Source organism: Panicum virgatum, chromosome 1N (genome assembly GCF_016808335.1).
Source record: "Panicum virgatum strain AP13 chromosome 1N, P.virgatum_v5, whole genome shotgun sequence".
Taxonomy (NCBI): domain Eukaryota; kingdom Viridiplantae; phylum Streptophyta; class Magnoliopsida; order Poales; family Poaceae; genus Panicum; species Panicum virgatum.
In genome coordinates, this window is record NC_053145.1 from 20,806,634 (window position 1) to 20,878,722 (window position 72,089).

Sequence of the window (72,089 nt, forward strand, 5' to 3'; positions counted from 1 at the left end):
GATGCGATGGCACCAAGAGGAACGCAAGCAAGACTCGATGTTGAGACACCCCGCTGATGGGTCGCAGTGGAGAAAAATAGATAGAACGTACCCTGAATTTGATTTGGATGCGAGAAACATAAGGTTCGGTTTGAGTACGGATGGCATCCTTTTGGTGAGATGAACAGTGGTCATAGCACTTGGCCTGTGACTCTTTGTATGGACAATCTTCCACCATGGCTCTGCATGAAACGGAAGTTTATCATGATGCCAGTGCTTATCCCGGGCCCAAAGCAGCCCGGAAATGATATTGATGTGTACCTAAGACCATTGGTCGAAGAACTCTTATTGCTCTGGGGCGATGAAGGTGTACGGATGTGGGATGAATAGAAACAGAAAAACTTCAACCTACGAGCATTGCTGTTCATAACGATCAATGACTGGCCTGCTCTTAGTAACTTGTCAGGACATTCGAACAAGGGATATAAAGCATGCACACACTGTTTAGATGATACCGATAATATATGGTTGACTCACTGTAAGAAGGTTGTATACATGGGTCATCGTCGATTTCTTCCCATCAGGCATGCGGTACGAAAGAAGGGCAAGCATTTCAAAGGCCAAGGCCAAGCGGACCACCGAACAAAACCGATGCACTGTAGTGGTAAAGACGTCTTCAACATGGTAAAAGATCTAGAAGTTATTTTTGGAAAGGGACCTGGTAGCCAACCTGTTCCTAACGAAAACGGAATGGTGCCCATGTGGAAGAAGAAATCTATATTTTGGGAGCTACCGTATTGGGAAGTCTTAGATGTTCGTCATGCAATTGATGTGATGCACCTCATGAAGAATCTTTGCGTCAACCTGATAGCATTCTTGGGAGTTTACGGAAAGACAAAAGATACAGTAGAAGCACGTCAAGAATTGCAATGTATGGAAGAACGAGATGCCTTACATCCACAACAGCGAGATAATGGACGAGAATACTTAAGTCCTGCCAGCTATACTCTTAGCAAGGAAGAGAAGAAAACCAAGTTTGACTGCTTGAGCAGTATAATGGTTCCATCTGGATACTCATCCAATATAAAAAGAATCTTAAATTTGGCAGAGAAGAAATTTACAAATCTCAAGTCCCATGACTGCCACGTGCTTATGACCGAACTTCTTCCGGTTGTGCTGCGGGGGATTCTGCCTGATAACGTCCAGTTAACCATCGTGAAGCTATGTGCCTTCCTCAACGTAGTTTCTCAGAAGGTAATTGACCCGGACAATTTGATAAAACTGCAAAACGATGTGGTGCAATGCCTTGTTGGCTTTGAGCTGATATTTTCACTATCTTTCTTCAAAATTATGACACATCTTCTAGTGCATCTTGTGAAAGAGATTGATATCCTCGGACTAGTATTTCTACACAACATGTTCCCATTCGAAAGGTTCATGGGGGTACTCAAGAAATGTGTTCGTAATCGAGCTCATCTAGAAGGAAGCATCGCCAGTGCCTATGGAACTGAGGAGGTCATTGACTTTTGTGTTGACTTTATTGATGACCTTAAATCGATTGGGGTCCCTGAATCGCGATATGAGGGGAGACTAACTGGAAAGGGTACATTAGGAAAGAAATCTTATGTCTGCACAGATGATTTCTCATTCAAGAAAGTGCATTATGCGGTTCTTCAACAATCATCCTTGGTTGACCCGTATATTGAGGAACACAAGAAAATTCTGCTCTTCGAATTCCCGGAAAAGTCTGAGGCATGGATTACACGTGAGCACATGAACACTTTCGGCAGCTGGTTGCGGAAGCATCTAATGCGTAACATGGATATAAGTGAAGAACTGTTCTTATTGGCTAGGGGACCATCTTGGAATATCTTAACATACCAAGGGTACGAGATAAATAGAAACACATTTTATACGATAGCCCAAGATAAAAAGAGTACCAACCAAAATAGCGGTGTTCGTATGAATGCCACGGACAATAATGGAAAAAATGACACATATTACGGCTACATTGAAGAGATATGAGAGCTGGATTACGGTCCCAATTTCAAGGTGCCTCTATTTCGTTGCCAATGGGTTAAGCTATCTGGAGGAGGGGTAAGAAAAGATGAGTATGGGATGACAATAGTTGATCTCAACAATCTTGGATATAGAGACGAGCCGTTTGTCCTAGCTCAGGATGTCGCTCAGGTTTTCTACATTAAAGACATGTCTAGCAAGCCAAAGAAGGGGATAAACAAGCAAAAGGATCATGAGCCTAAGCGATACATAGTTCTATCAGAGAAGAGAAACACTGTTGGAGTGGAGGACAAGACAGACTTGTCAGAAGAATATAATAACTTTGTTGTCATTCCACCTTTCGAAGTAAATGCTGATCCATGCATCCTGCTAGCTAATGATGATGCTCCATACTTGCGCCGTGATCATAATTAAGGGACATTTGTCAAGAGAAAGTCTGTTACCGCTAATCTTTTATGTACTTGAATCAGTTTCTATTATTATATACAAAAGTAATGACAATTCGAATACTTTTATTATATATGTACTGTACCATTATCCTTTATGTGTTATATATATATATCATTTTTTATAATTTTCACTTAATTATCAGACTCAAGTATAATTTTCATACGATAATATGGATTACTCAACTAATTTTATTTATTTCATGAAATTACATTCACATTAACACACCATACTCTCTCACTAACACACACAATCTCACTAACACACACACACTATCTCACAAACTCACACAATACTCATTAATATCATGAAATTGCTTAATTTTATGTAAAATTCACTTATTAAACGTTAATATCGTGATAGAATCCACTTTCTGTCGAAAAGCAACAGTTTGAAAAAATTTGTTCACCTAATATATTTTTGCATGGTCAAAATAACAAATATGATTTTAAAAAAGTTAGATATTTCGTTGACCCAATCACTTGAATGAAAATTAATCATTTTTGTTGCCTGTATCAAGTTTATATAGAGATAAGAAATTTTGTTCCATAATTTTTGGAAACATAATTTTTTTACTGAATTAACAAATAAAAGACTATTTTAAAAGAGAAGTAAAAAGAAACAAAAATAAACATAAGATTTGGCGGGACTGAGGGAAAACGGGCCCTTTTGTCCCGGGTGGTAGATCCACCCGGGACTAAAGGTGGGCCGCGGGCTAGGAATTTTCCCGGCCCGCCCAAAATCACCTTTTGTCCCGGGTGAAGCCACGACCCGGGACAAAATGCCCTTTTGTCCCGGGTGGTGGCTTCAGCCGGGACAAAAAGAGTCCAACACTTGGTCAGTTCTTGATCTCCGCCTCGCTCGTGCCGCCGCCGTCCCCTGCGCCCACCGCCACCTGCTCGCCGCCGTCATTGTCCCGGAGCGCCGCTGTCCCCCGCCACAAGAGGACGCACCGACCGAGCTCCGCAGCCCCACTGCGCCGCCAGTCCCGAGCTCCGCCATCCCCGAGCGCCGCCCCGAGCTCCGCCGTCCCCGATCTCCGCCGCCCCGAGCCCCCACCCCGAACGCCGACGTCGTCCCTCCTCCCCGCTCGCGCCCGTCGTCCACCGCCGCGCCGCTTGCGTCATCGTCGTCCTCGACCTCCGCCTCGCCCATGCGCCGCCCCGAGCTCGCCGTCCTGACCTCGCCCCGAGCTGCATTAGGTGAAAACGGCGCCGACCGTGGGCCGCCGCCGCCCCGGCCACCAAACCCTAAATTTTGTGCAAATTTTAGTGAATTAGGTGTTAATTTTATTTATTATATATTAAGTAGAATTCAATTATTAGAATTAGGTGCAAATATTATTAGAATTCAATTTTGGATATATTATTAGAATTCAATTATAGATATATTAGTAGAATTCAATTATGGAAATATTATTAGAATTTAATTATGGAAATATTATTAGAATTCAATTTTGGATATATTATTAGAATTCAATTTTGGATATTTTACTAGCGACAAATTATGGATATATTATTAGAGAGAATTTAGAGAGAAATAGAGAAGGAAATATAGAATTAGAGAGAATTTCTATTATGATGTATTCATTATTTAATTATGTCATTCAAAGACTTTAATTTATCATGTATTTATTATTTTTTATGTCATTCAAAGAGTTCAATTTATCATGTATTTATTCTTTAATTATGTCATTCAAATATTTTAATGTATCATGTATTTATTATTTAATTATGTCATTTATATTACTTCTCGAGCTCGCAAACTCACGCTAACACACAAACGTTTCCGATCGTTACCGATCCCGACCGAATCGTTTCCGATAGTTTCCGATCGTTACCAATACCGACCGAATCGTTTCCGATAGTTTCCGATCGTTACCGATACCGACCGAATCATTTCCGATCGTTTCCGATCTAAATATGTGGATTATTTAGAGAATTTTTCTTAAGGGTTTTATTTGTATTCGTATTTTAGTTACGATGGACCCGAGACACACAGACGCGGAAGACGAACATTTCCTGTTGAATATGATTGCCGAAGGTCAAGGAGATGCCCCTGAACAAGATGATGATGGCAGCAATACCAACATATATTTGAATATGTCCGGTGATGGAATTGAGCCACCATCTATTCAGGATGACGCTGCTGGTGAACAAAGTGCTAATGTACATATCACAACTATACTTACTTGTATTGAAAAACATATTTTCATCTGAATCTATATGAATACTATGAATGTTTTTTTATAGCCGTCTGGATCATTGTCACAGCAGAAAAAGACGAAGCGAGGCCTGACAAAAAAACTAGAAGGGCGGTTCATTATAACGGAAGTTAGTCCAGATGGCGAACCGATCGCTCCAGAAGCTGCCGCCAAAAAATTCATAAGACAATCTCGATGTATTGTCAGGGACCACATCCCGATTAGCTTCAGGCTGTGGAAAGCTTCCAATCCAAGCGAGGAACGGGATGCGGTACCCGAAAGAGAAAAAGAATGGTACTGGCGGGAGCTTAAGAAAAACTTCACGGTTCCAGCTGAATCCGAAGAGATATGCAAGCACTGGACCCTGAGCAAGATGGCCGAACAGCTGCAATCATTCAAGAAAACTTTGACGAAGAAATATATCAATACCGGGACCACGCCCGTGTTTACCGACGAGCTCGAAAAGCTCAGGGGTCACTGGGATGCATTTGTGCAATACAAGTCTTCAGAGCTTGGGCTTCAGAAGGTGAAGAAGGCCAAAGACAATGCCTCGAAGAAAGTGTACCATCACACTCTAGGCCAAGGAAGCTACAAGCTTGCAATACCCATATAGGAGAAGATGGAGCAGGATCTGCATGACAGAGGCATCCTACTAGCTACCATGAACTGGCCTGAAAGATCAAGGACCAGGTTTTATGGTCACGAGGGAAGCTTGGACCCATTGAATGGGGCCTGCATCTATGGGCCAAACATCCAGCTAGCAGCCCAGAGACTATAGGAGGCCATACAAGCAGCTGCCGAGGGAACATTCCAGCCGGATAGAGAGAGGGACGAGCTGACTTATGCCCTTGGGAATCCAGAGCATCCGGGCGTCACAAGATGCAAAGGCGTGGTTCCGTGGAAGTATGGGTTCAAGGATTACATTGAATCATATAGAAGCCGGCAAAGAAGAAAGAATGATGAGCGAGAGCATTTGCGAAGGCTAGAGGAACGGCTCATGTCATACGATCAAAGACTGGAGGAAGAGGTTCAATGCCAAGTGACCATATCAATGAGCCAGCAACAGCAAGCACAACCGGTGCCTCCAGAGCCTAATGTCGCAGCCGATCATCTGTCTCAGCGGAAAAGCAGTTGCGCTTCCACAGACATCGCCGTTGAGCCAACGGGAATCCAGGCCGTAGTTGAAGCGACGGCCCCGTAGCGATTTCCAATGGATGAGATCACCCAGTGGACACCTTGTGACCTGCAGACTGCCATTAAGAACTTAATGTTCACTGTTGCGTATGGTACCGTCATGCCAACCCAACCAGGCGACGTGTACCACGGGCAGCAAATTTCGGCAGGAAATACAAAAGTTGGCGTGGAGAAGGTGTGCCAGGGTTGGGAGACGCTCGAGCTTGATATTCCTAGAGGCGATGGGGAGAGGACACTAGCAGAAGCCATTCATGGCTACATCCTATGGGATAAGCGCTACATTGTCCTAAAGTCGGATGATCGAACACCAAGACCGGCATCTCAACATGCCTCTCCAAGGCCATCATCTCCGCAAAACTCCCCAAGGGCAGCACTGTCTTGGCAAGGTTCACCGGCACATTCTCCATCACTATCATCTCATGCGCCGATGAACACTCAAGCGTCACCGTCGCCTCCATGGTCACCCCCTACGCCACCGGCAAAGAAGCAAAAACAACCACTGGTAAAGAAGGTAGCTGCACCGGCTAAGGAGCCTCCAAAGAAGAAGGAAAAGAAGAAAAAACCAAAGAGGCTCCTATTAAACCCTGGGACCTGAGTATTGAATAATGCGATCGGAGGACTGCTGAAAGAGTTAAAGAGCACTTCAAGCCGAAGCCGAAGCCGGAGCCCGAGAAAGTGATAAATCCGGGAGATTTAAAATATTTAAGGGAATGTGCGAAGCAAATAAGAGAAAATTCATTCCGAGAGATCCCCCTTCAGACTACGACCGCACAATTATCAAAACTACTGAGAAAAAAGAAGAGACAATCAAAGTCGTCGTCGTCCGATGTTCCACAGCTCGGAGCCCAAAAGAAACAATCAATAGAGCCTCTCGTAGTGGGACAGACGACGCAACAACAAGATTTTGTTACATTTTTGAAAGAATCAAACCTGACGGCGGCTCAGATTACAGGGGGAGAAGATATTCCAAAGGCCGATGTGGTCGTCAAATGGACGTATGAGCTGGGCAAATCTCTTGTACCCCCCGAAGTAGTGTCCGTGCTTCCAACGCAAATGTATAAGCTGCACCAGCACTACATGCGTGCGATGGCCGATTGCATCTTCATGTAGGGCGCAAAGATTAAATATGACGATTTCTTAGGGGGGGGGGAGGCCATTATATGGATAAACTGGGAAGAAGTTTACCAACTATTCCATCAAGAGGACCTCGACATCTCTATGGTCGGCTTGTGAGTTCTGTAAGTATTTTACTCTCCTTACGTATTGTTTTGCATGATCTCAACATATTGATCCCTTGATTTATTCGGTATCATGTAGAATGGAGATACAAACTTGCAGGAGAAAGGGATACTCTCACCTCGGCTTCATCGACCCAATTACTTGTAATTGGAGGCTTCTATGCGACAATTCCGATGAGATATTCCAAAACTTGTTCAAGTACATAAGCGTTCATCACAACAAGCAAATGATATTGTTTCCTTACAACTTTGCATGAGTCATTCCTTCTGTCTAACTCTTTCTATTCTGTAATCGAATTGTTTAAACCTTAACTATCAAGAACTGCCTCCATATAATTTTGCAGTGAACACTGGGTCCTAATTGTCATAATTCCAGAGAAGAGCCTACTCGTGGTTATGGACTCATTGGGGAGAAATCCAGAACAATACGAAGATCTTCTTAACATGATGAAAAAGTTTTTCTACCACTGTTCCGTCGATGACCGATAATTTGAATCACTTTGTTACTTGACTATAATTGTTCTAATCATGCACAGAGTTTGGAAACAAATCACCAAAAATTATCCAGGCAAATTGGACAAGGAATTGAAGATCAAGACAGATTTTGCGGTACGCACTTAGATGATTCGTTGCACGTTTCATTAGTTTTATTATATATTCATGTAAATATGTGATAATTTCTTCTCTCTTAAAGTGTATGAGGTAGAAACAAGGCACTAATTTATGCGCATACTATATATGCGAGAACATCCACGGTCTGGTAGGTCCTCCAAAGGCCTTGGCAGATTGGGAGGAAGTAAGTAAAAAACTTGTTAATGTTTCAACTCGTATTTTAATTAGTCGAAATTAATTATCCCTCTTTTCCATAGGTCGAGGAGATGCGCGATAAACTCATACCGGAGGAAAAGATTATGGCGATTCAAGAACAATTGTCTGGATTTATTGTTGAGCAAGTCCTCTATCCAAAAGGCGAATTCTACTATGATGGACAATCTCACATTGACAATCACAGCAAATATGATAATATACGCGTATATATAATTAAGAACGAATATACCTATGTAAATATATATGTGTGTGTATGTATTATATTTCTATTTATGAGTATGTATGTATTATATATTTAAGCCCTCCAATAATATATATGTGTATATATATATATGTTTATATATGGAAACTATCTAGGACAAATATTATATAAGTAACTATATATATGTATATATTAGTGGAGATCTTACACACTGAATTCCGATGCATAAGTTTAATTGAAATATAAAAGTATAATTGAAATAGAAAAAGAATTGAGAAAAGAAAAACAGGAAAAAAAATGGACCTACCAGGACAAAAGGGTGGGCCAGGCACGTGGCGCTGGCAGCCCCTTTTGTCCCGGTTGGTGCCAACCGGGACAAAAGGTTGCTTTTTGTCCCGGTTGCCAGACCCGGGATAAAAGGACACCCCCTTTTGTCCCGGCCTGGCATTCCCGGTTGGGAAACCGGGACAACAGGGGTTTCCCAACCGGGACAAATCAACGTTTCTGTAGTAGTGTTAAGAACTTCCCGAAACTCCGTCATTTTCCTTTCCCCTTGTTTAGTTTCAGAGAAATGCTCATATTGCCACATAGCCCATTAAAATCATCATTTACCACCCAGGATTCTTGGGATCGAGTTTTGAGACGCTGCAGAATCTCCCACATGTGCTGTCTATCCGCAATTTGGGGTTCTCCATAAATAAAAGTAGCTCTCCAGGGAGCCGCATTCAGATCATCAACAATGGACACATCGATATAGCGCTCCTCAATCGAATTTAAATTAACCTGGATGCTTTCATCCGAAAATAAAGCAATACCACCTCTTTTACCTCTACTGTCTACAGCTAGACAACCTTTTATGCCAAACCTCCATCTAAGGTTCTTAACTCTACTTTTGCTAATCATAGTTTCAGATAAAAAGACAATCTTGGGGTTATGACGACACACAAGAGCGTCAAGATCGCGAACTGTCCGGGAGTTCCCCGCCCCCCGGCAGTTCCAAACTATCGCATTCATTTCTCCTGACGGGGCTTCTCCCGAGCACCCGTCAGGTCTCCAAGCTGGCCAACGTTAGGCTTGTCTTGGTCCGCCATCTCCTTCTCCGGAGCTTCATTTGCATCATCCGCAGCTCCATCATCCCTCCTAGTCCCACTTGCAAGCAGCAGCTCCTTCTACAGCTCCTTGATTGACGCAGCAATTCCTGCTATGGATGCCTTCCTTGCCTTCTTCTGTTTATTTATCTCCTTAACTGGACTCGGGCCTTTAACACCTTTCTTTTTGTCTTATGCACGTTGAGCTTTTGCCATCTGAATTTTTCTTGGAGTGAGTGTGGGGCTACTCCCTTGGCGCCATCAACAGCAGACAATGAGGCGTCGCTGTACCCAATATAGGAGTCAAGCCTGGACACCCTATCTCGCATCCCGGGAACCTCTTGCTGTTTTGATGATCCCGCCTCTCCATTCATCTTTAGCTTTTGCACAATGTTCGATAGTTCCGTGCTGACCTCTGGTGGCACTTGCTTATGGGTTGTATGGCTGCTGTTGGCCAAGTATAGCAGCTTGCTCCCCCCCCCAACTTTTGATGAATTCGGACCCATGCCACCTTTCGTCGCACTAGACGCTGCCTGCACCTTGCCCCGCTGGGATCCACTAAAATTCAAAGCGTGATTAGGGCGCTGGCGCGCGGGCACAGTAAGCTCCCGCTCAACCCCCTTCTTTTGTGGTGAGCGTCTCAACCAATCACCAAATTTCTTGACCTTAGTAGTCCCTTCATCATCAGACTCTTCTCCATCATCTGGGCACTCCTTTGAATGCCCCATCCTTCCGCACGCAAAACAAAAGAATGACACATTCTCATATCGTATGTCGAACCTCATCGCCCCGGATCCTTTAACCTTCACTTCCACAGTTGACTTTAGTGGCTCATCAAGAGGATAGGCCACCCTAACTCGTAGATAATTCTTAACTGATCCCTCCACCACCAGAACATTTGAGCTAACTTTCTTTGCCAAGATTCCAGCGAATGCCTTGCTCATCAGATGAACCGGAACATCATAGAAACAAACCCATAGATTATTGGAATCAATGATGACCTCGGACTACCTGCTGAAGCCATGATAAGGCACAACGATCAGAGTGTCACCCTTGTGCCTCCATGGGCCGCCGTTGATCACATGGTTGTACTCCTCCTCCACATCAAATTCCAGAACACATCTGTTGTCCTCCAAGGGACGAACTGGGATTGGGTTCTCACATCTCCAAGCAGCACCCATCTCATCCAACAAGAATCTGGTGCGCTGGCTAGAGTAGTACAGAGCTATAGCATACCACTTTGGGGCCTGTTCCTTCATGCCTTCAAACGGATCAAATTCAAACTCATCATCTTCCACTATTGTCTTTCCCATCCCCTTCGCCTCCATCTGCATGCTTGGCCCCATTGCATCCTGACCAGCTCTGCCGTTTGTCTTCTCCGCCAATTGAATATCAGCCAACGGCGCATCAGCCTCCTTTTCCATCTCCACCTCTTTCACCATCTCCATCGGCAGCACATCACCCTACACCGTCCTGCACCGGTTGATCGCGCTCTCCGCCTGGTCTATCATCGCTTGCAGCTTCGGGTGGGCAGATCCCTCACCGGGTTCCCCTTGATCACCCCCACTGACAAGACAAGTCAAGACGTTGACAGAGAGAACGGGAAAAACCCTAGCAGATGGGAGGGGCAGGGCTAGAGATGTAAGCAGCAGAACCACGTTAGGAATCAGATAGGAGCCGGTCTTCCACAGTAGCACAATCCATAAACCAAAACTTCCCAGGGAAGTATTTGAATCTCCCACGAACCATAACGTAGCAGATAGGGAAACACGGAGTAGAAACAAAAGCAAAATCTACCACGACTTCGCATCAGCAGCACGGCCAGCAACCACGAAGAGATCGCAGCAGTTACAAGCACTTCCTTCCCAGGACTCCATCTAGGATTTAGAGGAGACTAGGTCGCCGCCAAGTCGCCAGGAATCGCCTGCATCGCCGCTCTGTGTATTCTGTGAGTCTGTTTTCCTTAAATCTGTAACTGATGGTGCTAAAAGAACGTATGGGATCATGTCTTGAAGGTTACCATAATGAATGTTCTATGTTAGCCCCCCTAAAGCTCTCACCCCTATGCACATGTACGCAAACCCTATTTTTATGGGCATCTTCGAAGACTGAGCCGGCAAATCTTCAAGATTGATGAAGTCACCACATGCATCTCGGTATCGACCGAAACGTCGCCTACCGCTGAAAGCACAACGCCGTTAAATCCTAGAATATTTGCTCCCCCGAGGAGTTGAACCAAGAACTTGAGGTGCTACTGAGACTCCTATAACCACTATTGTTATGTCCTCTGTTATTTTTCCATGAATCAACCTTTTCAATTGGTCTCGAGTATTTTTTTTTGTGTGTTGTACATGGCTTCCTCAATTATTTATTTTAACTGTAAAGCTGGATTTTTAATTTTAGCTTGTCCATCTTAAATACAGAAACAGTTATGTGCTTCTATGGTTTAGATAGCACTGAAGGCATATGTATTCTTGCGTAGAGTTTTGTTTCCATAGATCATGAGTCCAAGAAAACTTCATTGGGAAATCTGTAGCTTGGGCAATCTTCCGTCACAATGTAATAGCAACACAGTAACTCTGACTGTGTTCCATTCGCTCCTTTTTCCTAGACCATGCAATGTGGAATCATTCAATGACATAGGCTAGAATAATGTTACTTGTTTATTGTACTTCCTATACTTCGAATTTACTAAACACCAGCAAATATGCCGTATCCAGACTGGCCAGAAGGTGGGGTACTGTGACACTCCAAATCTTGATCTTAGCAAACATTGTGCTGCTTGTTTGCATCTCTCCTGTTTTGGTTTCCAATTGACCGGCCTATTAAATAAACAGTAAGCACAATGTGAAAATACCTCATTAAATACGTCACTTACATTATTGTGTCTATGATAACAGTATATCACAGACGTGAAAATCCAGCGTCTATGATATATCCACATCAGAGACGTGGATTCTGTGTTTCTGACACTACTACAGAAACGCTAATTTGTCTCGGTTGGGAAACCCTTGTTGTCCTGATTTCTCAACCGGGAACGCCAGGCCGGGACAAAAGGGGGGTCCTTTTGTCCCGGGTCTGGCAATCGGGACAAAAGGCTACCTTTTGTCCCGGTTGGTAACACCACCCGGGACTAAAGGTGCTGCCAGCGCCACGTGGCTGGCGCACCCTTTTGTCCCGGTTGGTGTTACCAACCGGGACAAAAGTTCCTTTTTTTTATTTTTCTTTTCTCAATTCTTTTTCTATTTCAATTATACTTTTGCATTTCAATTAAACTTATGTATTGGAATTCAGTGTGTATGATCTCCACTAATATATATATAGTTACTTATATAATATTTGCCCTAGATAGTTTTCATATATAAATTAATTCACTTATATATATATGTATACACATATCTATACATGTGAATTCCTTTACATATGAAAATGTCTAGGACCAATATTATATAAATATATATATATATACACACACATATATATTATTGGAGTGCTTATATATATAATACATACATATTCATAAATAGAAATTTAATACATACACACATATATATTTACATAGGTATATTCGTAATTAATTACATATATACGCGTATATTATCATATTTGCTGCGATTGTCAATATTAGATAGTCCATCATAATAGAATTCGCCTTTTGGATCGAGGACTTGCTCAACAATAAATCCGGACAATTGTTCTTGAATCGCCATAATCTTTTCCTCTGGTATGAGTTTATCGCGCATCTCTTCGACCTATGGAAAAGAGGGATAATTAATTTCGACTAATTAAAATACGAGTTCAAACATTAATAAGTTTTTTACTTACTTCCTCCTCCCAATCTGCCAAGGCCTTTGGAGAACCTACCAGACCGTGGATGTTCTCGCATACATAGTATGCGCATAAATTAGTGCCTTGTTTCTACCTCATACACTTTAAGAGAGAAGAAATTATCACGTATTTACATGAATATATAATAAAACTAATGAAACGTGCAACGAATCATCTAAGTGCGTACCGCAAAATCTGTCTTGATCTTCAATTCCCTGTCCAATTTGCCTGGATGATTTTTAGTGATTTGTTTCCAAACTCTGTGCATGATTAGAACAATTATAGTCAAGTAACAAAGTTATTCAAATTATCGGTCATCGACGGAGTAGTGGTAGAATTACTTTTTCATCATGTTAAGAAGATCTTCGTATTGTTCTGGATTTCTCCTCAATGAGTCCATAACCAAGAGTAGGCTCTTCTCGGGAATAATGACAATTAGGACCCAGTGTTCACTGCAAGATTATACGGAGGCAGTTCTTGATAGTTAAGGTTTAAACAATTCGATTACAGAATAGAAAGAGTTAGACGGAAGGAATCACTCACGCAAAGTTGTAAGGAAACAATATCATTTGCTTGTTGTGATGAACGCTTATGTACTTGAACAAGTTTTGGAATATCTCATCGGAATTGTCGCATAGAAGCCTCCAATTACAAGTAATTGGGTCGATGAAGCCGAGGTGAGAGTATCCCTTTCTCCTACAAGTTTGTATCTCCATTCTAAATGATACCGAATAAATCAAGGGATCAGTATGTTGAGATCATGCAAAACAATACGTAAGGAGAGTAAAATACTTACAGAACTCACAAGCCGACCATAGAGATGTCGAGGTCCTCTTGATGGAATAGTTGGTAAACTTCTTCCCAGTTTATCCATATAATGGCCTCCCCCCCTAAGAAATCGTCATATTTAATCTTTGCGCCCTGCATGAAGATGCAATCAGCCATCGCACGCATGTAGTGCTGGTGTAGCTTATACATTTGCGTTGGAAGCACGGACACTACTTCGGGGGTACAAGAGATTTGCCCAGCTCATACGTCCATTTGACGACCACATCGGCCTTTGGAATATCTTCTCCCCCTGTAATCTGAGCCGCCGTCAGGTTTGATTCTTTCAAAAATGTAACAAAATCTTGTTGTTGCGCCGTCTATCCCACTACGAGAGTCTCTATTGATTGTTTCTTTTGGGCTCCGAGCTGTGGAACGTCGGACGATGACGACTTTGATTGTCTCTTCTTTTTCTCAGTAGTTTTGATAATTGTGCGTTCGTAGTCTGAAGGGGGATCTCTCGGAATGAATTTTCTCTTATTTGCTTCGCACATTCCCTTAAAAATTTTAAATCTCCCGGATTTATCACTTTCTCGGGCTCCGGCTCCGGCTTCAGCTTGAAGTGCTCTTTAACTCTTTCAGCAGTCCTCCGATCGCATTCTTCAATACTCAGGTCCCAGGGTTTAATAGGAGCCTCCTTAGTTTTCTTTTCCTTCTCCTTCTTCTTTGGAGGCTCCTTAGCCGGTGCAGCTACCTTCTTTGCCGGCGGCTGTTTCTGCTTCTTTGCCGGCGACGGAGGGGGTGACCATGGAGCCGACGGTGACGCTTGAGTGTTCATCGGCGCATGAGATGATGGTGATGGAGAATGTGGCGGTGAACCTTGCCGAGACAGTGCTGCCCTTGTGGAGTTTTGCGGAGATGCCGGCCTTGGAGAGGCATGCTGAGATGCCGGCCTTGGAGAGGCATGCTGAGATGCCGGTCTTGGTGTTGGATCATCCGACTTTAGGATAATATAGCGCTTATCCCATAGGATGTAGCCATGAATGGCTTCTGCTAGTGTCCTCTCCCCATCGCCTCCAGGAATATCAAGCTCGAGCATCTCCCAACCCTAGTACACCTGCTCCATGCCAACTCTTGTGTATCCTTTCGGAATTTGCTGCCCGTGGTACACGTCGCCTGGTTGGGTTGGCATGGCGGTACCGTACGTAACAGTGAACATTAAGTTCTTAATGGCAGTCTGCAGGTCACAAGATGTCCGCTGGGTGATCTCATACACTGGAAATCGCTACGGGGCCGTCGCTTCAACTGCAGCCTGGATCCCCGTTGGCTCGACGACGGCGACGTCTGTGGAAGCGCAGCTGCTTTTCCGCTGAGACAGATGATCGTCTGCGACATTAGGCTCTGGAGGCACCGTTTGCGCTTGCTGTTGCTGGCTCATTGCTATGGCCACTTGGCGTTGAACCTCTTCCTCCAGTCTTTGATCGTGTGACATGAGCCGTTCCTCTAGCCTTAGCAAGTGCTCCCGCTCATCATTCTTTTTCTCTTTCGGGTACCGCATCCCGTTCCTCGCTTGGATTGGAAGCTTTCCACAGCCTGAAGCTAATCGGGATGTGGTCCCTGACAATACATCCAGATTGTCTTATGAATTTTTTGGCGGCAGCTTCTGGACCAATCGGTTCGCCATCTGGACCAACTTCTGTTATAATGAACCGCCCTTCCAGTTTTTTTGTTGGGCCTCGCTTCGTCTTTTTCTGCTATGACGATGATCCAGACGGCTATAAAAAAATATTCATAGTATTCATATAGATTCAGATGAAAATCTGATTGTCACTACAAATAAGTATAGTTGTGATTTGTACATTAGCACTTTGTTCAGCAACAGCGTCATCCTGAATAGATGGTGGCTCAATTCCATCACCGGACATATTCAAATATATGTCGGTATTGCTGCCATCATCAGGTTGTTCAGGGACATCTTCTTGACCTTCGCCAATCATATTCAACAGGAACTGTTCGTCTTCCGCGTCTGTGTGTCGCGGGTCCATCGTAACTAAAACATAAATACAAATAAAACCCTTAAAAAAATTCTCTAAATAATCCACATATTTAGATCGGTAATGATTCGGTCGGTATCGGTAACGATCGGAAACTATCGGAAATGATTCGGTCAGTATTGGTAACGATTGAAAAACAATTCGGTCGGTATCGGTAACGATCGGAAACTATCGGAAACGATTCGGTCGGGATCGGTAACGATCGGAAACTATCGGAAACTATCAGAAATGATTGTGTGTTAGCGCGAGTTTGCGAGTTCGAAAAGTAATATAAATTACATAATTAAATAATAAATACATGATAAATTAAAGGCTTCAAATGATATAATTAAATAATAAATACATGATAAATTAAAGGCTTCGAATGACATAATTAAATAATAAATACATGATAAATTAAAGTCTTTGAATGACATAATTAAATAATGAATATATGATAATTAAAGTCTTTGAATGACATAATTAAATAATAAATACATCATAAAAGAAATTCTCTCTAATTCTCTATTTCCTTCTCTATTTCTCCATAAATTCTCTCTAATTCTCACTATATCTCTATAAATAAAGAAAACACTATATCCATAATTGCATTCCAATAATGTCTCTATAAATCATTTCTACTTAATATATAATAAATAAAACACTATATCCATAATATAATTCTAAAAATATCTATATGCATAATTGAATTCTAGTTAATATAAAACAGAATTACATAAACATAAAATTTGAAAAGAAAAAAGAAAATGCCGGCGGCCACACTCACACACAGGCTGGGGAAACCAAGTGTGGCGGCCCTGGACGACGAGGCGGGGAGCTGGCGGCGTGGTGGCGCGTAGCGGAGAGGGTGGCGGTGCGGCAGCGTGCAGTGGAGGCCGCCGGGGGCGGCGAAGACGAGGGCGCGCGCGGAGTGGAGTCCGGGGCGGCGAAGACGAGGTGGCACGGGGCCGGGGACGGCGGCACACCGGTGAGCGGCCTGGCGGGGACGTCGACCAAGGCGGCCGGGGCGTGGAGGCGGCGGAGCTCGGGCGGTGCTCGGGGATGGCGGCGGAGCAGGAGGCGCGATGGGAGACAACGGCGGCGCGGCGCAGATCAGGAATGCCCAAGTGTTGGAGGAAGGCGGAGGTTAAGGGACATATATAGGGGCCCCCTTTTGTCCCGGGTGAAGCCACGACCCGGGACAAAAGGTGTTTTTGGGCGGGCCAGGAAAATTCCCAGCCCGCGGCCCACCTTTAGTCCCGGGTGGATCTACCACCCGGGACAAAAGGGGCCCGTTTTCCCTGATTCCCGCCAAATCTTATATTTTTTTTATTTCTTTTTACTTCTCTTTTAAAATAGGCTTTCATTTGTTAATTCAGTTAATAAATTTTGATTCCAAAAATTATGGAACAAAATTTCTTATCTCTATAAAAACTTGATACACGCAACAAAAATAATTAATTTTCATTCAAGTGATTGGGTCAACGAAATATCTAACTTTTTTGAAATCATATTTGTTATTTTGACCATGCAAAAATATATAAGGTGGACAAATTTTTTCAAACTTTTGCTTTTCGGCAGAAAGTGGATTCTATCACGATATTAACATTTAAAAAGTGAATTTTACATAAAATTAAGCAATTTCATGATATTAATGAGTTGTGTGTGAGTTTGAGAGATAGTGTGTGTTAGTGAGATTGTGTGTGTTAGTGAGAGAGTATAGTGTGTTAATGTAAATGTAATTTCATGAAATAAATAAAATTAGTTGAGTAATCCATTATTGAATGAAAATTATAATTGAGTTTGGTAATTAAGTGAAAAATATAAAAAATGATATATATAACACATAAAGTATAATTGTACAGTACATATATAATAAAAGTATTCGAATTGCGATTATGTTTTTATACAATAATATAAAATGATTCAAGTACATGAAGGATTAGCGGTAACAGACTTTCTCTTCACAAATGTCCCTAGATTATGATTACGGCGCAAGTATGGAGCATCATCATTGGCTAGCAGGATGCATGGATCAGCATTTACATCGAAAGGTGGAATGACAACAAAATTATTATATTCTTTTGACAAGTCTGTCTTGTCCTCCACACCAACGATGTTTCTCTTTCCTGATAGAACTATGTGTCGCTTAGGCTCATCCTTTTGCTTGTTTATCCCCTTCTTTGGTTTGCTGGACATGTTCTTAATGTAGAAAACCTGAGCGACATCCTGGGCTAGGACAAATGGCTCGTCTCTATACCCAAGATTGTTGAGATCAACTATTGTCATCCCATACTCAACTTTGTTACCCCTCCTCTAGATAGCTTAACCCATTGACAACGAAATAGAGGCAACTTGAAATTGGGACTGTATTCTAGCTCCCATATCTCTTCAATGTAGCCGTAATATGTGTCCTTTTTTCCATTATTGTCCGTGGCTTCCATACGAACACCACTATTTTGGTTGGTACTCATTTTATCTTGGGCTATCGTATAAAATGTGTTTTCATTTATCTCGTACCCTTGGTATGTTAAATTATTCCAAGATGGTCCCCTAGCCAATAAGAACAGTTGTTCACTTATACCCATATTATGCATTAAATACTTCCACAACCAGCTGCAGAAAATGTTCATATGCTCACGTGTAATCCATGCCTCAGACTTTTCCGGGAAATTGGAGAGCAGAATTTTCTTGTGTTCCTCGATATATGGGTCAACCAAGGATGATTGTTGAAAAACCGTATAATGCGCTTCCTTGAATGAGAAATCATCTGTGCAGCCATAAGATTTCTTTCCTAATGTACCCTTTCCAGTTAGTCTCCCCTCATATCGCGATTCAGGGACTCCAATCGGTTTAAGGTCATCAATAAAGTCAACACAAAAGTCAATGACCTCCTTAGTTCCGTAGGCACTGGCGATGCTTCCTTCTGGACGAGCTCGATTACGTACACATTTCTTGAGCACCCCCATGAACCTTTCGAATGGGAACATATTGTGTAGAAATACTGGTCCGAGGATATCAATCTCTTTCACAAGGTGCACTAGAAGATGTGTCATGATGTTGAAGAAAGATGGTGGAAATATCAGCTCAAAGCCAACAAGACATTGCACCACATCGTTTTGCAGCTTTATCAAATTCTCCAGGTCAATTATCTTCTGAGAAACTGTGTTGAGGAAGGCACATAGCTTCATGATGGTTAACCGGACGTTATCAGGCAGAATCCCCCACAGCACAACCGGAAGAAGTTCGGTCATAAGCACATGGAAGTCTTGGGACTTGAGATTTGTAAATTTCTTCTCTGCCAAATTTAAGATTCCTTTTATATTGGATGAGTATCCAGATGGAACCTTTATACTGCTTAAGCAGTCAAACATGGTTTCTTTCTCTTCCTTGCTAAGAGTATAGCTGGCAGGACTTAAGTATTGTCGTCCATTATCTCGCTGTTTTGGATGTAAGGCATCTCGTTCTTCTATACGTTGCAATTCTTGACATGCTTCTACTGTATCTTTTGTCTTTCTGTACACTCCCAAGAATGCTATCAGGTTGACGCAAAAATTCTTCGTGAGGTGCATCACATCAATTGCATGACGAACATCTAAGACTTCCGAATATGGTAGCTCCCAAAATATAGATTTCTTCTTCCACATGGGCGCCATTCCGTTTTCGTTCGGAACAGGTTGGCTACCAGATCCCTTTCCAAAAATAACTTCTAGATCTTTTACCATATTGAAGACATCTTTACCACTACGGTGCATCGGTTTTGTTCGGTGGTCCGCTTGGCCTTTGAAATGCTTGCCCTTCTTTCGTACCGCATGCCTGATGGGAAGAAACCGACGATGACCCATGTATACAACCTTCTTACAGTGAGTCAACCATATTTTATCGGTATCATCTAAACAGTGTGTGCATGCTTTGTATCCCTTGTTCGAATGTCCTGACAAGTTACTAAGAGCAGGCCAGTCATTGATCGTTACGAACAACAATGCTCGTAGGTTGAAGTTTTCCTGTTGTATTCATCCCACATCCATACACCTTCATCGCCCCAGAGCAATAAGAGTTCTTCGACCAATGGTCTTAGGTACACATCAATGTCATTTCCGGACTGCTTTGGACCCGGGATAAGCACTGGCATCATGATGAACTTTCGTTTCATGTAGAGCCATGGTGGAAGATTGTAAATACAAAGAGTCACAGGCCAAGTGCTATGACCACTGCTCATCTCACCAAAAGGATTCATTCCATCCGTACTCAAACTGAACCTTATGTTTCTCGCATCCAAATCAAATTTAGGGTACGTTCTATCTATTTTTCTCCACTGCGACCGATCAGCGGGGTGTCTCAACATCGAGTCTTTCTTGCGTTCCTTTTTGTGCCATCGCATCAACTTAGCATTATCTTTATTTCTAAATAGACGCTTCAAACGTGGTATTATAGGCGAATACCAAATGACCTTCGCAGGAACTCTCTTCCGGGGAGGCTCCCCCTCGACATCTCCAGGATCATCTTTTCTAATCTTGTAACGCAATGCACTGCATACGGGACATGCATCCAAATTCTCGTACTCGCCTCGGTAGAGGATGCAGTCGTTGGGGCATGCATGTATCTTTTGCACTTCCAATCCTAAAGGGCAAACAAGTTGTTTGGCTTCATACGTTGTGGTAGGCAATTCGTTGTCCTTAGTAAGCATTTTTTTAACAAGTTTGAGTAATTCACCAAATCCCTTGTCGGATACACCATTTGTCGCCTTCCATTGTAGCAACTCCAAGGTGGTGCCATGTTTCTTCAATCCATTTTGACAATCTGGGTACAACAGCTTACGGTGGTCCTCTAACAACTTCTGGAACTTCAACCTCTCCGTTTCACTCTCACAGTCTGCCTGCATATTGTGCAATGCCTGCCCCAGATTGTCGCTGGGATCATTTTCTGCTACATCTACTTCGGGCTCTTCCATGGGAATATCGTCATCGAATGCACCGATTCTAACATTCCCAGAAAAGTAGTCGTCAAAATGTTCTTCTTCATTGTCTTCCATGGTAACCCCCTGTTCTCTGTGCTTCGTCCAACAAACATACTTCTCCATGAAACCATTTGCGAAAATGTGGCTGTGTAGGATTCTTGAAGATGAGTAATCCTTGTTATTGTTGCAATGAACACACGGGCGGCACATAAAACCATTCTGCTTGTTTGCCTCAGCCACAGACAAAAAATAATGCAGGCCATCAATGAATTCTTTCGAACGTCGGTCAGCATTGTACATCCATTGCCGGTCCATCTGCATTTTAAATAAATCGATTTGAATTCTTTACACGTATCGAATAATTAAAATATATCAAACCTAAATTAAACTAAATGTAACATAACATGAATAATTAAAAGATCTACAATATCCATCATACATCTTGATTAATTAAAAGGAGTACTTAATCCATTACAAAGCTTAATAAAGGAGTACTATACATGAAACTTAAAAATTCGGACAACAACACATAGGTTTTCAACCGTCCTTGCGTTGGAACGCAGAATACTCTAACGGATTTCTTGATGGCGCAGAAGAAGATGGCGGAGCTGAAACCTCCGAGTTTGGTGGTGACGAACCGTAACGCCGCAATAAATCCTCAAGATCAAACGGAGGTTCCTCGCCCTTGCCATGCATTCTCTATATTCTGTTTCCAAATAACGGAGCGCTGTCCTATGAAAATCACTAGGTTTTTTGGACCGACGACCTACTCGAGTTGTGCCCTTCTCTCCAGAAGGACAACGATCACCCCCACCGGCGCCACTCCCTCCAGCCGCTGAAGCCATATTTTACTGAAAAATACCTTTATTTTCCACAAAATTATAAATTCTTACCATTACAATGCAAATGTATATGCCAGTAACCTCAACCCTGCGGTGATGACACTGCCTTTCGAGGGACACGGTGCGGTACAAGGATGTCACCAATCGGCCAGTCGCAGCACCAACATTTACGATTACTAGGCACAGCACTTGGCACAGGCAGCGTGCTCGTTGATATGCTCTCAGTACAACAACGGCCATGCTGACTACGTCAAATGCTGTCTTCTTATCAATCGGAAGTGCTGGTGATGCGACCAACTAATTCGCGACGTCCTTATAGCGCATCGTGTATCCCCGAAAGGTAGTGTCATCACCGTTGGATGGAGATTAACGACATATACTTGTTTTGAAATAAAGATTTTTTTAGCTTCTAGATGGTTTCAATGTGAGCCTGAATAAATACATCACTAGAGTGTCAAAATAATCCATTCATAATAAAAAAATTCTAATATACTCATTTCATTAATTCATTCATGAATACAAAAATCAACTATCCACAATATGGTCATATATACAAGTACATCACATGAAGTGTCTACACTCATTCTAAAAATTTCTACTATCCACATACTCATCTAAATCTAAAAAAAATCAGACCTACATATGCAATCTAAATGTCTAAGAAATGAGCTAGCTACACATTTTCTCTATTTCTAAAGCATGAAAGGAGCTATACAAGCCAATGAAGAAGAGAAAAACAAGCCCCAAATCTTTAGCGCCGATGGATGGACGGGGAATTAAAGATCTTCACAAATGTGGTGAAGAAATGAGCCAAGAACAGTAAGAACAAGTGAGCTGAATGGCTCGGGCGGGGGAGAGGGAAGGGGATAAGGGGACCAAGGAATTTTGTCCCGGTTGGAGGCACCAACCGGGACAAAAGGATGGCTTTTTATCCCGTTTGGTGGCTCCAACCGGGACAAAAGGCTGCGCGGGCCTTTTGTCCCGGTTGGAGCCACCAACCGGGATAAAAAGTCCCCCTTTTGTCCCGGTTGGTGCCTCAAACCGGGACAAAAGGCCCCTGTCCCCCCGCTGGCCCGGCTAGCCGTTGGACCCGGGACAAAAGCCACCTATTGTTCCGGGCCCAAAGGCTGCCGGGACAAATGGCCTGGAACAAAGGCCTGTTCTGTAGTAGTTTGATGACCCACATCAGAGACGCGTCTAATTAAAACGCATCTCTGATGTGGGTCATTAGAGACGCGTGTTGCCAAGACGCATCTCTGATGACTTTCAATAAAAAGCTATGATGATCCTATGTACTTCTACCATGATCCTTTATATACACTGGAGTGCATGGAGAGGGGGAGGAGTACTTGGTGAGTACGACGCGAGATGCGCGTCTAGCATCGGAGCTACGACCAGTTCCTTAGCGGGATTAAAGTGAGTGTCCACGCGCTAGGTTGCCATGGAATCCTGGCATTCGCGGCCGCCGGGTCGACCTGGTGGGTGTGGAGCCCATGCGAGCATGCATCTCTGGTGAGACCTGGATGGGGAAAATGGTGAGACAGTGATCGAAGGAGGGCCAGCAACGTATAGCAGAGGAACTATGGGAGGACATGGGGGTGGCTGGGGTCGGCGACGGCCTAGGGGACGGGCGGGATCGGCGGCGGTCAGAGGGGCATGGGGTCCGATGCAGTCACGCAGACGGGAGGTGACGGCATGAGCAAACGGCCTCCACGGCCTGCGACTTCCACCCCATACCTTTGACCATGGCGCACCGTAGATGGGTCACAGCCTCGGACACCTCAAGCAGCAACGACATGCTCCACCCTGCTCGCAGCCTTGGTCTCGCGCCATGGCGGAGCTCATGGATGGGCTCTGTCTCGCGTTCCTCTACCCGCTACGCGTTCTGCCACTGTGGCTGCCAGGATGCGCCCCATTTCACTTCGCTCGGCAGCCGCCGCCACCACGGTTGTGTGAACTGGAAAAGGGATGAGGAAAAGGGATGAGGAAAAGGAGAACTAGGGTTAGGAAGAGCCAGTAGGCAATGTTTTTCATTCGAGTGGAGGCGAGATCATTCGTGTTAGCCAGCAGCCAATCGAACTGCCAGCATCGCTCGACACCTAAGCCGGCCGACAGGGCATCTGGGTTAATGGGCTGGGCTGAAATCGGGTATGCTTTGGCAGTCAACAAAGACACATCTTTATCATAAACGTGTTTGAAAGAATCTTGATCACACGATGTCGTAGCCTAGAGCACCATATGTGGACCCGAGTGCTCCTTTCCCTTTCTCTTTTTTCCCCAACCACTCCCTACTCCTTCTCCTCTTCATTTCTTCCCCGGCGTCCACCGCCTCCCCTGCCGCGGCCTCCCTCCCCCTCCGCGTGCCGCACCTCCTGCCTCCCTCCGGCGGCCGGCGGCCAGCAGATCCGTGCCGGATCCGCGGCGGTGCGGCGTGCCCAGGCGGGGCTGCGGCGGCGGAGCGGGCCGGCGGGGAGGGGGTGCGGCGGCTCCGCGGCGGAGCGGCGCGCCCGGGCAGGACCGCGACGCGCGGAGTGGCCGGGAGGCGGTGCGGCGGCTTGCCGACGAGGTAAGTGATTTTTTTTTTGAAAAAAATTTTCATCTGATTTTTTTGGGTTTTGGATGAAAAAAATTTTAACGGAGCCTTTTTTCTTTTGTTTTGGATGGAAAAAATTTTATCCGAGTTTTTTTTTCTGAATGTAAAAGTTTTCTCATTATTTTTTAAGTTTGTTTCTTAAAATTTTTTCTTCCAAAAATTTTCTCCCTCAAATTTTCTCGCCTCTTGAATTTTTTTCTTGAAAATTTTTCAGAACATTGTTTTATCAGAAAACGACAAAAAGGTTAAAAAAAATGGTCGGAAAATCGACGGGACAAACAAAAACTTACGGTTGCTCGTAAACTAGCGAACCCCGAAAATATCACCACTGGAGCGCGGAGTTGTCATCCTCCACGCACTCAGGTGACTTAGTGACTTGTCTTATTGTTGCCAACTCTCGTTAACCAAAGGATGTACCTGAATGGCAGCTGTTACAGATCGAAAATAACCATCGCTTGAGCTCTTTTTTCCAAACTTGTTCTGCATTAGGCGCGGGGAAGTCAGGTGCCAGACCATGAACGGATGGACTCCACCTGGTGCCCTCTGGTACACCTGCTCCACCGTCCAGCGGCACTGCGCCATGGTCTGCGATATGGTCACCATGTAGATCTTGCAAGCTCGTCCAGCGCTCTAGGGGAGCTTATCCCAACCACTGTGACCACAGGAATACATCATGAAGCGTCATTGTTTAGATGATATTTTCCGTCCATCTATCCAACTGAAGGAGTTCAAAGACTAAATGAAACATATCATATTGATAACCAGTTTTCAATATCTGTTCTGTATCCGTATCTAAATATTCAAGTGGGATATATGATATACAAATACAGTGAATATCAATATCCAGCACATTTAGCTCTATTCGTCACCAAATCCAAATCCGAGTAAAAATAAATATTTGTATTCCTATTTGTATATATATCTGCCCATATCCGATCCGTTTTCATTCATAGCAGTCAGAGATCAAGTAAACAACTGAGGCGAGATCAAATAGTCATGTCATGCACACGAGAGCCCACGAAGGAATTGAACTGGTTAAAGCATTCATACGAATGAATAAGGTTCGATGCAGGCAACCAAACATAACAATTAGGAGGCTACCAAGGCTACATCCTACAATTTACCCAGTTGACATCACGGCATAATGTCCATGTACCTTGGCAGGAGACTGACCATATTGCGCTGAGTTCAAACTACCAACATAAGAGTTGTCCATATGAATTGCATTATAGGTCTGCCTACAAAACTACAAAATTGTCTACGGCACAGTTCCTGCTTACAGATCATGCATTTCCGCTTTCACCGGGGTGCACCAAAGAACATGCTCCCTGCCATAAGCCTGGATTATTTTCTCTGATATCTCGTCAAACTTGCGCTTCCTCTTGTTGAACTTCTCCAACAGTTCCTTAGCAACCATTTCTTGTTTGCTTATTTCGGTTTTGATTGCTTCCAAAAGCTTCACTTTTTCATCCAGGTTTCCTGTCTTCGTGATGACATCCTGATGACCTTTTAACTCATCTGGCATCTTCATCGAGCCGGAGGCAACAGGAAATGTTATCTTTGGATCACTGGAGAAGGGACCAGATTAATTTAATACAATATAGTCATGGAATAAATATGCTACCAAAATAAATAATGATTTTGTGATGCAAATGTATCATAACTAATGCTAAATACATTACTTAAATGAATGATCTTTTTTGAGGGAGCAAGTCATAAGGAACATCAACCTGGTGATTAAAAAGGTTTTTCATTTTGTGTAATGGCAAAATTTTAAATCCTTTAGAATTTCCTAGTAAGGCTCTCTGACAAATAAAAAATGAACCGAAAATTAAAAATAAATCCAAATGCAGTGGTCATTGGCCAGTTAGTTGGCAATACTTCATTAAGAGTCATTCTTGTTCTCCCAAAACCATCTAACAAATCGACAGTCATGGTGTAAAAGGAGCTTATGAAACATAGTACTGACCTGTAACCAAGAAGAAGTTTTCCTTTTCCTTTAATAACGCCACCATCCAATGATATTGCTCCACCGTTCAAATAGTCCTTGGCTCGGAACATATCATCTCGGGTTTCATAAACTTGAAGCTCTCCAAAGAGACTATAAAATAAAGTTTCACGGAGTCCATGTCCACCTTTAGTTGTTATGTTCAAGTTCTCGTCAGAAAGATTTATCATATTGACAGCAAATCCTTTGAATCCCTTAGGTCTTTTAACAAATGGAAACGGCCACGTCAGGTTTAATTCCTTTTGTGGACTGTTCTGCATAAGACATTTATAGGGCCTGCAGAAAAGAGGTGCTGTCAACATAAAAGCTTTCCATGGGATAAATTGCATGACTAGATTACTTTCTCTACTTCAGAGAGATTTGACAACACGTAAGACAGTTGGCCCAGGCAAGTTATTCAAACAAGTCATCCTAGTAATTCTAGGACAAACTAACAAGAAGGTAAAATAACCATGTTTGCCCTTATTTATTATCCACATTTGACATTAATTGATTCTTGCATGCACATGCACTTTCTAAATAGGGTAGGATGACTTGTTTTTTGGGACAAATTTTGAATCCTAGAGTGACTTGTTTTTCGGGACAGAGGGAATACTTCAGAGAGATTTGACAATACATAAGAATGTTGGCACAGACAAGCTATGTAAGATAGATCCATAGCCCAGTTTAGTACCTATGATACAAACAACAAATTATTCTCATACGACTAGTATTCTAACCCACACAGCCAATTTGGGGAATTTAATTTTATATTAGCTTGTTTAATAATGTCAAACTTACTTAACACTCAAATGGGACAACCACGGAAACAACTTTATAATGGAAACTACAAAATGTTGATCTTACTCTATATCATCTAGGCAGATGGTAGAAAATCTACTCTTTATGGGTACTCCTAGAGTAGCTGCTTCATGATGAATGCCAAAACCAACATCTACATCTCCATCTGTGTTGTATTTCTCGATGCAATTAGCAGCATCCATTGTCTTGCAAACTACGGAAAGCATGTCATCTTTGCCAAGATATACAGCAAGCATCCTACAAAATAAATACCCAAAGATCCAGAGCAAGAAAATGATACATCGTCTTAGAAACGACCAAAAACAAACTACATACAGTCCAGTGTTAGAGATAAATTTAGCCACTATTTTATTTGTTCTTACAAAACACTTACCTGCCAATTTTGATGTCTGGAACAGTTCCAAGTAGGGCAACAATACCAACAAAATCATCGATGAAACATTCACGACGACTAGACAATAGAACAAAAGCAGCAGTACCAAGTTTTTCTCTAATTTTATGACGTATTAACTCCTTTGCATCAATGAAATAACCAACCATAGACCCGATCTCACCTGGTTAAAAAAAAAAAGTTACATAAAGCAGCAAACCAAAAATGAAAGCAATATGGCTTGGCAAAATTACTAGATTGATTATGAGGTGCAAAGCACATACACATATATAGACAAGGAACCCTAGGGTATGGCTTATGCAAACAGAACCAACTGGAAGTCTTTGCCTAACACAATCATGGCCTATGGCCTGTGCGGCCAGCCACCCATGGCCCACGGGCCTAATATAATTACCACGCTAACACAAAAGCTATATGCTGTAACCATAGTGATGGCAAAAGACTCCATAAAACACATGGAACATTGCAAGTGGAGCAGAATCTCAAGCTATGATTATAACACTATGACTATATGAAAGCAGGAATATTTCGGAATATAAAAAAATGAACACACAATCAATAAAAGTTACAAGAATGACTGCGCATGGAAAAATCACCTTTTAGGGTGTCAATTTCCTCCTCCAGTGATTCCTTGCGAGAATAAAGAGTTACAAGTCTATTTTTCGAAGACTCTATCTCTGAAAAGGTATCTCCAACTTTACTTTTAGCTTTCTGCATACGTCACAATACGGAATAACAGAGATATTAGTGAGTTTGCCATAGTTTTAAGAAAAGTTCTAGCTAGAAAACAGTGTAGTACCCTGTACTTTTAAGAATGTCAAATTCTTACCTTAATATCATCTTTTACATATGTGACAAGATGACTAGGTTGAGCAGGAGCAACTTGAAAGGGCATTAAAGGATTTGAACTGTCAAGGGATAAAATTGGATCGCTCAATATAGGTTCAGGTCCATCCTCAAAGCAGGTCAACGCCAAATCAAAAGGTTGAACTTGAAACTGCAATGGTTAAAATTTAGTAGTGCATTGGAAACAATATATAAAAAATACCAGAAATGTTATATGCAATTGGCACCTGAATCGTTATTTGCAGATCAGGATAATGTGTGTGACATGCCACAATAGTGACATTTCCTTGTTCATGAGGAAGCTGCACATGAGAAACTACACACCTTCCATGTTTAATGGCATATCGTGCTCCTTCCGCTAGTGGTAATTCATTCGATGTGATGTTGAGTGTATGAAGGGGTCCATCTATGGATTCATCAATCAGACCGTTACTATCAGAAACTTCAAATATGATGTCCAGAATGGATCCAGCCAGACAACTTTCAGGAATCTGTCAAATAGCAACACACGTAGAAACCTCAAACACTATCTCAAAATTAAGGGCCAAATCACAAAAATAAGCATCCATTCAAGAAAAAATATCTTACATTTACTGCCTTTAACTCTCTTACGGCCATTTGAAATATTTTGGAGAAAATCTTCTTCTCATGATGAAAAATTGCTATACAAGCTGCACATGATAGGCACAAAAAATATAATGAAAATTTGGTATAAAATGTTGACATAAGCATAATCTAAAATAATCAAACCTTCTGAACCAAAGCCACACAAGATTCTTAGTGCTCCGCGAAGGTCAATAAATCCCTCACCATTTACCTGCAAAGTTCGCTCTTCAGCATATATGCTTGCAGATTGACAACTGCAGAACTATTGATCCACAAAATGGCTGCTATATATGATGGTCAAAACATGAGGTATGAATAAGGGAATAGTAATGTAACTGTTCTCTAACAACATACCACATTCCTTAAATCACAGAGTAAAGCTCATTTGCCATTCAATAAAAAAACACCATTATAGTGCCATCACTATCTTTATTTTGAACAGGCACAACAAATTGTGCTAGTTTGTAAATAAGAAAACTCGAGTCCACATTAGTTGCCACCGTGGACAAAATCCTGACATGGCATCTATGACTACTAGTCGAAACATCCTCCTTCACCCAAGCCTCTCTCATTCTAATTTAATTTGATTAGGGGATGACAGTAAAATATCACGTTTCAAAGAAGAGGCCTAGAGGGTCCGAAATTGGACTTTCTTAAAAGAAAAAGCAGGTGGCGTGGAACTTTTCTTCTACTATACCTGAGCACTTCAAGACTAAGTACAACACACTACTATATTTTTTCTTTTGTGCAATGAACAAAATGTTCCTTCTGTATGAATGCGGCGGCATGAATTAGAAAGAAAAGGACAAAGGTAGATCAATTAATGTGCCACATTGCCCGTTCACTATAGTTACAATTGCAAGTTACTCATCATGTAGGGCCTGTTTGGCAGAGCTCCGGCTCCTCCAAAAATGGCTCCGGCTCCGGCTCCTCTGATGGAGCGGCTTCTCTGGTAGAGTTGGAGCTGTTTTGAAAAATGTTTGGTAAAACGGCTTCACCTGTTGTATTGAGATTGTAAAATGTCTAACTTGCCCTCCTTTTTTTTTCTTTTTTTGATTTTTTCTCTCCCTTTTCTTTTTTTCCTCCACGCCTTATCTTCTCCACCCACCTCCCTCCTGCCGCCCGCACCTCCTGGTCCTCCTCACGCAGGCCGCCGGCTCCTCCCGCCGGCCGCCGCAGCGAGCTTCGGCCCCACTGGCCGCCGCCCCTCCTCCCTTCCGGCGGCCCGCCCCACCTCCCCTTCGCCGGTGATCTGGGCTCTCTCCGCCCCGCCGCGCCGCGCCTCGGGCTGCATCGCCGCCGGTCGCGAGCTCCCTCCGCCGCCTCACTGCTCCATGCGTCGCTGTCCGCCTCGGGGACCGCCGCCGCCACGAGCTTCCTCCATCGCAGGCCGCCTCGGGGACCCCCGCCGCCGTGACCTCCCTCCACTGGCCGCCCCGCCGCCGCAAGGTCCCTACGCCGCCGTCCTCCCCGCTGGGCCGCGTGAAGCAGGCCGCCTAGTGGTGGTGCGGCACGCCGCCGCGAGCGCTGCGGTGCTGCCCCGCCCGCCTCCGCGTGCGCCGCACCTCGCTCCCACCGTCCACTTCCCTCGGAGGACAAGAGTGTCCACGGACAGCAGGAGCCGCGCGGAGCTACCTTGTCCTGGCTCCGCCTCGCGTGTGGAAGCCGCGAGGGGCTCCAGGTGCAGCTCCGGATGTGGAGCGGCTGCGAAATCCACCGTTTGGCAGGGCTCCGGCTGGAGCCGGTTTTGGAGCCGGAGCCGGAGCCCTACCAAAGAGGGCCGTAATATTCAAACAATGAGAGTCTGGCATCTGGCTGCAATTTATCTTTGCCGGATTATGCAGGGTACAGTGGGTGATAAGCTTGGGCTTGGAACGAAAATTTGGAAAAAGTCTAAATTACTCCCCTCAACTATAGCCAAAGTCCGGATAACCCCCTAAACTATCGTTTGGTTCATTTTAGCCCCCAAACTATGCTCTTTGGTTCAAATTACCCCCTAATACAATTTGTCATTTTCATTTCTTCATGCATAGGTGGAGTTTTAAGTTGAAATTTTACAAGATGATAGTACACATCATAACACATGTTAGAAAAAAATATATCATAATTTTTATCATTATTTTGATAGGTTAGTGTTAGCAAGCATTGTATAGCATGTATGCGTGTATTGCGTGGGTCTGCACCCTAGCTTTCCATAGCCGGCCAGTCTCTGTATTTGGTTTGATATAGGAGATCGTGTTGGGTTCTATTTCTATAAACCCCGATCTCCTCGCCCTATATATATGTACATCTATCTCTCAATCAATTCAATCCAATATTCCACGCAATCCCCATTGCTTTCAGTTAGAATATTTAATAATATATTAATCATTGGAGTTCGAAATTATATGAAAAATAATGATGAAACAATTATAACAATTTTTTAAAATATGCATTGTGATGTCCACTACTACCCTGCAAAATTTGAGATTAAAATTCAACTTGTGTATGGAGAAACAAAAAAGACATTGTATTAGGGGGTTACTCAGACTTTGGCTATACTTGAAGGGCTATACTTGAAGGGAGTAAATTGAACTTTTTTCCAAAGAAATTGGACAGTTATGCTCAAGCTAACCACGAACAATACTATAAAAAATGTGGGTATTCCGAAAAAGATAAATGTAATGTCATAATGCATTCAAATATATTTTATTTTGTACAATCAAAAGTCTTGGCAATATACTGACCAGTCAAATTCACCGTCATACTTAAAGTAGATTGATACATGTGTTAGAACCACACACAAATTTGACTAACATCTGTTCAGGCCTATTGCAATGCACTGGATACATTCGAATAATCATACATTATGTGAAAGACTTACCTTCTGAACGGAGCTTTTTTTATCTAGAAAGCAGAGTCCATCAACATGGATATTAAGTTCGGTTCCTTCTTCAACCTGATTGCTAAATTGATCAAACACCTGCCACATGAAGTGGTTGGTTTTCAGGGTCACAAATAAACACCAAGTCAGGATTTACTAAACAGGAATGAAGTATTACACCGTATATAGTCCCCAAATTCAGATGTAAGGCATATCTATTTTAAACTGAAGAAATATCATTCTTCATGATTCTAGATTTTCACTCAAAAGTAAGAATTTTGTTATTACATTGGTTAGTTGCCAGCTTTTTATCAAGAAAGTGAGTACCAATGGTAAGTATTTAGTGTAATTTGCTACTTTGAAACATTTTCTTGCCCTAGATCACAAGAACTCGCTTCTGTTTTTTATACGAATGAAAAGGAGTGTGTCGGTACCCTGTAGCAGGGATAGCCGATCCCCGCTCTGGGACAGGTCCGGTGACGCCACGTATCCCTGAGGAGGGGAAGCTCCGAGCCAACCACCGAGATCTCAGACCCCCCATAGGGGTCCGGGACCTCCTCGCGCCCGTCCGGACCTCCCACGCGCGTAGAACCAACATACCGCCGGGGGGGGGGGGTCCGGAGCCGCCACGTGTCCCGTAGGCGCGAGCGCGGGCGCGGGTTTTCCGCTGGAAGACTCACCCACCTATCGCATTCAATGCGGGTGGTTAAGGCGTGCTCTGCCTCCGCGGCACGCGGGGCAGCCTTTGTCAGTCCTCACTGTAGACCGCGTATTACCGAAGTACACATTACAGCCGCCTGCGCCGCATCCGCACAGGGCCCGTCTGCCGCACTAAATGGATACGACGGCACGGCACTTTTTCCATCAATGCCGCCTACGCCGTAAGCTACACGGCCCGTTCAGCTACGTTACAGGCGACGCCGCACGCTACACCCTGACGCCGTTTCGACAAGACAGGGCAAAGTACGCCGGTCGGAAGATTCCCACGGACAAACCAGGGAAATCCAGGAATGAGATCTTCTCCGCCTGTAACGCCATAATGTATGAACAGTACGTGATTTTATACTACATCGTTGAGCCCACCTGTCGGGGACCCAACGGCCATGTACGCGCCTCCCTTGAGATATAAAAGGGAGGCGCTCGCTGTACACTACAAGCACACGGAGACGGACGCTGGATTCAGCTCCAGGCTCACCCAGACTCAAGCAATTCAGCACACAGTGGACGTAGGGTATTACGCTCTGGCGGCCCGAACCACTCTAAACCTGCTGTGATCATCGTGTTCTTCGTGTTCTTGAGCGAGATCGAACTAATCCTAGCTAATCCCCGAGTACTCACCCTCTGGACTTAGGCGGGTGCATTCCGCCACCCGGCTGTGGTTTGCCACACCACGACAGAGCGTAAACTTTTGTTAGATCGATATATGATTTAGAACTAAACAAATCTTCCCAATAATGTCAGGTCCTACATTCCTATTAAATATGCTATCAATGGACAATATGTTCCGATCTATGAATCACTGACACGCTAGGAAGGGTGCATTGCCCGTATCCAATACAGCATGATACGGCGATATAGGCCCGATATGCGTATCAAAAGTATCGAGAACATAAGATTTAAAAATAAAAACATAATTCTCAGTATGCAGCGGATACTTCGTGATATGCTTCTCCTGATACGTTGGCACAGCTAAACCTCTGCTCAGAGCCCACCAACATTTGACCCGTTGGTAGTCAGCGCATGTGTCCTCTACTCCTCATCTTTTAGCACTAGCGTCGTCCCTTGGTAGGCCTGCCATTGGGATCATGCATGCTGCCAGGAGCGAGCATAGCCACTGGGATCCGAAACTGTGGGATCTGAATCCACGGGCATAAGGTGCGCATCATCAGGACTGTGGCGCATGCTCCGGTACCTCGAGTGAAAACTGCAGCCTGCAGGAGCGTCATGAAGAAATCGTCGGTCAAGACATCACACTCCAGAGCTTCTTGGTCACTTGTAGGGTCAAGACGAGAAGAGGTACCATGTACCAATCGATTCTCTTGCTGTAACAGTTAGTTTCCCTTCTCATGCCATACCATGTAGGCTTGTACCAATCGATTCTCTTCCAGGAGTGACGTGTGTGGAAAGAAATGTGGTTGTTTTTAGCTGTAATGGTTATTACTTAATTTAAATATATATTATTCACCATATTGGTGTATCCTTATTTTTGAGCTATTGCCATATCAGCATATCACTGTACCCTATCGCGTATCGGTGATACTCAGAACCAATGTATCCATGATACGTAGGGTTCCGATGATTCATAAGGACTTCTAATAGCTATGTTGGGCCCTTACTGGTCATGTGCAGTAACCAATTAACCATGCTTATTTAGGTAAGTATGGTGTACAAGTTAGGATCATAATTTAAGTACCTCAAGAAGGAAATTATCAATCACTCTTCCAGGAGTTAAATTCTCTTCCAAGAAGACGGACATGTCCATAATAATGGTTGATGGAAGGCCTGGTTTAACTGCGGGGAAACATGTCAACTCTTATGGTGTGAATAAGACTCAGTACTTACAAAATGATAAAAAATTCCTCATGGAATAAAGATTAACAAAACTATAAAATTGCAATACATGAATGTAACAGATAAGTAAACAAGCTTTCTATCTAACCTTTACATGGCCATATACCAGACAACTTATTATCCAATGAAGATAGCTTCAACTTCGCCCCATACTTTGGCCGTAGTATGTCTAACTTGCTGGTTTTAAACACAAAATCCTTCATGCACAGAACAACGTCAAATATGGTTAGCATTGAAACATCAGATATTACCAAGTTATGGTCAGTATTGTGATAATGGATGTTCTTATGGCATACTTTGACGTTCATCGCTAATGAATCTGATGAGAGTTCCACTTCAACGTCATCAACATGCGCAAGGACATCATCACCATCAAATATAGTTATAGTAATGCCAGATGTATCAAGGAAAGGAATTTCATTTCCATATTGATCAACACTTTTAACAACAAGACATCTAACTGGACATCCAAGCCTGCAATAGCAATTCTTATCAATTGAAAAGGCAAGAGTAAATGTAGCAGGAACAAATATAACAAATGAAGCAAACAAGGTTCTATGCAGAACTTCATATGACAGGCAATCATGGACTTTTTTGGGCATTTTTTAGGGACGTGTTGGAGTGAAGTTTAGTGTGAGCCCATGTTGGGGCCTAATTGCAATACTTGTACTATCAATGAAGATTGAGCAGACTGTTCGGACTTCGGACACTATAAAAACATGTGGCAACTTAGAATGCCAAGGGCACCTGAAAGCATTTCGCTTATATAAGAATGAAGAGGCACAGAAAATGCTAGTAACAGTAACCTCACAGCCTAACAGGAGAACATATTGGAATGTGAGAAAGTAATTTAATCAACTGAACATCATAAAACCAATCAAATGAGCATAGTTAACTCAGTCCCTACTTTCAGATAATGAGGAATTTGAATGAGAAAGGGCAGACCACCTGATTTATAGGCCATGTTCAACAAGCCAGAAAGCTAGTAATTACACAAATATTACTAGTCCAACAGTCCAACTACGTACGCATCCCAGCACGAACCTTATATTCACAGGAGCACTATCAGTAGAAGAGCCAACGATACTGAAAAGACAACGCCTAGAGTTCAAGTCGGGACAGACTGTTATAGTTGTCTGTTTCTGAATGATACTTGTATCTCTGCAACTCTACAAAGCATTTCAATATACAGCATAAGATTAAAAGAAAAATTCTTGCAACTGATTCCGTATGATAATGTTACTATACTTACCACAGAGAAATTAAACTGGTAAACTCCAGATTTTTTAAATATCCATGAAGCTTCTCTCAATGGAAATACGTACAGTCCATGTATGTCATTATGCAATGAGGTTTTCTTCACCTTTCTATCAACAAGTTTTGCAGGACAGTCTTTACTTCTGGCCAAATGTTTAACCTCCATTACCATCTCCAGCTCATCCTTCACAATATACTTCTGCTCAAGATGACCAGTGGAGCTAGGCGTATAATTTCCTGGCCGTAAAACAGCTACAATTTCGTGTGGAGGTTGATAACCAGCCATTACATCACCTTCATATGGTAGATCCTGTCAAAGTAGCACATACATGCAAAAAAAAAAGGCGCACACACACAATTTAAAGACATAAGATGCATACTCCAAAGGCTGTTTACAAATATTTCACATTAAAAATTGAGCCTATTAAATTACTGACCCCTCCTAGTCCAAGAGTGTCGACTTCAGAATTCCTGATGAGTTCAATCCATGCAGGAGCCTTCTCCTTTCTCTTTTTCAGCACTTGATTCCAAGAATTATCATCCATAATTTCGCACTACAAGTATAGCAATTAAGAACACACCAAACGCCAGAAATTTTCATGCAATTACACAAGAATTTACCAGTCTATCTTCTATTATGCTGACAGGAAACGAGACTGATTCTTGTATAGATATGTTTGGACTCGTGCACTCGGTTTCATCGAGCCAGCATCCTTGCTCGTCAGAGCAATCGATAGGCCTGGAAAATTTACGAAGTTTCACATTTCTGAAAAAAGAGGAAAGCAATTTTTATGGATAAATGGGGATTAAAAAAGGACCTGCATATAAGGCGGGCTTCACCTGTGAATAAGGCAGCCCAACATCAGAAATGAAAGATATCCAACCTCTTTCAGAATGCGGATATGTCATAAAAGACGAATACATTAGAACATGAGTGAACTTACCGCAAATATCTCCTTGAAGACCTTCAACAACAATGTACTCCAAAGTGGTACACAAAGAAGTTTTCAACGAATAGAATGCAGTTTTCATACGTCCAGTTGCTCCCTTATGAATTTTCAGATGATCTCCTCTCCTCCAAGTTTTCCCTTTTCTGCTAATTGATCTATGAAGTCTAATGACTTCAATTGCAGGATTGTAATCAGAATATAATAAAAAATGTTCACAGAATTTCATGATTTGTTGATTGAATAAGCATACGATAAGCACAACGGTTATGCATCTGTAATCCCTCACCATCATTGGATATTGCAAGTCGTTCCTTGCACTTTGGATTGATAATAAGGGTGGGTTCATCATCCCCACCATCCATTTCCACATCATACTTATCATGCATTTCCTTGATCCAATCATAGTATTGTTTCTCCAGCTGATTATAACTTAGTAATTTTCCGTCCTTGTCATGAGCTTCAACATCAACCTCAGCTATTTAACAAAAGAAAGAGTTAGACCAACCACAGATATTAGAATTACAAAATTGAAATTTAGCTAGTAAGTGCTAAAAGACTACTAGAGCACTAAATCAGATGGGTGCACAACAAAACCTGAGGTATTGTTCAAAAAATTGCTGCCCCAATTACGAAGTGCCTTGGTAAAATGATTATGTTGTGCTAAATCAGTCTGCAAAATTTAACCCCAGTTAGTAACTCTACATTGTTGAGTGCGTATCAAAGGAACAAGTGACTGACTCATAGAATATGGGGGTGTCTAATAATATCAACGGTGCAAGACAATAATGTCGAGTGCATTTCATATGAATATCAATGTCATACACTATCTGTAGAATTCTACTTTCTGAAATGACAGTTTAATGGAAATATTCCATTCTAGGAATTTGTAACACTTAGATGAAAGAATCCTATCAATTTTCTCTGTGAGACATAATAAAGGCACTTGGAACACTATATGTTATATTGTTTGGTTCAAACTTTCTTCTCGAACACGCATGAGCTGAATATCTTTATATTACAAAGAAAAGGGGTAAAAGAGCCCCAACAGAAACAAAACCAACCTGCAAAAACTCACATGGACACGCTTATAAGACATAACAAAAAGTAGCGCCTTTGCACAATTTTTAAAAGAAAAAACGAATACTGACTAGCTCAACCAAGGCATATGCGGTTCAAACTGCTTCCATAAAATATGCAATGCTGCCACATATAGAACAAGTGATGCCATACTCCTAGATTATATGAAGTAAAACATTTTTTTTACTTTGTCCATAAAATATGAACTCCGCCTATGCTGACTAGAAGACTCTCTCTCTCTCCTGAGTCGTCTCAGCATAGCCGGTCCCAAGCCCGGGTAAAGTGTTGGAGTATATTGAGCCCATGTGTATAGAGGCCCATCTAGAGGCCCATGTATAGGTTTTATATATACCCACCCTTCTAGGGTTGGAGGAATACAAGAAATCACTTCCTCCTACATAAAGGAGGAGGGTTGCGTTAGGTTTTGGCAAACCAGCATAAAAAATAGCCACTCTAATGGATTTGAAACCCACAAGAAACTCATTGGGGCGTAACCCTCTTAGCGACGCGCTACATCGGAACCCGGGTGTGGTGATAAATGGGCAAGGGCCGGGTCGCCATCCCCCAAGGGCGCGTCGTATCGTGACCTGGGTACGATGATAAGTGAGCAAGGGTCGGGTCGTCACCTGAATGACGCGCTACATCTACGCCCGGGTGTAGTGAAAAATGAGCAAGGGTCTTCGCACTTCCCTCGACGGGTGCGAAGGGTAAGGAAGCTAGCCGAGCCAACTAGGATTCATATAGGTAGCTGGAACGTAGGGTCCCTAACGGGTAAGTTGCGAGAGCTAGTTGATGCAGCAATTAGGAGGCGTGTAAATATTCTATGCGTTCAGGAGACTAAATGGAAGGGCAAGAAGGCGAAGGAGGTTGAGGATACTGGCTTCAAGCTTTGGTACACGGGGGCAACTCCGGGTAGGAATGGTGTAGGCATCTTGATTGATAGGAGCCTTAAGGATGGAGTCGTAGAGGTTAGAAGACAAGGCGACCGGATTATCCTAATCCGGTTGGTAGTTGGAGATTCGGTTTTGAATGTGATCAGTGCCTATGCCCCTTAGGTAGGTCTTAGTGAGAGCACCAAGATGCAGTTCTGGGAAGATCTAGATAGTATGGTTAGTACCGTGCCTAACAGCGAGAAACTTTTCATAGAAGGAGATCTCAACGGCCATATGGGTGCGACTAATGTAGGGTTCGAGCGAGTGCACAGGGGTTTTGGGTATGGTAGCAGGAGTCAAGAGGGGGAGGATGTGTTGAACTTTGCGTTAGCCTACGACTTGTTGATAGCGAATACCGTGTTTAAGAAGAGGGAATCCCATCTTGTGACGTTTCGTAGTGGACAACACTCGAGCCAGATCGACTTTATCCTTGCTAGGAGGGAGGATAGACGTGATTGCTTAGATTGTAAGGTGATACCTGGGGAGTGTGTTGTCCCTCAACACAAGCTTGTGGTGGCGGACTTTCGTCTTCGGGTGCGTGTCCACCGGGACAAACGTGACAGGATTGCGAGAACAAAGTGGTGGAAGCTTAGAGGGAAGCGGCACAATCGTTTAAGGAAAGGATGCTAGGTGAGGGGCCTTGGGAAGAAGGAGAAGACGCAGATGATATGTGGCTAAAGATGGCAACATGTGTTCGGAAGGTGGCCTCAGAGGTGTTTGGCGTGAGTAGGGGAGGCAAGCAGGAGGGGAAAGACACCTGATGGTGGAACGACGAGGTGCAAAGGGCTATTAAGGAGAAGGAGTGTTTCAAGTTCCTCCACCTTGACAAGAGTGCAGCCAACATCGAGGGCTATAAATTAACGAAGAGGGTTGCAAAACGAGCTGTGAGTGTAGCAAAGGGTAAGGCGTATGATGACCTGTATCAGCGGCTAGGCATGAAAGAGGGGGAGAAGGACATTTATAGGATGGCTAGGATCCGCGAGCGGAAGACAAGAGACATCAACCAAATCAAATGCATTAAGGATGGGACAGATCGACTGCTAGTGAAGGAGGAGGAGATCATGGATAGATGGAGAGAGTACTTCGACAAGTTGTTTAATGGGGAGAGTGAGGGCCCTACCCTTGAGTTAGATGACTCTTTTGACGATACCAACAGACGTTTTGTGAGGAGAATTCATGAGGTAGAGATCGGGGAGGCTTTGAAGAGGATGAAGGGAGGTAAAGCGATGGGCCCTGATGGTATCCCCATTGAGGTGTGGAGATGCCTAGGAGATAGAGCAATAGTATGGTTAACTAAGCTTTTTAATCTCATTTTTCGGTCAAACAAGATGACGGAAGAATGGAGGAGAAATATATTAGTACATATCTTCAAAAACAAGGGCGATGTTCAAAGTTGTACTAACTACCGTGGGATTAAGCTGATGAGCCATACGATGAAGCTTTGGGAGAGGGTTATAGTGTCGCCTAAGAAGAGTGACAAGTGTGACCCAAAACCAATTTGGGTTCATGCCTAGAAGGTCAACCATGGAGGCGATTTTCTTAATACGACAATTGATGGAGAGAAGGACTTACACATGATCATCATTGACCTTAAGAAGACATATGACAAAGTACCGAGAAATGTCATGTGGTGGGCCTTGGAGAAGCACAAAGTCCCAACTAAGTACATTACCCTCATTAAGGATATGTACAAGAATGCGACGACGTTTATCCAGACATGTGATGACAACACCACTGACTTTTCTATTAACATAGGCCTACACCAGGGGTCAGCATTGAGCCCTTATTTATTTGCTTTAGTGATGGATGAGGTCACAAGGGATATACAAGGTGAGATACATTGGTGTATGCTCTTTGCTGATGATGTGGTGCTAGTTGACGAGAGTAGGGCAGGGGTTAATAGGAAGTTAGAGCTGTAGAGACGCACGTTAGAGTCGAAAGGGTTCAGACTTAGTAGGACCAAAACCAAGTACATGATGTGCGATTTCAGCGCGACTAGGCATGAGGCGGGAGATGTTAGTCTAGATGGGCAAGTGGTGGTCCAGAATGATACTTTTCGGTATTTAGAATCGGTGCTACGAAAGGATGGCGACATTGATGAAGATGTTAGGCATAAAATTTCAGCTGGCTGGTTGAAATGGCGGCAAGCTTCTGGCATCCTTTGTGACAAGAGGGTGCCATAAAAGCTAAAAGGCAAGTTCTATAGGACAGCAATTCGTCCGGCGATGTTATACGGTGCTAAATATTGGCCTACAAAAAGGCGACATGTCCAGCAACTGAGTGTAGCAGAGATGCGGATGTTGCGGTGGTTTTGCGGGCACACAAGGAGGGATAGAGTCCGGAACGAAGTTATTCGGGATAGGGTCGGGGTGGCACCAATTGAGGAGAAACTTACCCAGCATCGGCTGAGATGGTTTGGACATGTCCAACGAAGGCCTCCTGAGGCGCCGGTGCGTAGTGGGGTTCTTGAGCGGGTCGATAATGTAAAGAGGGGTAGAGGTAGACCTAAACTGACGTTGGATGAGTCGGTTAAGAGAGACCTTAAGGATTGGAATATCTCTAAAGAGATAGCTTTGGATAGGAGCGCTTGGAGACTAGCTATCAATGTGCCTGAACCTTGAACTTATTTCTTTCGGGTTTCATCTCTAGCCTACCCCAACTTGCTTGGGAAAAAAAGCTATGTTGTTGTTGTCGTCGTCGTCCAATAAAAACTTTATGTCAGCCAATGAAATAAAAATGTATTGAATATTTGGATTGATATAGAAAAAAGAAATGAGAATACTTGACTTGAAGATTTCGTAACTCTATAATGTTTTACAAATATGTTTTAATTTAGATTGGTGATCAAAACATATATGAGATTGTCTACTACATGACGCAATAACTGATTTTAGTCGTATTACTGGTCCGAACACCTTCAATTTAGGGTACCCAAGGAGAATTATTTTAGATGTTTTTAGCTTCGATCTAACAAGGTATCCTTTCATAGATGATATAACAATAACTCTCTTGTTGCAAAGGAATATACCCTAGAAAGGCCAACAATTCTATGAAAATTTGAACATCAAGTTAATTCATACATCCAGGTAGCACATGAAATGGAAAAAGAAAAACAAGTAGGAACAGATAAGGACTAAAATGTGGCAATTTACCTTTGAAAGTGTTGGAGAGAACCCTGCATCTGTTTCTGCAAAAATATATGTAACAAAAAAAATATTTAAGCAATGAAATAATAAAATCTTATAGTTGTTTGGACCAGACAGGTTAATAATAGTTTTCAGGAAACAAAGTAGGGTTTTAGATAAAAAAAAATGAGTTTTAAGTTGTTATTACATTGTTTAATGGGTTTAGATAATATTTTGTTGCTCTAGTCCAAAGGTGCTAGGGACCCGCTAGGTGTGCCATGGCAACACCCTATGGTCAGCCGAACTAATTAAAGACGATTCAATCCAGCCTACTTTTCTTCCATCTAGCCTCATACAACGCCGAGTGCTGAGCGCGGACTTGAAAGTCAGAGGTGAAGGGGGAGGCAAGTCCCGAGCCTGCAACTGCTAAGGTTGGCCGCCACCTAGCACATGGCGCCTCCAACCTCTGCCCTTGAGGCAGATTACTTCCTTGTGAATGCTAGGAGGGCAGCTAACTGACTGCTGGAAACCTTGCTCGTCCTTAAAAGACGGATTGTACTCGTGACTTAACCAATATATAAATTTCTTTTACTATTTAGACCTTCGCAGATTCTGTTCAGTATATCTCCTATTTTGATACCACCCCCTTTTTCTTGAACTGAAGAAAGCTGCATGTCATTTCATTAAGAAGAGAGTAAAAAAAATACAAAGAGAGGCCAGCAGGCCTACTCCCTAACACACCCGATTACAGGTGCACCACACACACCAGAAACTTCGACTATTTTGATATGATCCCCCTGAGCCATGTTGTCTAAGCCATTTTTTCTGCAGATTAGTTGTCCCATTGGCCATTGCAAACTAACAATCACAATCAAGGCAAACATAGCTTCTAATACCAGGACACAGGTTTTTACTCAGTGGACTCTTCAAGTTTTCATAGAAAACTTTGTTACCGAGTTGCAGGCCCTGAAGGAGAAGTAGGAGGTGTACTTTCAGGCAAATGACAAGGAAGGTGTGTGACTGGGTGTAGTTTGATGTGGCATAACTAGCAGGTCAATTATCACTGCTATGGATGTGAGGTTATATATGATCTTGAAGCAATCATCTTCGTACTGCTAAAACAACTGCCATGTTTGGACTTTGGTCTACTAAACATGTACCAACAACATAGCATTTCCAGTTTGATTGTGTAAACTTGTTCGTTGCAAAAATACAGTGTCAAATTCAAAACTATCCAAGTTAAAACAACAAATGCAAGGTTGATGGGAAAAATAATTTTAAGTTCACAAGTTAGTGAATATCCAAAATTTAGCTTTCTTGGTTTTTCATAAAAAAACTATCCAAGTTAATACATCCATAAAGTTGGTTGTCTGGTAATAGGTAGTAGTATGTTAAGCTCACCTACAAAGCATTTTACCCTCTTGCAGCATCTTCTAAAGAATTCAGCCTTGCGGCCTTTTCTGTATTTAGCTTCCATGAATGGAAGAGGACCCTATAGTGAATAAAACATTATGTGGTAAAAAGATTAATGGAAAAGGGCAAATCAAGCAGTTAATGCAAAAGTACTCTGTTTGGGTGCTCTCTATGAGTTTCATATGCATTAAGTCTGCCAATATCCACACTAGATAATTTCAATCCAAATATGAAAGAGGAATCATGTAACGAAATTGGTATCTATTGTGCTGAAAATTAGAGGCAAATCATATTCATTGTATGAGTTCAGTGTGATCAAGTTAACAATTTCCTCTCAATTATGATTTTCCCAAGCATGAATCCTCCATTCCTCCTTAGGATCCGTAACAAGGGGGAATAGAAACATATCATTACAGTTGAGAATGAGAAATATCTCCAAAGTCAAACCAAAAGACAACTTAGTCAATTGGGCAGACTGAAGGATACTGAGTGCATAAACTATTGTACCAAATGAATGTTTTGGACTGGTCAGCAATTGGCATTGTTGGAGTATATTGAGCCCATGTGTTAGAGGCCCATCTAGAGGCCCATGTGTAGGTACTATTTATACCCACCCTTCTAGGGTTGGAGGAATACAAGCTATTATTCTCTCCTATCCTCTCTCTTACATGGTATCAGTTAGGGTTTCCTGGGCGCGGCTACTGTAGCCGCCGCCGCCGCCGGCGCCATGGCCGGCCGGCAGCCGGCGCCGCCGCCCCCTTTCTCCTCCTTCCCTCCCCTCTCCTCTGCTCCCGACGCCATCTCCTCCTCTGTTCCGTGCGCCTGGCCGCCGGCTTCCTCTATTCCATGCGCTTGGCCGCCGGCTTCCTCTGTTCCGTGCGCCTGGCCGCCGGCTTCTTGGCCCGCCGCCCCCTGGGCGCCCGCCGCTGTCGACCTCACGGAGCTCGACGCGCCGCCCCACCCATAGACGGATGCCGACGCGCCGGATCCGGCCTCCCTGGGCGCGGATCCGCCCGTCCTGGTGGCGGGGGGCGCGAACGGGGCGACCGCCGCCGCAGCGGCCCTGGCAGCTGGCGCGGGCGCCGCCGCAGCAGCAGCCGCCATGGCCGCGGGCGCGGGTGCGGGGGGCGCCGCCGCCGCCGCCGCTGCCCAGGGTTCTGGACCCCGGCCCGCCCAGGCTGCCCAGGCCACGGACTCCGCCCTGCGCCTCTGGACTGCGCCCTGCGCGTATGAGGGCGCGGAGGGGGCTGCCCAGGCTGCTGGGGGTGCGCCTGTTGGGCCGCCTCTTCCTGGGCCGGGACCCAACGTCCCGACGCCCCCGACTGCCGCCCACGGCGCTGCTGCTCCCTCCTTCTTTCCTTGGCCGGCGCCCGGGATGCCCCCCGCGGCGCGGCCGTGGCCCCAGGATGCGCCACCGCCGCCCCCTGGCCTGCCGCCGCCGCACCCTGGGCCGCCCCTCCTTTGTTCCAGGCCGCCGCCCAGGCGCCTCCTCTGCTCCAGGGCGCGGGTCGCGCCACGTACGCCGCCGCCGCCTTTGTGGCTGCCGTCGCGCCCGCCGCGCACGCTGCGCAGGCCACGCGGGCCGCCGCCTCCCTCGCTGCCGCGCACGCCGCGCAGGCCGTCGCGCACAGGGACCCCACGCGGGCTGCTGCCTCTCTCGCCACTGCGCAGGCCGCCGTCGCGCCCGCCGCGCAGGCTCAGGCCGTCGCGCCCGCCGCGCACGCCGCGCAGGCCGCCGCCTCCCTCGTCGCCGCGCACGCCGCGCAGGCTGTTTTACCCAGGGACTCCGCGCGGGCCACTGCCTCCCTCGCCGCCGCGAGGCCTGCGTTCGGGATGCCCCCCGCGGCTGCGCCGTTCGCCGCTGGCGCGCGCGGCAGGCAGCCGATTGCCGTCGGTGCTGCTACTGCCGGAGCTGCTCCTCTGTTCGCGCAGTCCTTCAGCGCCATGGGGCGGACGACGCCGGTCAGCACCGAGTGGATCGCCGACTCGGGTGCCTCCTTCCACACCACCCCAGATGTCGGTATCCTCTCTTCTGTCCGACCCCCACACCCCTCTTGTCCTTCTTCCATCATGGTTGGTGACGGGTCTTGCCTTTCTGTCACCGCCGTGGGTTCTGCTCCTAGTTCTTTTCTCCTTCCCAATGTCCTTGTTGCTTCTCAGATGGTTCATAATCTTCTTTCCATTCGTCAGTTCACAGCTGACAATTCCTGTTCCATCGAGTTTGATTCTTCTGGCCTCACTGTAAAGGATTCGGCCTCCCGGCGTCCGCTACTCCGGTGTGACAGCACGGGCCCCTTTACACCCTTCGCCTTCCTTCTTCCGCTGCACCACTCTCGTCTTGTTCTTCGCCCTGGCCGTCTTGGTCTGCCGCTTTTGCCGCGACGCCGTCTTCCACCACTTGGCACCGTCGTCTTGGTCACCCTGGCCGCGACGTTTTGGCTCAGCTCGGTCGTAGTACCGATATTCCTGGTACTAGGGCTCCTGCTCAGTCCCTCTGCCATGCGTGCCAGCTCGGTCGTCATGTTCGACTTCCCTTTTCCTCTTCTTCCTCGCATGCGACGCATGCATTCGACCTTGTTCACTGTGACCTGTGGACCTCCCCTGTACTCAGCCTCTCTGGCTACAAGTACTATCTGGTGGTGGTCGATGACTTCTCGCACTACTCTTGGACGTTTCCTTTGCGTGCCAAGTCTGAGACCTTCCCCACCCTCCTCCACTTCTTTGCCTGGGTGTCCACTCAGTTCGGCCTCACTGTTAAGGCCGTCCAGTGCGACAACGGGCGGGAGTTCGATAACTCCACCTCCCGGTCTTTCTTTCTGTCTCGGGTTGTTCAGCTGCGTATGTCTTGTCCGTATACCTCTCCTCAGAACGGCAAGGCTGAGCGGATGATTCGCACGACGAACGACGTCGTGCGCACCCTTCTGATCCAGGCTTCTCTCCCCCACGCTTCTGGGCTGAGAGCCTCCACACCGCCACCTACTTGCTCAACCGTCTTCCGTCCACTGCTTCTCCAGCTCCCACTCCACACCACGCTCTTTTCGGTACCCCTCCTCGCTACGACCACCTTCGGGTCTTCGGGTGTGCGTGTTACCCTAACACCTCCGCCACCGCTCCTCACAAGCTGGCGCCCCGCTCGACTCGTTGTGTGTTCCTCGGTTACTCCCCTGACCACAAGGGGTACCGATGCTTTGACCTCACCACTCGCCGCGTCCTGATCTCCCGACATGTCGTCTTCGACGAGTCGGATTTCCCCTACTCCACCTCCTCTACACCTTCTCCTGACCCCGAGCTGGAGTCTCTGTTTCCGACTGACACGGTGGTTCAGCCACCGTTATCTGTCTGTCCTTTTCCTACAGGTTTTCCCGGCACGCCGGCACCGTTTCCGGTGATCCCTGCTGTGCCGAGCGCGGCCCCGGTGCCCGCGGTCGCGCGGTCCCCGGACCTCCGGTCGTGCCGCGCGCGGACCCGGTGTCACCCGCTGCGCCACGTGCGGCCCTGGTGCCTTCCCCTGCACCTGCGCGGTACGCTCAGCCGGTGCAGGTGTACCGGCGCCGCTCGGCGCCGACCCCGGCACCGCAGCGGTACGCTGAGCCGGTGCAGGTGTACCGGCGTCGTTCGGCGTCGACACCGGCGCCACCTCCTGCTCCAGAGGCTCCTGCGACACCGACACCGTAGCCGTTGCCGCAGCCGCCACCCCCGGCTCCCTCTCGAGCTGAGCCGGTGGTGTACCACCCGCCGGTCATCCATCGGGATCCTCGGCATATCCATCCCATGGTGACTCGGCGGATGGCGTCCCAGGCCGCGACTCTCTTCGCCACCGAGGGAGAGCCGCGGGTCTCTCCAGTACCCTCCTCTGTCCGCGGCGCCTTGGCGGATCCTCACTGGCGTCGCGCGATGGAAGAGAGTACGCGGCTCTTCTCGCCAACCAGACGTGGGACCTCGTGCCGCGTCCGTCTGGTTGCAATGTGGTGACTGGCAAGTGGATCTGGACGCATAAGCGTCGGGCTGACGGCGCACTGGAGCGCTACAAGGCTCGCTGGGTTCTCCGGGGGTTCACTCAGCGGCCTGGTGTGGACTATGATGAGACCTTCAGCCCGGTCATGAAGCCCGCTACGGTGCGCACGGTCCTCTCGCTTGCGCTCTCGCGCTCCTGGCCTGTGCACCAGCTGGACGTGAAGAATGCGTTTCTTCACGGCACCTTGTCAGAGACTGTCTACTGCTCACAGCCAGCGGGATTTGTGGACTCGAGTCGTCCGGATATGGTCTGCCGGCTCAACAAGTCTCTCTATGGACTGAAGCAGGCTCCTCGGGCTTGGTACTCTCGGTTCGCCACGTTCTTGATGACACTGGGGTTCACCGAGGCCAAGTCTGACACATCTCTCTTCATCTACCGCCGTGGGGATGAGACTGCCTATCTGCTGCTATATGTCGACGACATTGTGCTCACAGCTTCCAGTCAGCAGTTGCTTCAGAGTGTCATCTCCTCTCTGCAGCAGGAGTTCACTATGAAAGATCTCGGTCAGCACCACCACTTCTTGGGCGTCACTGTTGAGCCTCGCCCGTCTGGTCTTCTCCTTCACCAGCGGCAGTACGCCCTCGATATTCTGGAGCGGGCTGGGATGACTGATTGCAAACCCTGCTCCACTCCAGTCGACACTCAGGCGAAGCTGTCTGCTGATCTGGGTGCTCCGGTGGATGATCCTACTGCCTACCGGAGTCTGGCCGGCGCTTTGCAGTACCTCACCTTCACCAGGCCGGATCTCACCTACGCTGTTCAGCAGGTCTGTCTCCATATGCATGATCCCCGGGAGTCACACCTGGCTGCGCTGAAGCGTCTCCTCCGGTACGTCCGTGGCACTGTGGACCTCGGCCTGGTACTTCACCGCTCGTCCTCTGCTGAGCTGGTGGTCTACACCGACGCTGACTGGGCTGGCTGCCCGGACACTCGTCGCTCCACCTCCGGCTACGCCGTCTTTCTGGGCGGCAACCTGTTCTCCTGGTCGTCCAAGCAGCAGCCGGTTGTCTCCCGCTCCAGTGCCGAGGCGGAGTACCGGGCTGTCGCTAACGGCGTGGCGGAGGCGTCCTGGCTGCGACAGCTCTTGGCGGAGCTCCACAGCCCGCTCGCCAAGAGCACGCTCGTCTACTGCGACAACGTCAGCGCCGTGTATCTCTCCATCAACCCCGTCCGGCACCAGCGGACGAAGCACGTGGAGATCGACCTACACTTCGTGCGCGACAGAGTTGCCATCGGCGATGTTCGGGTCCTCCATGTCCCGACTACCTCACAGTTTGCTGACATATTCACCAAGGGGCTGCCCTCGTCGACCTTCTCGGAGTTTCGATCCAGCTTCAACGTAGTCGGTGGCTAGTTGTGGCTACGGGGGGGTATTAGCCCTTTTGTGCTCTTCTTGTACTCTCATCGTGTCCAGTCTTGAACACCGCTGCGTCGGTTGTTCAAACTGCGGGGGGGTTGTTAGCTTTCTTGTTGTCCAGTCTTGAACACCGCTGCGCCGGTAGTTCAGACTGCGGAGGGGTGTTGGAGTATATTGAGCCCATGTGTTAGAGGCCCATGTGTAGGTACTATTTATACCCACCCTTCTAGGGTTGGAGGAATACAAGCTATTATTCTCTCCTATCCTCTCTCTTACAAGCATTAGCAAAAGGTATCAAACAATTGAGGCAACATAGGGTTCTGCAAGTAACTCTATCTTGGCATAGTACCAGATGATGTTATCAGCCCAATCCGTTATCAAATGGGTTGTGATGATTTAAGTGCAAGCAGGCAGGCTCAATATCATGATAACCTAATTTGGTTACATGCAAAGTTGTGCGAAAGGTATATCGGATAATCCAAATCAGTTTCAAATAAATGTGTCCCATGATTACAGTACTAAAATACACAGAAAATGATAGGTGCTAAGATATTCACTACTGGCAGCTTGTGAAAAATTGTAAGATTTCGTTAGCATGAACCACGAAAGGTAAGGAAATGCTTGGATGCTACAAGAGTAGATTAAAAGCAAGACCAGTAAAGGAAAAACATTAGTACGGATGCAAGGCGACAGAATGCTTTGCGCAAGAAGTGGACTTATTATTTATTTATGTTAAATCAGACAAATGTTTCACAAAGAACACATCATAATTGCGGACTAAATTAGGGTGTGCCTTTAATAGTGTTACCCATCTAGCATCGGGAAGTAAACGCCCAAGTCGACGAATTGATACACGAGAGAACTTGTCAAAGTTCTCTTTCATTTCATAGCCATCGATCCTTAACTTTTCCAAGATAGCGTCTATAGATTCTTTTCCCTAAAAAGAACACAAAGTTAGTATGGGCACACTTCAATGTATTCATAGCTCATTACAAATTCTTTAATACCTTTGTAATTGGAAAGTAGACACACTTCAACCGCGCATGGGATTGACATGAAGCTAAGAATACAACATGGAAACAAACTAAGGCAAATAAATAAAATCATCTTATCCTAATTTCAATGCAAGAGATATATTACCTGCTGTTATTTCTGTAAACTTTAGGTGCAAAATAAAATCAGGACCATTTGAAGAGTGCATATTAGTTACTGTGACTTCACCTTCTTGTACCTCTGCTAAATTTACACCATTCACCTGAAAGATATCATCAACAAGGCACTCAGAAAAACAAAGAATGATAGATAGAGGTGCAAAATTTCCATGGCATATTGAGCATTTGATTGCAGCCATATGCAAACTTTCCATGTGGACTATTTAGTAAGGATTGGAAAGGCCAGACTCATAAAAGTAAAAGAAAATATTTACGAGGAGTTAAGAGTATATATGGTAGGTTAGGATATGTAATCCCGGACTGCCATATGTATCGGGGAGGTGCCATAACCCCCAAGTCTCTGTACTCTATATATACCGCCCAAGGGGATCAATATAATACATCGACCACATTATACGCATCCTACTTTCCTACATGGTATCACGAGTTAGGGTTTCAACCTAGGCAACCGCTTTCGCTGCCATCGCGCCGCCTCCGGGGAGATTGATCTCCGCTGGGGGCAGCGCCCTCGTAGGATGCCCGGCAGATCCCTCTGATTCGCCCTGCCTGTCGTCGTCAAGCAGCAGACGGACTCACCTCCCATGGTCGCCTGGATCTCGTCGGGCTGGCTCCACCGTCCCCGTCGCCCTCTCCCGCGCATCTGGCCCAGCGCCGCCCCTCTCCTCATGCGCCACCACCACAGCTGCCTCAGGCGCGGTCGCCAGCAACGGAGGAAGCATGTGGCGGCGCTGTGCTACCGCGCCACCGGGGGCCATGAGGTCGAGCCGTGTCGCCGCGTCGTCTTCATACGTCCGCCGAGATCTACCGCTGAACGGATCTCCTCGGGGATTCCTCGCCACGCCCTCGCGCTGTTAACCGGCGGGTTGCAACGCCGTGGGGGCCTCCGCCCTCCCTCGCCGTCCCTGTGCTCGTCGGCTCGGCGCCCCTCAGATTGCATCTACCTTCGTGCTGCATCTGCTGCATCGGATTGGGTCTCCTGCAGGCTCCTTCTACTCTCTTCGCCCTTTCCTTTTCTTTTTTCCATGCACATGGCTGACCAGGATCGGGAAGAGATAAGGGAGGGGAGGAAACTAGTATGTGCACCCGAGATTGTCCCCACAGTCCTCTACTGCTTTTTTTCGATCTAAGATCGGTTTGCGTCGCCCTGCCGTTCGTCGCCGATCTTCGTCGACACCCCCGAAGGACGAGGTTGTTGCTACGCCCTTCCAGGCTGCAGCGACGATGCTCGTGATCAAGCCATTACCAGCGGCGGCAGCTCCAGCACCGACTCGCGGCCCCTCGGCGCCACCAGTCGACCACCCGACGCCCCCGACTGACCACTCGGCGCTTCCGTTCGGCCCCTCGGCGCCCCCTGGCACCGCCGCTCAGTAACTCAGCACCACCTGCAGTACTCGGTGCCTCTCTTCGGCCACTCGGCACCCCCCGGCGCTGCTGCTCAGTGACTCAGCGCCACCTGCAGCTACCCGACGCCTCCGACTAGCCACTCGGCGCCTCCGACCACCGATCGGCGACTCAGCGCCACTCGCGGTCACTCGGCTCTCCGGTCAACCACTCGGCGTCTTCGTTCGACTACTCAGCACCACCCGGGCTGCCACACCCTCCTCCACGGCTTCAACCACGTCCGCCTCGACCTCGACTACTTCGGCATTAAAGGGCTATCATCTGCATGAGCTACTCCAGTTGAAGCACTCGCACCGGCGTTCCGACTACGGGGGGATATCATCATTGTTCTCCAGTCTGTCCGTTCGTGTTACTACCGCTACGTCTGCGGGGGGATGTTAGAGTATATATGGTAGGTTAGGATAAGTAATCCCGAACTGCCATATGTATCGGGGAGGTGCCATACCACCCAAGTCTCCGTACTCTATATATGATTCCCAAGGGGCTCAATGCAATAAATCGACCACATTATACGCATCCTACTTTCCTACACGAGGCACTCACAAATTTAACTAATGAATAGCAGTCTGATATTGAGGCCTGAAATATTGACAGGGAATAAAAGACAAACCTCGAATTCAACTGGGTTCCTTGTATTCGTTGATTCATTATCCTCATCATACTGAACAATTTGAATAAATTGCATTAGTATAATAGCACCAAGTAGGCCTACTTTGCAAATACATTCTCCACAAGAAAGTGTTTACAAATAAAACATGTAAAATGAACTGCATCAATACAACAGTCAAAATAGCTTGACTCGGATGACTATTAACGATCCTCTTGAATTCAGAAATTCAACTTGCAGCCCAGCCACAGCTTGAGACCAGTGTTAATGTTATCATTTTGAAAAGTTTGTGCCTGCCAAGAAGACCGGTAAGGCCTGGCCAGTAACAGGTGATTATCTGGATGCCTCATCTCAAGCTTAGTTTCAAGCTTGTACCTCTTTAATTAGATATTGAGAAAGAAACTAGTTAATATTGGTTAAATAAAACAATTTTGCACCGTATGGGTGCATTGCGCATTTCCAATTATGTGAGTACAGATACAAATGAGTATTATTATATCAATTCAATTATAATGTCTGCATTGCTCTCCTGCACGTTCGAGAAAAAAAATAATGTCTGCATTGCACAGATTGGTTTCCAGAACCTAGTCAAAAGGTTCAATGGCTTTGGGCTTCTGGCTATTGTCTTAATATTCTACAAACAACTAAACTGTTGAACAATGTCGCTCTTGCTGGTATCAGAAAAATTCAGCAGGAAAATCTTTCAGTTCATAATGGATTCATAGAACAAGCGCACCTATTCATGTTAATAGTAGACTTAACCAAATACAGTTCAAAAATGGAAACTACAAAATTAAGTACCTGAAGAAAAGAAACTTAATCCTGCTAAGGCAAAATGGAAATTTATCTCACTAGTTTCTAGTATGGAATAAATTCACATAAGAACCTGGATATATGGGAAATAGATGTCCTTCAAAAAACCAAGAAGTCTGTCTACTTCTAGATGTTTTTTCAACCGACAGATCTCCACCTGTGAATGTGAATAAAAACACGCGCACAGCAAAAGGTGAACAACTTGACAAAACATTATCAAACCACACAAAGTTACAATTTGGATTCATTTGCTAAAACTGGTTGTAAAGAATACAAAGGTGAAAGTAGATTGCAAAATGGACACTGAAAGAAGTATATATGACTAACTTACTAATAAGTAAAATATTCTTCCAACCAGTCACAGCAGTGTTCAATTCTTTTTTTTAAATCAAGCTCTTATGGAATCTCAACTCCTCGTTTCTGCTGGGAAGGGGTGTGTGTGGAATGCGTGGGAGCAGATACTACCTTTGACACACAGCACAGTGTTATTCACAATATATCGATTGGAGAGTTTTCACTAAAAGATGAGTGCGTGTGTGGAAAGGACAATTTTCCCATGAAATATTAAGTGATCAAATATATCCTAGCAAACTGCTATAGGAAACTTATGTTACTTATAACATCAGTTTTTTTATGGGAACTGTATTCAACACAGGACACACTTTCAGGAGACCAGAACATTCAGAAATTGATTAAAAAATGCAATGTAACCACCTGGGTAAAACTCTGGTGTGGTGACAACAGCATCTCCTCTTTAGATGGATCCCTAACTCCTCCAGCAGTCTGCAATCCAGAGGTACTGATCTGATTTACTTTGGAAAGTACAGCAAATAAAGTAGCAAGCAAGCAAAAATTGGAGAGAGAGAGAGAGGGAGGGAGAGAGAGAGAGAGAACCTTCCAAGTGTATTTGGAATTCTTAGATACTGGTTTTTCCAGCAAGGCCTCCCTTGATAGGTGTAAGATAAACACTTTTCTAGATTCCTTAGTTTTAGAGGAAACAATAGCAATTCTGTTGCACAGAAGAAACAGAACAAGTGCATCAAGCACAACAACCACAACTTTCTACTTAAATTATGTGATAAAGGCATACCTTCCAAGATGCATTGAAGCAATAGTTCCACCATAACCAAACATCCCAAAGAAGGGCTGCAATATTTAACAAAAACATACATAAGTACAACAATAAAGAAGCATTTTAGTCCCAAGCAAGTTGGGTACACTAGAGATGAAACCCAACATGATCAACCAACAAGAAGGAAAAAATAAAAAAAAATTATGAAAATTTAAAAGGCGTCAACAAAGTATTATTATTATTAGGGAATATAAGTCTTGTTGGTTCAGGCATGTGGATGGCTGATTGGGTCGTTGGGCAGGTGGCCCACATGGGCCTGCACCACCAAATCAACTCCCACAGCCAAGTAAGGACGCTCCACGAGTTCTTGGCTGCAAGGCCAATGAAGGCTTTTCAATTGAGTTCACACGCTAGCAGAGTAACAAGCAAATACGGTCGGTGCCACCAGTCTCTTCAAAAAGTAAGAAAGAAAAAGTGCTCAATTTGGGGGTGCAGATGCCAGGTTCTGGTTTTTATATCTATCCCATTTCCTGAACCATAATCCAAACAACCCAAATGTGGATGTAAATTTACTCTGCCCAATTTGGTCAACTTCAAATATCTGCACATTTTCTCAAATAAATATCTGCTAAACAATAATAGCCTTTTTCAAATACAATGCAATTCAACTGAAATAAATTGAAGTCTCGAGTCAGTCAAGTATTCTCACCAATAGATATGGTGCTTTCCCACCAATACCTTTCTGCCGAAATGCTCTATGGTTAGAAGAACCCATTGTACCCCTGTACAGTATGTCAGATTAATTATTAACATATTATATGGAGAAAATGGTATGAAAAAACATTAATAAACAAGTAGTAGTGTGGTCTATATACTTCGTAAATTGAAACTTGAAAGAATTTTACAAGATTATTCATAAATTAATAAAAACCACTTTTTTCTCACGTACACTTCCAAAAATATAGATGCAAGTATCAATTGTCGAGAGAATCAAATAAAAAAAGAGTGTGCAGAACAATTTATAGAATTGTGTGATCTAGATATCTTAGTTTTAGATTCAACAATTGTGCAGAAGCAGAACTACACAGCCACTCCAACATTGGAGCCTTTGCTGTCACTTTGGTCATCAAGTATTTAAGGTTGAAGAAGCCTGAATACTACAAGGCATGGATCCCGATATTATTAAACAAAGCACTCACTACACCATCCCCAGTACTCCCAGTCTCCCAGCATGGTTCACAGCATGAAAAATGACCCATAAAAATATATCATGTTTGAGCTTCCCACATTACCATTTAGAGATAGAATTCGCATCGGAACCGTCCATTCCCCTACCAGTATCAAAAATCACAATCTTATCTTTGTTAGCTGTTATCCTGTAAGAAGATTCAAGTTTCAGTAACCATACCAAGTTTGTGCAGTCTGGAAGACATGTATGACCCAAAAATTAAATACTGTAACGCTATGGAAGCATACTTGAAGACAAAACTCTAAATAATGTAAGATCATAAATATAGTCTGATAACACCAACAGCAGAAAGCATCATTATGTATGAATATCATGGAAATATAGCAACTCAATGTAGCTAACTGCTTATTGTCATACTAATACTAATGAATAATGACACCTCTTCAGATCAAAAAAAAAAAATCAAGCCCCATACATCTACATTATTATTTTTTATACCTTTTTGTTCATTCACTTTAGTACCATCACATTTTTTTTCATTTAAAGCCTTTTCTTTGGAATGCACAACTAACAGTATCTCTCCTCATAGATTTCATCCGAGTTTTAGCTTTTAGCTCAGCTGTTGTTAATTCTTTTCTTCCATTGCCTTTCCTCAATGAAATATTACTTGTCTGGTAACTTTAAACCCAACACCCTACTCTCTGGCTTCATACGAATAGTCATTGAAAAAAATCAAGCTAATAAAGTGCAGCATTGCAATATTTCTTAACCTGTTGACCTAGCAAATGAGGAAAACGACTTCGCACACTTCATCTGCTAACAGTAGTAGCTTCTTTTGCTAACAGCTATTAATTTTCTTTTTTTTAGCATTACATGCCAAACATAGATTACTAGCTAACAAATATATAGATACAGGTTAAAGTAGAACAGATAAAGAAAATTGACTAAAAAACAGATGAAGAAAACAATATTAAAGACTGATGATACAGGTTGTAGTTGAATGGATAAAGGAAACAATATCAAAAGACTGATTCTTTTAATTCGGAAAAAAACTGGTTCTTTTAGACCCTAGGACTTCGATGGGAATAATATAAATGCATGGGGTACTAACCTGATCAACTTCCTTTCTCCATTACCATTGGACCACACAGCTTGCAGTGCATTATCCTGAGAAAAGGAAAATAGAACAAAAAAAGGCCAAGGGAGGGGTCATCAGAAAATGCCAACCAGATATTAAAATATATGATTCTAACAAGAAAACTAACAATAAGGTCAACAAGAGCACTCTCAATGCTATATTCTGCCGGAAGCTCTTGAACCAGATCAGTCTGAGGGGTAAGGTCCCACATATTCTGCAGATAACAATTGTTCGAGTAAGAACTAAGATAGGGATTAGTCCAACAGGTTGATATCGGCAGAACTCAATTGATTTCTGAAAGTTATGAATTCAAAACACAAGCACAAGGATCTTAGGCTCGCAACAAGATACTAACGCATAAATTGTATCTTAGCAAGATAGGATGCGAGCCTTAGCTCTTAAAGAATTCTATAGTTCTCAGCACTTTGTATCAAGAATAGGCAATGAAGTGCTAAATTGTCAGAGTAGAGAATCTGAATAGCATTACATCACACACTCACCTCAAATGTACTGACAAATCCTCCTTTTTCATCCTGACAAAATAAACAGATATCAGATACAGCATCTAATAGTATACATAGCCATCTCATGAATGAAAACTTAACCCGCTGTTATGATAGAAAATAGAAATGGTTACGGACTCACGTGGAGTCTTAATATGTTTGTACTCTTGGTATCAAAGTTGCTAAACTTGATTTTGTCTGTAATCTTCTTGTCAAGGAGGTCCGTTAGAAAAATATTGCCATCCCAGTGTATCTCCCGCACCTTTCCACCTCCCACAGGGGCACTGTTCAACTCCCTCTTGACACTATGCAATAGATCACGAACCAACATCTCTTCGCCAGGGTTGTTCAGCGTGAGGCTGATGCTCACACCACTTGGCAACAGTACCTGAAACTGGTACATTCTTGAAGCATATTCTTCCTCGAACCCATTTGAATATTGTACTAAAGCCTTTCCCTTAGCTCCTCTGCTTGCCTCTGCCATCCTAGGCCAAGACCTGCCCACCATGCAGAACAAATTGCAGAAACTATTTTCAGATGAGATTTGCACAATTCGATACTGAAGAAATAACAGCACAAAGGAAATGAAACAGGTAAAAGAAAACGATACAAATTCGAGCGTGCAAACATGAAGCATGATAAATGCTTTAAGAAAGAAAAAATACAGGTTTAATTATTCGAATATATATGAGCTCAACGATGCAGTTTTCCCAATCTGAAGGAAATGTAAGCACCGCTGCACAAATTACAATCGATTATGAACTGAGGTAAAAACTCCAGTACCAGAGCATGAAGCGCGATCGCATCCCATGCGAGGGCTAAAGATCGATTTCTGTTACCCGAAAATTTGCTCGGTGCCTTGCAGCAATTTTACACATCGATTTCTGTTACCCGAAAATTGGCTAAAGATCGTACATTTTTTCCATCAAAGAAAAGAATAGGCATGGCAAAGTAGCAGGCTAGTTCCACATGAGAGATATCCATTGTACGATCAATTGGCGAGGGGCGAAAAAAACCCCAACAAAAACCCCAAGAAGCGCAGCAAGAAAAAGAATTCCACAAGCACCGGATCAAAAAGAATCGAAGGTGAGAAACCCCACCGCGCAGGACCAGAAGAGTAAATCATTTCCGCTTCGATCAACCCAAAATCGCCCGGCACAAGAAAAAGAAAACGAAAAAACACAGGCAGGGAGAAGTTAATAACCGGCGGGCGACGAGAGGCCCCTTCAGCCGCCGGCGCCGCTATGCCCCTGCGAGCCCTCCGCGCTCAGGAAGAACAAAAGGAATACTTTGATTCTGCAATATGGAGAAGGAAGGCGGGGGTGGAGTTGATGTGAGGAGGAAACGCAAGAGGAGTGAGAGCGCTGAGAAGGGGAGAAAGCGCAGAAGACCAAGGGTCGGAGCATCCCAGCACGAAGCTTGCCCTTTTATGTGCAAGCGCGTCTCCACTCCACCGAGCCGCTGTGGCCAATTGTTCACACTCTGCCAGCGGCATTGCCCCCTCACTAGGGTGCGGCCATTGAGCTGCCTGCGTTGCCCCACTTATCAGTGAGTAGGCTGGCGTGTTTGCTCGGCAGAATCATCTTAGGCTTAATTATTTGCAAAACAGAAACTCAGACCCTCACCTACACGGATGCTATCGCTACGAGCAGCTCTAAGCCATCTCCAAAACATTAGCTAAAAATTCTAACTAAATGACTATGTAAAAAACTAGATAGAAAATAAAAAAAACTAGTTAAATGATTGAGTAAACCAACAGACTAGTCAAGTTCTTGCATATCTATGTTTAAATCACCTTCTTCCTCAACCCTATGCTTCGTCAGTCTCCCGGATCCGCCCCGCCCGACATTGGCCCCGCTCGGATTTGCCCCAAACCGAGTCATCGGCGCTACACGCTCGGCCCTATGCGGCGCCAGTCTCCCGACCGCGCCTAGAGAGAGTGACAGAGGGAGGGAGGAGGTGGAAGAGGAGGCGCCATGGAGGGAGAGGCCATAGGAGGGGGAGGCCACGGGAGGTCGTGAGGAGGAGAGGGATGGCGAGCGGCGTCCGCTAGGCAAAACTGCGGAGCGAGGGGCGCGTTATCACGACAGGATGGCGAGGGGCGCTGAGCGAGTTTGTTGGAGGGTGTTTTCAGTTTTTTTATTTGTTTACCTAATCAAGTGCATTTAGCTAATCTGTTGGAGATGTTCTAAGTTCTAATGCTAAGTTTTTAGAAAACTAGGTTCCTGTATGTTGGTAGGTGAAAAGAAATACAACCAGTGCAATGCATAAATACAGTATGTACAGTGATGGTTGGTCCTCTTCAAATATATTTAAGTTGTGGAACAGTGCTCCAAATACCCGATGCTGAATATGTGGTTGACCGTAAGTTTCCAAACTCACGGTCGACGCGCGCGGCGCACTGTTTCGCATTTCTCTTTCCCGGCCCGTCGCGCACCTGGCCCAGCGGCCCATACTATTTTTCTTCTGGGTCCCACTTTTATTGCCATTGCTATCTATTTTTTTGCATCGCGCCCTTTTTTTTCACTAGCCGGCGCTCATCCCATTCCCCCCTTTTCCGCCCGTTCGTATTCCATTGCGCCTGTTCTTCAGGTCTTTCTCCTTCCCCGCGTCCCACCGCTTGCTCACTCTCTCTCTCATTCTTCCTTGCTCCCCAGCGCGAGCCCTCATCCTCTCTCGTGTTTGTATTTGAAGCATATAACAGGGTTGGAGCAGTCTTCGATTTGGAATCAACATTAGTAAGAGGTTCGTGCCGATTCTCGTTTCCTTTTTATTTGATTTCGAGTTTGTGCAACTAATAACAAAGGGAGTAGTTGATTTGCACAATTAGTAAGATGTTCGTGTCGCACCCGTCATCTGCTTTGTTTGGTCCTAGTTATCGTCCTAGTGCTCCCGGTTTGACCCCTATTTTTTCCGAATATGAGCCTCAATATGAGACCTAGTCGATTTAAGGAGTTGGTCGTATTCAGGTTTTGTGGAACTCGCAGCCCTAGTATTTCCGCGCGATCTCGTTTAGTTTTTTGTTCGCTAGGCGCTCGATTTAGGGTTTGTACAGTTCCGCTTCGTTTGTTCGGTTTCGATTCGATTTTTTTGGTGCCTCTTTTCGATTACATTCAGGTTTTGTTCGCCCTGCTGTCTTCTGCTTCAACCCCATTACACCATTTTCCAATCCTAGTGTATTTTTTTCAGTTGTATTTTTTGTTGAATCCTTTTATTTTTCTAATCAAATTTATTGCACTTTTTTTAACAGGAAAAAGCAGACGGCATGGATGTTATCAACGAAAGCGATCCTAACGGATCAAGCAGTGAAGACAAAGCTTCTAATACTAACTCTAAGATTGTTGATTATTTCTCCTTTTCATACTATTTTTTTGTGTCACTTTTTTTTCACTACATATTTTGTTTGTGCTCAATTTTTGATATATTAATTTGCACCACATTTTTTTCTGCTGATATACTGTTATTTTGTTCTTGTTAGGTTTAGATTGTAAGTATCTTATAATGAGTATTTTTTAAAGCGCTTGCTTCTGTTTTAAATTGTTCCTCATGTAGGATAATTAGTACTTACACAGAACTTTTTCTTACGTTTTATTTATCTTCTAAATGCCTATAACATTACAAATATTTCAGTATTCTCATAGTGGTGGCATTTCTAAGTCCTATATGCCTATACTCATGGTTCTTTGCCTCGGAAAGCACAAGATTGACAGATTATCAGCTAGATTATCATGTGTGGAATTTTTGTTTTTGTGCTTATACCTTTTGCCCAGCTTATGAACCATCTGATCTCTATTTCACCAACTGGTCACACTTAATTTATTAATTAATTGGATTGCAGAAGAAAGCTTCTACAGTTTAATTCTTGCGATGCCAGCTTCTGAATGTGTCAACTCTGTTTTTTTAATCAACCATTTAATTACGCTGCTACTACCTATGTGTTCTTTTACCATAGATGTAGTTGTGGTGTGGTGACATTCTACTAGGTGGCATGTGCCAAGCAATTACACAGAATTTTTCTTTTTTCAGAGAACTGCAGTAACAGCAGCTGCTACTGCTTTTTTTACTGTCTCAGTTATGATTAGGCTAATTTTTTAACAAGGTCAACTTGGGGCAGTTTTTTAACACATGCAAAACCATGATATGGCTGGGCTTATATTTTTGTCTGGTACATCACATGCAGTAGGTTTTTTTGTGTTATATGCATGTTCTTTATTTTTCTTTTTTTTCAAGGGGGCACCTCAAATGGAAACGCTGATGCAAGCCACAGTGATAGCGGTGACAGTTATTTGTCTCCGCCAAGAAAGCTAAAGAAATGCTCCGTATGTATTTCACCTGTGGTATTCTACTCCCCTCATACACACCTCTCTGTGTGTCGTTTTTTTTATATTCTGTGTTGATTTGTTTTTTCTGCTTCCACAGAAATTTAGTTCTCAATTCAATATTGCAAAGATGGTCAAATTGATCGGAAGATTGACTGGTCCTCAAAAAGATACAATTACAAGCTGTGGGTTTGGTTCAATCCTCTCCCTCAAATGTACATCAATCCCAAATGCACTGGTCTTATGGATTGCCAAGCATTATGATCCAAAGAGTAGACAGTTCAAGAGTTTTGGCAGCTCATCTTTTAAGATTGATGCAGTTACTGTCCATCAGATCCTTGGTATTCCATTTGGAGGAAAGAAAGTCCCAAACAAATCATCTAGTTGTGCAAAGTCTGCCATTCTGAAAGATACAAATTAGCAAAACCAAGCTGCCAAAATTGATGACCTGATAGCTATGATCACCCCTCAGCTGAATGGTGACAAGTTTGTTAGGATTTGCTTGCTCGTAACTCTTGGCATCTTTTTGTGTCCAAAAAGTAGCGTCACATTTAGTCATTAGTTCTATGAGAGCATATATTTTGTTAAAGGAATCAGAGATTATGATTGGTGTAGTTCTGTAGCAGATTGCTTGCACCTTGGTGTAATGAATTTCCAGAATAATGCAAGGAAAGGAAACAGTACTGGGAAGGCAACACTCGGCGGGTGTCTTTTCGTTCTTGTGGTAAGTACGAACCTTTTTCTATTTAACAACTATCAGACACTCCAGCTCAATTTTTTACTGAACTTTTTTTCTCCTTTCTATTTTTTTCCCATGCAGGCTGCATATTTTGATTACTTGGTTGTGGATCGTACCATTATTCAGCCAACTCTGCCCAGGATTCTTGTGGGGGGTGACAATGCTATACTTAATTACAGTGGTGCTCAGCCAGCAACCAAAGACATTCAGGTAACCCCTGTGTATTTTTTTCATCATGTCAAAATTTATCTTCTATTTGTTTTTCATTCGATGTTTTTCTAAAAAAAATTTATGAATTAATGTTTTCTATAATAGTTCAAGAGAGTTGAGGACACGCTGTTCAATGAACACCAAATGGACCCTTCTACACTGCGTGGATTTAATGGGCCAGATGTCACCAACGCTCCTCATGAACCTGGAATGCACGGTGGCAATTTTGCTACAAATGTCCAATATGGTACACACAATACCAATGAGCAACACGAGGTATATAAAAACACTAGTGACTTGTATTTCATTCAGCTATCCTTTTTTTTCATATACATCATTTTTTCATTCTGATATAATAACTAATCTATATACAAACCAAAAAAATAGGCAAATTCCCCAATGTCACCACTTTTAAGGCCAACCAGCTCAGTTCGTGGCTAGAGTTACACTGTTTCTTGAGTTTGCACGTAAAGTGTTGCCTGGTGCAAGTCAGTTGTCACTGCAAGTTTTATGCGGGGAATCCATGCACCCAGATGTTGATGCATTTATAAAATCCACATTAGGCTCTGAAGCTCCTGCAGAGGTGCACATCCTTTTCTCTCCCCACCTTTCCACTTCATTCAATTCTGCCTAAAATTGTGGCTCTAGTTTTTTATTTATACATTTTTTTCTCACAGGTGCACCAGCATTTGAGGATCTTGTGCTTGAGTTTTTTCAAGGATTCTGTTCAGCAATATGTCAAATCTATCGAACCTTTACTTGTGAGCCAGTGTTGTGATATGGTGAAATCTTTTTGTACTGGCTTGGAGCAATCAAAAACTGCTACTCAGAATGTTTCTAAGGAAGCCTCCAGAGCAGCTTTATTTCACACACCAACAGCTGATCCAAATAGTGCAAATGAAGTCCCAGCTCAGACTGACACGCATCCGTGCAGTAATTCTCCCGCCCCCAAAGATTCAGCTACTGTAAATGAAGCAGCCATTAACACCACAAACAACTTGCAGCAAGCCAAGTCCTTTGCTTCTAGAACCGAAAATGGCCACAGTGATGAGCAGCAGGCACCCAGTCCTATTGTCATCAGTAAGGAAATGTCACCAGTTATCTCACCAACCTCCCAGATCATCAAAGATGTTGTTGGTGATTTATCATGCACACGCGATGATGATTCTGATGCTGCACGCACAAATATTGATGGTTCTGTTCTCAGGTCAACTCCTTCTTCAGCACATCCTGAACAAGTTGATACTAGTCTACTTGGAGACAAAAAGGCCATTTTTGATGTTGTTGTCAGGCAAACATCTGACGGGTCTGAGATGGAAAAGAAAGGGTCTTCAACAATGTCTCCAGCAAACCACACCACATCTGAGAGTCAAGTTGATGCTCATTCAATCAGCATTTCAGCTGGGAAATCCAAAAGGAACAGCCCCCTGGCTACTGATATTTCTGGTACAGAGCTGTGTGGATCACCAGTCAAGAAACTAAAAGTTGCTGCAACTAAGTCCTCAGATGATGGAACGTCAAAAGATTCAGTAACTAGTGTGCATAGATCTGAACCAAATACAGATGTTCCAGCGACATTGACAGAGACAACACCCCTGGAGATTGTTTTACCGGAGACAAGTACAAAGACAACCATGAAGGATCTTTCTGGATTGGGCCATAAGAAACGAGCTTTGAGGATTCCGGAATCATTCCTAAAAGGTGAGAAGGCAAAGGCTCCAAAAGTTGTGCTCTCAGAGTTTGAAAAAGAAGTCTACCACATTGCCACAAAACGGATTAGGGATACAGATCCCAAGTAAGTTTCTTTTTCGGTTCCCCAATGGCATAGAATAATTGTTATCATCATTTTTTTCGCACTGCAGAGATAAAGGCCCTAACATTTTTGTGCTACTTTTTTTTCTTCAATTTTGAAAACAGTCCAGAATGTGTGCAAATTGGACGAATGTCTATCACTGTCAGAGAGTTTGGTGATACCATGAGGCCAAAGAAATGGCTCGGCACATTTGTGATGAACGTATTCACTGAAGCACTTAAGCATGATCAAAGCAAAGTTTCAAAACCAAAAATAACCAAGGGCTTCTTGACATCCGCTGAAGTTGTAAGTTAATTATTCACTTTTATTTTTTTCCTTTTTTTCTCTCTTTTTTTTTCTTTTTGCAATGTATGATTGACTTTTAAAAATTGACAATTTTTTACTAGGATCATATGAAAATAAATGGTCTTGACATTGAACTGCTTAAGAAGAAGCTCCATCATTCCACCATCAAATTCAGTTTGAATAAAGTTGATATGGCTTGTGTCTTTATTCCGGATCTTTTCATATTCTTTGTGAGGTCATATTTTTTCACTCATTTTTTCTATTCTGAATATTTTTGTTGTCTCCTTTTTTTTCCTAGGTTATGTTCCTGTTCTACATGGTGGCCATTGGTGGCTTCTAGTGGTAAACATGAGAGACACTCGTTTTGATGTGTTAAGCTCCACCAAATTAACTGATGAGATGAAAGAAGTTACTAGCGTTGTGGTATGCTTCCATATTCTGTCAAACTGTATTTCTGTTGATGTTGTTTTTTGTACTAGAGTAATCTGATTTAGATGTCTCATATTTAGTTTGTTTTCTTTTTTATTGCAAGTATGTATTTTTTATTAGTGAACAAATTTTGTTTTAGCATGATTTTTTGGTTCTCATAACCCCCTTTTTTATTTTCTTTCTGTGTTCAAATTTATAGAAAACAAATTTTGTAAGGGCCTTTCAAGCAATGTACGATTCAGACAGGCGCATAAACATAGCTGATTTCAGAACATCCTACCAAGATGCACCACAGCAGAATTCAAAGTACGCATAATATATATCTTCATTTATACATCTCCTTCTTTTGTTTGTGTGGAGCTAACACACATCCCCATGTTCAAGCCTAATCCTTTTTTTCATTTCTTTTTTTGGCAGTTTTGACTGTGGAATTTTTGTTATGAATTTCATGAGGTCATGGGATGGGAGGAGGGCGGCTCCACTTGATAACGTAATGCCTGATTTCTTTGTTTTTTGCACCCATATATTCTAAAAACATTCAATGTAATGAATTTTAATGTTTTTATATTTATGGTCAAATGTTTATTCCCACACTGCAGGAACAAATGTATAATCTCATAGCACAAGCAGTTGTTTACATGCTTTGTCACGAGGGCAATCTTGCCATCCTTCCAAGTATCAAGAAAATTCTCAAAAAAAAAACAAAGGTAAGTATCCTGTCGTGTTTTTTTTACTTAAAAATTGAGCAGTACATAGCATCATCATACTTAGATATTGCATTTTTCTTTAAACACAACAATATCCTAAAAATCTGTAGCTGTAGACAATGTCTTCATGTCTGTATTATCAAAGAAACATCAGCATTGTTGTAGCATGTGTAGCAGCCGAGTTCACCTTCCCTTTCAGTTCAGCCTGTATATTCAAAATTTGTTTTGAAAAAACAGTTACTTTCTATACTTATCTATTAGGACATTAGTAAAGATAGACAACAATAAAAGGAACTTCAGCATTGTTTGTAGTATCTTACTTTCTTCAGCCTGCACATTCGTTTTCATCTACTATATTTCTTGTGATCAAAGGAACTTCATCATCATTGTAGTCTCTGCATTACCCTGCTGGACGCCTCCTTTCATTTGAGTCTACATATTTTCAAAAAAGCATATTAATATATATTTTGCCTCGACTGACCAAAATAATATATGGTCAACCAAAACATATAATTGTATAATCATTTTTTTGCACAATAGAATCACCTGTGGTAGCTGTAGCATCTTTCCAATTTCTGGGCATGACTTTTTATCATGCATTGTGCTTTTACACTCACTGCACCTCTTCACTGTAGGTGCCTTTTTCACTTTATTTTTCTTTGCTTCCTGTGCCCTCATCTGGTTTTCCACCTTCTCTCCAATTGGAATTTTTCTCTTTGTGTTCGACTTCTTCTTAATCACACGTGGGGGGTCTTTGTAGATTGGGGTTTCACGTGCTGGTTCGTTCTCTTGGTTGCTTCCAGCAGGGCTCCCTTGGCCTCCTATCGTGTTCTCTGGGTTGGTTTGAGCATTGCCTTCAGCATTCTTTTTCATTTCTTCTGTAATTTTTGCCTTTAATTTTTCAAACTCTGCAGCAAATAAAGTAACTGCCTTCTTGTCACCAGCAATGCTTGAACAATAGTTTGCAATGTCCGCCATCATTATGCAGTATTGAATAGATTCACTTGCTTTGCTTCCGCCAACTACTAGGTCTTGACCTGTAGCTAACGAAACATCCTGGTCTGCTCTTTTTGTCCACCTATACTTAACAAAGCTTTCTGGTAATACCAAAAGGTCTAACATTTCAGCAATCTTAATAACATGACAACAATGAATGTCATCCCTATCTAGTTTCCTGCAAGTGCAACTGAACTCTTTCTTGTTATCTGCGACCTCCACAGTGAACAAATCTTTATGAAATTCAGGATCCTTGTACTCAGTTTTCCTTTTCACCTCATATAACCTTCCATTAATTATTTCTGCCACCCCATACGCTGTGTTGTTCCTAAATTCCTTCTGAATTTTCCTGAAAATTGCGTTTGTATATATCTTCGAAGCATCCTCCTCCAAACAATTGTATGACCATTAGTTGGGTTTTTTCAACTCAGAATCAAATTTGCACCTATCCAACGATGACAAACTCTTCTCCTGTATGTTTTCATAAGCAGCAAAAAAATTTGCAATTGTGTCCTTATGGGCAACATATCCTTTGAACATTGCATTTGTGCTCTCACTTCGTCCAGTAGTACTTGAAAAAGGGTAAAAACAGTCCATAAAGTATGCTGGCACTCAGTACCTCCTTATGTTATACAAGTAATTTAATCTGTTGTTATCTGTAGCATTGTATTTTGTTAGAACTTCATGCCACCTTTGCTCAAACTCACTTGGTGTGAATGAGTGCTTCACAGCTCGTTTGATTTCTCTGTACAAACCTTTACGAGCCTTAAAGTATGCATACTGTTTCTGCTTCATTACCTTAATGATATGCCAGTAGCAGAACCTTCGTACTGAATATGGAAATTTAGAATTCAGTGCAATTGCAATTGCCTAGTCCTGGTTTGTTATTATTGTCTTTGGTATTTTGCCATCATTAGCAGCCAAGAATGTGTCAAACAACCACTCAAAACTCTCAGCTGTCTGATCTTTCAGAAGACCACATCCAAATAGAATTGTCTTGCCATGGTTGTCCACTCCCACTATTGGTGCAAATGGTATGTCATAGACGTTAGTGCTAAACGTGGTGTCAAATGATATGTACTCTCCATAAACCTTGTAGTTTGACCTACCAACTGCATCTATCAAAAACACTACGTACTGTTCCATCTTCATCTGTCTGCAAGCTGTAGTAAAATCCTGATATTCTCTTCTGCCTATCTTTGAACAATGTTAGCAACTCATCAACATCCTTGTTCCTATGCTTCTTATTTTCTTGGCTTTTCAAATTTGTGACATCTCTTGCATCGAAACCCACAGCTCGAACATGGGTCCTCAGCATTCTGAATATGGACATTACTTTTCTTGGAGGCACCCTGCTGTTCTGCAATATTTCGATAAACTTCTTCTCAGCTGGTGTCATGCTTTTGTGGCATTTCATGAAACGAACAAGCCATTTTGATGGGGCTAGTTCATGGTTGTGCTCCAAGTTGACACCAATAATCTTCCACTGGTTTGAATCTAGTTTCACACGCATTGAGACTTTGCATTCTGTGTGCATGATAACGTTGCTCCTTCGCTTTCTTCCTGGGTCATCATTCAGCACACCTCAGCCCTATCTGTTGCACACAAACACCTATCTCTGTAACAATCCAGTCACTCTTGACTTGTATGTGCTGTCTTTCCTGATTGCAAAACCAATCTTCCTAGCATACACTTTAAAGAAATGATATGCCTCATCTTTACTAGCAAAACACATGCCAATTTCTGGTTCTTTTGCGTTTTCTATTTCAGTCAGTGTTGGGTAGTTGGTTTCATCAAACATATTGTCCATATCTGTTTCTTCTGCTACATCATCATCTTCTTCTATAAGTACATCTTCAGCAATGTCATTGCACCACGATTCTGTGCTGACTGCATGTATTCCACCATCATCTGGCAAATCATCAACTACTTGCACATTCATCACGTGGCCTTGTCGTTCACCTTCTCCTTGCTCAAAGCCCTCAGCCTCCACTGCTTGTATTACCTGCAGGAAAAAATGCACTGAAACACTTTTTTTTATTTGACAGTGATTTAATTTGCACATAACTACATTTCCAAACCTCATTCAAATCAAAATGTTTTGAGTTCAGATCAAATCCATGGTCAACTGCACATTGCACTTCTTGAACAACTAACATCTCTTTTGTGCCCAACCAGTAGTGATTGTGCAAGCCCTGAGTTTTATGAAGCTATATATGAGCCAGAAAAGATCATTTCATATGATTGGTCAACTATCATCACAGACAAGCTTGTGTCATCTATTTCCAAATTCCAGCAAGCTCGCAAATAGTGCACTACTGCTTCATTAGGGGGCTGCACAATCGCAATACTGGTATGTTGCAAAAACTTATATATGCGTTTCCATTTCTTTTGTTTTTCATTGTTTCCTTCACAATCCCCCTGATTTTTTTGTCGCCTTCCACAGATAATATATCTTGAGCTTCTTGATACCTCAGAGATAAGCCTTCCAAATTATATGCCTCGTCTAAGTATTTGGTCAACAGAAATCATTATGGCATATGTTGAGCTTGACAAAATGAATGATGATGGCACAAATTTTGGAAGAATACCTATATGATTTTCTTACACAGATGTCTTCAGCGCATGTTTCATCTTTGTATCAACTATTTTTCAAAGAAATTTCAGCATATGTTTTCCTCAATTTTTTTTGGCAGCTGAGAGATATCAGGAGGTCATGTTTTTGCACTCACTATCCCATCTCAGATGGCATTTTCATCGATACAAACAGTGACATGGAACACAAGTTTCAACAATTCTTCCAGAGGACTATTACACTAAGGTCAGTACTTCACAACCCCCCTCCCCGGTTCCTTACACACCACCTTCTTTAATGTTCATTGTGCTCTAATGTACAATAATGCTATTCTTTTTTTAGCTGTTTATTTATGCTTTTGTTATTTTTCACAGGCAAGGAAACAGTTACACCTAATGTACAATGAATCATGGAAACATTACATCAACTCAATGAAACCATTGTTGCTCTCACAGATAAGCCAAGCTGCAAGAATTATCCGCGACACAAACAACAGCTCCATGTGCAAATTGACAAACATTTCAAATGACAAGTGTTCCACCAAGGTTCCTATTTCTTTATCAGCAATTGAAACTAGAGCAATTAGTGCACTTGCAGTGGCATTTGATCAGTCAAATTCAACATCTGCAACAGCTTTGCAGAGTAATGATCCACATGACAATGGAAAAACCAAGTTAGTTACACCCGCTGAACCTCTTGATGCTGCAGTCAATTATGAAATGGCATGTCACAATGAGCATTTGCCTTCAAAATACATGCTCCCCCCCCACTAGAGTTTCAAGTCCCTGAAATCATTGATGCTCAAACTGAAGCTGCAGAAATTTTTGACAATTTCATTGATGAATTGGAGCCAATACATTCAGAGGATGCTGTTGATATTTGCTCTAGTCAGACCTCTTTTATGGCAGATCTGCAGAAACTAATTTTTGGCACTCAACAGTTGGATCTTGCACCACAACAGGAGTCAGCCAACCTCAGCAATTTTACCTTTTCATTAGTAAAATTAGTCATGGAGTATGGTTCAGTTGATGGACATTTACCTCCTGCAGAACAAAAAGTGCAGCTTCAAGGTGACAATGTTTCATGTCGGTCATCTTCAATAAACAACGCACCATTGAAGAAAAGACCATTACCAGCATCATTGCTCAGAATGTCTGGTAGTGGTAGTATCAAGGAAGATGAAACAAGTGTGAAAAAAACTAGATTTCCATCATTAAATAATTTGCAGATAGAAAAGATCAGCAAATTACTTGCAGCTCGCAAGAAGAAACTTCAATTTGCGACACCTCAGCACACCCAAGTCTTGGTTGATTCTATGGATAACAAAAAATCAGATGACCACCACCTATCAAAATCAGATATTCTCATCTCTACAGATTTTGTTCACAAGCATCCCACAAATGAAGATATCCAATTGAACAACCTGAAACACAGCACTACGGACACAAGCTTCTCAGCACCTATTGCTGATTTAAATATAGACACTGATGGTATGTGTTCTGATCTTGATGACATGATCTGGAATGAGGAAACTATAAGACAAGTTGATGACTCAATTGCAACATTTAGAAATGTTGGTGGAGAGTGCCTCCGGAATGGACGAACACTACAATAGTGAGGAAAAGTGCGCACCAATCGAAGAGAACAACTCCGAAACGGAAACAAGGCTTCGCACAGTTAAGCGCAGCTCTCTCTCTGTATTCAATGTCCCCCATCAATGTACAGGGGTCGGGTATTTATAGGTGACGGTTCACCTACCACCCTCCATTATTACAGTGTAATACCCCTTAACAACTATATTCCCGGTATATTCTCGGGGCACAACCGTATTTTTACATCACTTAGTAGATTACATCCAGGCCCCTTTCTGCCCATTGGGCCCATTACAGCCCATCGGGCCCAGGTTCGCACATCATCGTTCGGCGAACATGATCCCTTCGCGGCTTCTGAAGTGCTCGCTCTCCTACGCCTTCCCTTGCTAGTCTTCGACTTTGCAAATGGCGCATTTGCCTTCGCCTCGCTTCGCTTGCCTTCGTCTTCGCCTTTGGTGTCTTGGTCTTTGCCTCTCTTCGCTTCGCTTGCCTTCGTCTTCGCCTTTGGCGCCTTGATCTTCGCCTCACTTCACCCGGCTTCATCTTCGCCTTTGGCGCTTTGGTCTTCGCCTCTCTTCGCTCGGCTTGCCGAGCCGGCAGAAGACCTTTTCGTGGCATTCAAGTTGTGCGCGAGCCTTCGGTCGATGGCAAAAGGTGGCGCTCCCAACAGTAGCCCCTCAGAGTCATTGCCCATCGTTGGAGGGGCGATGACTTCGACTTTTTCTCCCGAAGCGCCACCCTTCGGGCTTCGACCGATCGCTTCGCGGTCCGTCGAGGCCTGAGTCTTCTCAATTTACCTGTTAAGCAACAGACCAGACATCGAGGCGTATTGATTAATGCATTGATGAATTACTTGAAATAAATTTGACTTTTTCCTTCGACATGCTGAACGAGGTGTCCGGTGCGAAATTCCGTCGCTGCCCTTCCATGCGCGCTCATTCCGCGAAAACTATGGAGGAGCAAAACGGACTCTTCACGTCCCCCCTCCTATATAAGCGAGGTTGCCTGGGCAGGGGGCGGTACGCTTCCATTGCCTCCCTGCCGCGAACTCTCTCACTTCCTCCAGCGTTTGAGTCTCTTTGTCTTCGACTGGCACTGTTTTAGCTTATTTCCTTTCGCTAGCGCCACGGCGAATTCACCTGATCCTGCAATGGCTCCCAAGAAGAGCAAATTCCCGCCTACTACCTTCTTCGGCCAGACGAAGATGACCCTGGCCATGTTACGAGAAATGGAGAACCAAGGGATACTGACCCCTGGCCTCGGACGGGTTCCCCTGGAGACGGACACCTATGCGAAGCCAAGAGAAGACGAAGTGGTCGTCTTCAAGGACTTCTTTCCTGCTGGGCTTCGCTTCCCCCTCGACCCCTCTGTTGTCGACATCTTCGTCCGGTACGGCGTCTTCCTACACCACATGACCCCGAACTCTTTCGCCCGCGCCAACCTTTTCATGTGGTTGTTGAATACCTGCCGCCTCGCCCCAACCCCGGAGAACTTCGCTCGGGTGATGCGGGTGCACTACCAGCCGAAGAGCATCTCCGTTCGTGGCTCTGATGGTGTCTCATCGGAGATGGAGCCCCAGTACGGGTGCTACACCTTCGCCTTTCAACATACTGCTCCCAGCCCCGTTGGGGCGTCGAAGAATAAGTGGCCGGGGGACTGGTCTTCGTTCTGGTTTTACTACAAGGTTCCCCTCGACCCGGAGACGAAGCGCCACTCTTTGGTTGTTCAGAAGCTGGGAAATTTGGGCGACACCCCGAAGGTTGACGTGGCTCGCATCCCTGCGAACGAAGCCTTCATGACCGTCCTTCGTGAGGTGTCGAAAGTGCTCAGCATGCGTGACATAATAGAAGAGTTCGTTGCATGCGGGTGCTTCCCCCTCAGAGAGGGCTGGACCATTTCCTCCTGGGCTCCTTCGGAGAGGGAAGTTTATGGGCTTCCGATGCCCAACTTTAGTGAAGCCTTCGGACTTCGAAAAGAATGTAACTTTTTTTTTGCGAGGATAATATGAATTTTTGTCTTCGTTTTTAGAAATAGATGTAGCAGAGGTGGAGACCCGCGCTGACGAGATGCTTGGACCAGTTTCCGGCAATGAATATGACTT

General features: G+C 44.0%; 3 protein-coding genes and 1 long non-coding RNA gene across 4 annotated transcripts; 3 read left to right on the plus strand and 1 right to left on the minus strand.

The window, feature by feature from the left end:
* Positions 1–25,492: 25,492 nt before the first annotated feature.
* LOC120653419 (structural maintenance of chromosomes flexible hinge domain-containing protein GMI1-like) lies at positions 25,493–56,811 on the minus strand. Its single transcript, XM_039931168.1, has 35 exons — positions 56,466–56,811; positions 56,321–56,353; positions 55,948–56,034; positions 55,794–55,849; positions 54,786–54,869; positions 54,203–54,275; positions 53,512–53,567; positions 53,316–53,430; positions 53,136–53,204; positions 52,495–52,578; positions 51,612–51,662; positions 49,569–49,683; positions 49,436–49,488; positions 49,237–49,365; positions 43,045–43,135; positions 41,671–41,705; positions 37,104–37,179; positions 36,796–36,984; positions 36,504–36,686; positions 36,378–36,399; positions 36,181–36,298; positions 35,997–36,113; positions 35,555–35,869; positions 35,347–35,471; positions 34,599–34,776; positions 34,391–34,499; positions 34,145–34,242; positions 31,732–31,830; positions 28,490–28,753; positions 28,246–28,413; positions 28,013–28,127; positions 27,399–27,579; positions 27,069–27,262; positions 26,186–26,516; positions 25,493–25,784 (listed from the first exon to the last, which is right to left on the minus strand). Exons 1-35 carry the CDS (start codon positions 56,805–56,807, stop codon positions 25,493–25,495), a joined length of 4,647 nt encoding a protein of 1,548 aa, XP_039787102.1. The 5' UTR covers positions 56,808–56,811.
* Positions 56,812–61,175: 4,364 nt separating this feature from the next.
* LOC120653420 lies at positions 61,176–62,032 on the plus strand. The gene is made up of 4 exons (XM_039931169.1): positions 61,176–61,366; positions 61,463–61,591; positions 61,697–61,867; positions 61,979–62,032. Exons 1-4 carry the CDS (start codon positions 61,289–61,291, stop codon positions 62,030–62,032), a joined length of 432 nt encoding a protein of 143 aa, XP_039787103.1. The 5' UTR covers positions 61,176–61,288.
* Positions 62,033–62,049: 17 nt separating this feature from the next.
* LOC120653421 lies at positions 62,050–63,698 on the plus strand. Its single transcript, XM_039931170.1, has 3 exons — positions 62,050–62,174; positions 62,269–63,386; positions 63,509–63,698. Exons 1-3 carry the CDS (start codon positions 62,115–62,117, stop codon positions 63,696–63,698), a joined length of 1,368 nt encoding a protein of 455 aa, XP_039787104.1. The 5' UTR covers positions 62,050–62,114.
* A 4,291-nt stretch (positions 63,699–67,989) lies between these two features.
* On the plus strand, positions 67,990–69,159 carry LOC120655496. Its single transcript, XR_005667548.1, has 3 exons — positions 67,990–68,174; positions 68,268–68,642; positions 68,771–69,159. It is a non-coding gene; the product is annotated as an uncharacterized LOC120655496 (long non-coding RNA).
* The last annotated feature ends 2,930 nt before the right edge of the window (positions 69,160–72,089 follow it).

Excerpts from the sequence above, each read along its gene's own strand:
- LOC120653420 (XM_039931169.1), top strand. The coding sequence starts at position 61,289 with ATGAATTTCCAGAATAATGCAAGGAAAGGAAACAGTACTGGGAAGGCA. Across the intron at positions 61,367-61,462 it reads GGTGTCTTTTCGTTCTTGTG|GCTGCATATTTTGATTACTT; the intron begins GTAAGTACGAAC and ends TTTCCCATGCAG. Across the intron at positions 61,868-61,978 it reads ATACCAATGAGCAACACGAG|GCAAATTCCCCAATGTCACC; the intron begins GTATATAAAAAC and ends CCAAAAAAATAG.
- LOC120653421 (XM_039931170.1), top strand. The coding sequence starts at position 62,115 with ATGCACCCAGATGTTGATGCATTTATAAAATCCACATTAGGCTCTGAA. Across the intron at positions 62,175-62,268 it reads GCTCTGAAGCTCCTGCAGAG|GTGCACCAGCATTTGAGGAT; the intron begins GTGCACATCCTT and ends TTTTTCTCACAG. Across the intron at positions 63,387-63,508 it reads ATTAGGGATACAGATCCCAA|TCCAGAATGTGTGCAAATTG; the intron begins GTAAGTTTCTTT and ends TTTTGAAAACAG.
- LOC120653419 (XM_039931168.1), bottom strand. The coding sequence starts at position 56,807 with ATGGCAGAGGCAAGCAGAGGAGCTAAGGGAAAGGCTTTAGTACAATAT. Across the intron at positions 43,136-49,236 it reads TACTTCCCGATGCTAGATGG|GGTCCTCTTCCATTCATGGA; the intron begins GTAACACTATTA and ends TATTCACTATAG. Across the intron at positions 26,517-27,068 it reads CTGCCTAGATGATATAGAGT|CACCTCTTTTCTGCAGGCCC; the intron begins AAGATCAACATT and ends TTATGTTGACAG.